This window comes from Erinaceus europaeus, chromosome 16, assembly GCF_950295315.1.
Source record: "Erinaceus europaeus chromosome 16, mEriEur2.1, whole genome shotgun sequence".
NCBI classification, from domain to species: domain Eukaryota; kingdom Metazoa; phylum Chordata; class Mammalia; order Eulipotyphla; family Erinaceidae; genus Erinaceus; species Erinaceus europaeus.
The window spans coordinates 84,157,673-84,228,654 of NC_080177.1; the positions used below are offsets into that span (position 1 = coordinate 84,157,673).

Consider the following 70,982-nt stretch of genomic DNA (forward strand, 5'->3'; position numbering starts at 1 on the left):
TTATCCTTTCTTAAATAAAAAATAAATTTAAAAAACTAAGTCTTTGCTTTACAATTTACTAAGCTCAAAGGGTCAGGAGGTAGCATAGCAACAGAGCACAGGACTTGCAAGCATGAATTCTTGAGTTCAGTCCCTGGCACTGCTTATTCCAGAATGATGCTCTAGTTCTCTCATCAATAAGTAGTTTTGTTTTTTAGAAAAATAAGCCAGTAAATTCAATGTTTTTTTAATTTATAATAATGTGCACCCAAGAGGCAAGGAGGGTAACTGAGCAGCAGAGCACATGCCTTGCTTGCAGTGAGAGCCTGGATCACACTTCTAGAACTGAGCAAGACCAAGGCAGACAAAAACAAACAAAACATTTTCAACAATACAGTGCTCTGACCTCACATCCCCTCTCTCATCAGAAGACAGTAAGAAATGAGTAAAATGCCAATAATATAGGCATGAAATAAAATGCCAGTAATATAGGCATGAAATAAAATGCCAATAATATAGGCATGAAATAAAATGCCAGTAATATAGGCATGAAATAAAATGCCAATAATATAGGCATGAAATAAAATGCCAGTAATATAGGCATGAAATAAAATGCCAATAATATATGCATTTCATATATTACAGTGATCTGTCTCCAGAGAGGAACATTCGCTACTGACACAAAGTTTGGGGAATATAACTTCTTAGGACAGTCCAAGCTGACTTCTTCTGCAGACTCCCTACTAGACCACTGAGCATCAGACATCTAGATGTCACTTTTCTGAGAGAGAGAGAGAGAGAGAGAGAGAGAGATCCTTTTAGTAGCTGCGACTTTACTTTGAGGGAAGCTGCCCCATAAGCTGGCAAGCACAGTAGACTGCAGAGGCCTTTAACAATGTGATCAGTGCACTCAGCAGTCACCAGGGGCTCTAAGAAACGACGGATCATGCCCCTCACCCTGTAAGACAGCACTTACACTGCCCCACAGAACACCTTCGTACTTAAAACAGGAACCACCACTGACCTACCCCCAGCCACACCAGCACCTTTTTTTTAATTCTCTTATCATTGGATCTAGACAGAGAGAAATTGAGAAGGGAGGGGAGGTAGAGAGGGAAAGATATAGAGAGAGACTTGCAGCCCTGCTTCACCACTCATGAAACTTTCCCCTACAGGTGGGGACCAGGGGCTTGAACCTGGGTCCCTGCACACTGTTGTGTGTGCACTTAACCAGGTGCGCCACCGCCTGGGCCCCACACCATCACTCTTTATGTGTTAAGGGTGCTAGTAAAAGCCATCCGCAAGCATACCTACAGTCTTCGGATCCTTCTGAGTGCTTAGCCCCTGTATGAATAGAAAGCCGCACTGAAGTAGGACAGCCTTAAGAGAAGCTGCCTTTGTCTTTGCTTTCCACTTAATGATTCCTCCACTTCCTCCTCCCTCGTAAAATGCTGAGTCATTTTCTCTTTCTTCCAGAAAGCAAATTCATTCAATGCTGAATAATCTGTTTTCTGTGTTCCGCTTCCCAGTGAGTTTGCATGTTTTTTAACCAAATAAAATGCCTCGCTACATCTATTTCAGGCTTCAGGGCCTCTGCGAAGGTCACGATTTTTAGACACCAGTGTGTACGAGAATCACTAACAACTTTTTTGAGTTGCTATCCCCTAGAATCAAAGGGTGAGGTAGAATGGCAAAATCTCTATTTGTAACAAGCAACTTCTACCCACCCACTGTGAAGCTGATGGGAGCCATTCAAAGACCACTCTTTGAGGAAGGAATGTGAAAGCAGATATTTCTGGAATTAAGGACATCTAAGTTATAAGAAAGCACTAGAACCTGTGGGTCCCTCCTTTCTTCAGTCAGTATCGCTTCCCTGCAATGATAGTTATCTCGTTCCTACGCAATTGCTACCATCTTGCGTCTTACCCTACATTTCCAGACCCAGAAATGGCCACTTTCTCAACAAGCCTACAAACTGCAACTTGATTCAGAAGGGCTTCCTGTCAAAGTCAATGTCCTGTTTGCAAGTTCTGGAAGTTCTTCTAGAGGTAGAACTGACCCCACAAGCCATGGATTCAGAAGGGCTTCCTGTCAAAGTCAGTCTCCTGTTTGCAAGTTCTGGAAGTTCTTCTAGAGGTAGAACTGACCCCACAAGCCATGATTCAGAAGGGCTTCCTGTCAAAGTCAGTCTCCTGTTTGCAAGTTCTGGAAGTTCTTCTAGAGGTAGATCTGACCCCACAAGCCATGATTCAGAAGGGCTTCCTGTCAAAGTCAGTCTCCTGTTTGCAAGTTCTGGAAGTTCTTCTAGAGGTAGAACTGACCCCACAAGCCATGATTCAGAAGGGCTTCCTGTCAAAGTCAGTCTCCTGTTTGCGAGTTCTGGAAGTTCTTCTAGAGGTAGAGCTGACCCCACAAGCCATGGATTCAGAAGGGCTTCCTGTCAAAGTCAGTCTCCTGTTTGCAAGTTCTGAAAGTTCTTCTAGAGGTAGAACTGACCCCACAAGCCATGATTCAGAAGGGCTTCCTGTCAAAGTCAGTCTCCTGTTTGCGAGTTCTGGAAGTTCTTCTAGAGGTAAAACTGACCCCACAAGCCATGGATTCAGAAGGGCTTCCTGTCAAAGTCAGTCTCCTGTTTGCAAGTTCTGGAAGTTCTTCTAGAGGTAGAACTGACCCCACAAGCCATGATTCCTGCCGTGAAGTCATTTCCTTTTCTGGCCTTTCAGAACTTTCTGCTCCCCCAGGACTTCCAAGATGGAGAAGTTGTCCTGCTTGGAAGACCACAGACCCCCTTCTGTTGGCCTGAATCTTGACTCAGAATTTTCTCTGCCCGCTTTTCCCAAGGTAGCTAATGGGATATTCACAGCTTTTAAAATCTGGACACTTGAGGGTAGAATCCAAAAAACACACATTTAAAAAGTTCACCCACTGTGTCCAGTGTAAGAGGCCCTGCTATCAAGCAATCTCAAAATCACCTAACTAGAGACTTCCGGAGGCGGGGCTACGAGCAGCAGCAGATGTGTTCCTCTCCTCTCCTCATGTTGAGTGAAGTAAGTCAGAAACAGAAGGATGAATATGGGATGATCTCACTCTCAGGCAGAAGTTGAAAAACAAGATCAGAAGAGAAAACACAAGTAGAACCTGAAATGGAATTGGCGTATTGCACCAAAGTAAAAGACTCTGGGGTGGGTGGGGGGGTGGGGAGAATCAGGTCCAAGAAGGATGACAGAGGACCTAGTGGGGGTTGTATTGTTATGTGGAAAACTGGGAAATGTTATGCATGTGCAAATTATTGTATTTACGGTCAACTATAAAACATTACTTCCCCAATAAAGAAATGTTTTAAAAAATCACCTAACTAAAAAAAAAAAGACATTGAAAACACTTTCTACACCGCACAGACTGATTAATCTGACTGGGTAAGAAAGGGCCTTATTTGAACTAGCGTTAGAGGTTATTCTAATAATGAATGAACAGTGTAAAAGTGTGAATAACCCTGACCAGTAGTAATGACTGTAAGCCCTAAAGTCAGGACACCTTTCTGACTTCGGCTTTACAGTAGGGATTATCGGATATTAGAGAAGTAATCCTGAAAAGATAGCAAGTAGCTTAACATGAAGTCTTGTACTGATATGTCATCTCACACATGCAAATAAGTGATGATGAAGGAATTTTAAAATGATGCTTGAACCTCAAAAACTCACATTCTAAGCACGAGCTTTATCAGTTCTCTTTCAAGTGGTGAATTATTTCAGTTTGTATAGTCATTTTTCAACTGTTACTGTAAATAAAGAATTTAAATGGGAAAATCTTTGGCAGGCGCACCATCCTACGGACCGTATAGCTGTGTGCAGGCGCACCATCCTACTGACCGTATAGCTGTGTGCAGGCACACCATCCTACGGACTGTATAGCTGTGTGCAGGCGCACCATCCTACGGACCGTATAGCTGTGTGCAGGCGCACCATCCTACGGACTGTATAGCTGTGTGCAGGCGCACCATCCTACTGACCGTATAGCTGTGTGCAGGCGCACCATCCTACGGACCGTATAGCTGTGTGCAGGCGCACCATCCTACGGACCGTATAGCTGTGTGCAGGCGCACCATCCTACTGACCGTATAGCTGTGTGCAGGCGCACCATCCTACGGACTGTATAGCTGTGTGCAGGCGCACCATCCTACGGACTGTATAGCTGTGTGCAGGCGCACCATCCTACTGACCGTATAGCTGTGTGCAGGCGCACCATCCTACGGACCGTATAGCTGTGTGCAGGCGCACCATCCTACGGACCGTATAGCTGTGTGCAGGCGCACCATCCTACGGACCGTATAGCTGTGTGCAGGCGCACCATCCTACGGACTGTATAGCTGTGTGCAGGCGCACCATCCTACGGACTGTATAGCTGTGTGCAGGCGCACCATCCTACGGACTGTATAGCTGTGTGCAGGCGCACCATCCTACGGACTGTATAGCTGTGTGCAGGCGCACCATCCTACGGACTGTATAGCTGTGTGCAGGCGCACCATCCTACTGACCGTATAGCTGTGTGCAGGCGCACCATCCTACGGACCGTATAGTTGTGTGCAGGCGCACCATCCTACGGACTGTATAGCAGTGTGCAGGCGCACCATCCTACGGACTGTATAGCTGTGTGCAGGCGCACCATCCTATGGACTATATAGCTGTGTGCAGGCGCACCATCCTATGGACTGTATAGCTGTGTGCAGGCGCACCATCCTATGGACTGTATAGTTGTGTGCAGGCGCACCATCCTACGGACTATATAGCAGTGTGCAGGCGCACCATCCTATGGACTGTATAGCTGTGTGCAGGCGCACCATCATATGGACTATATAGCTGTGTGCAGGCGCACCATCCTATGGACTACATAGCTGTGCGCAGGCGCACCATCATATGGACTATATAGGTGTATGAATACATCACATTGCCAGCACCTGGCTTTCCTTCATGAACCAGGATGAAGTGATTTACTTCCAACGCCATGGGCAGAATGGCAGGTAGCAGCGTTCCTGTCTCGAGCATGTGGACTCCAGCCATCTTTTTATTCAGTATGTGCATATACAGCTATGCCAAGGATAAGCACTTAGGAAGTATGCAGACATCGTAGAGGACATATCTGAATGCTAACCCACCCTGTATCAGCCTTGTTATTTCAAATTCCAGGGATTACATCACATTCTCTGCTCTCTCTCTGCAATTCCTGGCCTTACCTCAAGAATGGAGGCAGAGTTCAGGGTATGAGGTAAGGCTTCTTTTGCCTGCAGGGCCTTTTGGCCCCTTATCTGTGTTTAGCCTGATGCTGGCTAAGCATTCCTGGAAGTTTGAAACAAGGATAGCCAGAGAAGACAAAGAATTTCTGACATGACTATCAGTCTGAAGCATCACTCTTGATAATCAGAGTAATGAGGGGGAGGGGGAAGGAATTGGTGCCCATGGCAGGAAGCTCAAGGACTGGCTCAAGTATCCGGGTTCCAGCCCCCAGATCCCCACCTACAGGGGAGTCGCTTCACAGGCAGTGAAGCAGGTCTGCAGGTGTCTGTCTTTCTCTCCCCCTCTCTGTCTTCCCCTTCTCTCTCCATTTCTCTCTGTCCTATCCAACAACAGCAGCAACAACAATAACAATAACAGCAACAATAACACTGGAATAAAGATGGCCTCCAGGAGCAGTGGATTCATAGTGCAGGCACCGAGCCCCAGTGATAACCCTGGAGGGAAAAAAAATAAAAGGGGGGGGGTCCAATTTTGAATCACTAAAGCCAGACACCTGATCACCTTATCATATAAGCTGTTTAACAGTAACAAAAATATGAAAAGTTCTAAGCTCATGGGATACATTATATAACAAAATGTTACAAATATTTCACGATATCAAAAAAAATATTTCAGGATATCGCTGGAAATTAAATACAAATTTGCTATATGGTCTGCCATTTGTGTACATAATTAAATAGATCTCCACTCTTTGATAATGTCATTCCAGGGAGACAAGCTAGTGATTTTAGTTCTAGTGATTTTCAATTTTTATGTGAAATATCAAGGGACTAATAATAAAGGACTTGGCTTTAGAAAACACAAGACCTATAGTCCCAGAGGTGGCGCAGTGGATAAAACATTGAAATCTCAAGCATGAGGTCCCGAGTTCGGTCCCCGGCAGCACATGTACCAGAGTGATGTCTGGTTCTTTCTCTCCTCCTATCTCTCTCATAAATAAATAAATAAATAAATAAATAAATACATTCTTTAAAAAAAAAAAGAAAGAAAACACAAGACCTAAATTCTAATCCTATCATTTATTTGCAGTATGGACCTACACAAATAATATAGTATCTCTATACTTAAGTTACCTCAATGGTAAAAAAAAAAAGATAATAACCATTATTGTTCATTTTTAAAATGAAAATTTGTTCTTAAATGTTTCTTTAAGGAGCAATAAATTACTTCATTAAAACACAATAAAACTTAAATAGTAGTATATATACACATATGTGTATGTAATTTTCTGACTCTGATTTCAAAAGTATAAGTGATTTGTTTCCCCCAAAACCATTTTTTATAAAATATCTTAAAGGTCTATTTTTTTATGAGAGGGAATCAGAGCATCATTCTGGCACATGCAGTGCCTAGGATCAAACTCAGGACCTTACACTTGAGAGTCCGATACCTTATTCACTGCGCCACCTCCCAGACCACTATACATAATATTTTGACTGGAGATAGTTTACTTGGTAGTGTGTGTGCCTGGCTGGTATGAGGCCAGGGAGCCATCACCCAGGAGGACTATGGACAGTATCAAGAGAGCTCCATGTATGAATATCTCTTCTTTGGGGGCCTGTCCCTTCCCCTCTCCTACCCCACCTCTCTATTCCCTCCACCCACTTCTCAAAAGAAAGAGAAAGAAGGGAGAGTCATGAGCTAGCACAGTGGGCTTAGCACGTGGCACGAAGCGCAGGGACCAGCATAAGGATCCTGAAGCACAGGATCCAAGGACCAGCATAAGGATTCTGAAGCACAGGATCCAAGGACCAGCGTAAGGATCCTGAAGCACAGGATCCAAGGACCAGCGTAAGGATCCTGAAGCACAGGATCCAAGGACCAGCGTAAGGATCCTGAAGCACAGGATCCAAGGACCAGCGTAAGGATCCTGAAGCACAGGATCCAAGGACCAGCGTAAGGATCCTGAAGCACAGGATCCAAGGACCAGCGTAAGGATCCTGAAGCACAGGATCCAAGGACCAGCGTAAGGATCCTGAAGCACAGGATCCAAGGACCAGCGTAAGGATCCTGAAGCACAGGATCCAAGGACCAGCGTAAGGATCCTGAAGCACAGGATCCAAGGACCAGCGTAAGGATCCTGAAGCACAGGATCCAAGGACCAGCGTAAGGATCCTGAAGCACAGGATCCAAGGACCAGCGTAAGGATCCTGAAGCACAGGATCCAAGGACCAGCGTAAGGATCCTGAAGCACAGGATCCAAGGACCAGCGTAAGGATCCTGAAGCACAGGATCCAAGGACCAGCGTAAGGATCCTGAAGCACAGGATCCAAGGACCAGCGTAAGGATCCTGAAGCACAGGATCCAAGGACCAGCGTAAGGATCCTGAAGCACAGGATCCAAGGACCAGCGTAAGGATCCTGAAGCACAGGATCCAAGGACCAGCGTAAGGATCCTGAAGCACAGGATCCAAGGACCAGCGTAAGGATCCTGAAGCACAGGATCTAAGGACCAGCGTAAGGATCCTGAAGCATAGGATCCAAGGACCAGCATAAGGATCCTGGATCGAGACCCTGCAGAGGAGTCGCTTCACAGGCGGTGAAGCAGGTCTGCCGGTGTCTCTCCGTCTCTCTCCCTCTCTATCTCCCCCTCCTCTCTCAATTTCTCTGTCTCTGTCAAATAACAAATAAACTAATTAATTCAAAAAAAAAAGAAAAGTAGAGCCAGAAAGGCTATCTGATAATGTCAAGCATTAGCAAGAGCCTGGGTTCAGTGGCTGGGCATTGCTGGAACCAACTGAGTGCACACATTACCGTGCACAAGGACCTGGGTTCAAGCCCCCACTCTCCACCTGCAGAGAGGACACTTCGTGTGTGGTGAAGCATGTCTATCTTTCTCTCTCCCTCTCTATCTCCTCCTCCCTTCTCAATTTCTCTCTGTCCTATTAAATAATAAAATAGAAATGGGGGAAGGGGAAAATTGCCCCCAGGCGCAGTGGATTCATATATTGCCAGTATAAAGCCCCAGCAATAATCCTGGCGGCAATAAAAAAATAAATAATAACTGGAGCCCTAATCGGGGAGTCCTTAGATTCCCACACAAACACAATGAGCCTAGACCTCGAACAGATCCCTCTCTATATTATCATGGTCATCTCCATCAGGAACAACATAATGGACCCCTTTGAAGGCCCCCATAGGACCTTGCCCTCAATGTGAATCAACAATGGTAGAGAATGTTCCATCCTACAAAGGGGGTTGGATAACAAACTCTACCACCTGAAGATGGGTCCTGAAATGGCGCAGCTTGGAACGTTCCTACTCGTGACCACAGAATGCAAGTTCAGACCTATAAGGGATGCAGAGTTCACACAGGCTCCTAAGCTGAATATGGTCCCCAGATCACATCAAAGGGGTTTACAGTCAACAATATTTACACACTTGTCTCATATTTGGGAGCTACTCTCTTCCCTGATCCAACTTTCTAGCCCTTTTTCCAGCCATGACACCATCTCCCAAACAATAACTTGGGTCTACCTACATATCAGATGTCAGGCTCTGGCAAAAACTAATAAAGTCATGGGCCCTTTGGAATATACCTAAAATAGACTATTAGCTATTTCCAAAATGGAGACCCTAAATCTTCATCTGCAATATTCCAGCCTTTAGGCTTATGATTAATCAACAATTTGTACGGCTTTATATGTTAACTCTTTTTCAGCCACCAGGTTCCAGTTGCTACCATGATGCCAACAGGACTTTCCTGGACAGACGACCCCACCAATATCTCCTGGAGCCCCACTTCCCCAGAACCCCACCCCACTGGGGAAAGAGAGAGGCAGGCTGGGAGTATGGACCCACCTGTCAACACCCATGTTCAGCGGGGAAGCAATTACAGAAGCCAGACCTTCCACCTTCTGCATCCCACAATGACCCTGGGTCCATACTCCCAGAGGGATAAAGAATGGGAAAGCTATCAGGGGAAGGGAGGGGATAAGGAGTTCTGGTGGTGGGAATTATGTGGAGTTGTACCCCTCTTATTCTATGGTTTATGTCAGTGTTTCCATTTTATAAATAAAATAATTAAAATTAATAAATAATAATAAGACCCTTTCAGACACCAAGTTGCAGATGCTACTGATACCATCCTGACTTCCCTGGGCAGACGACCTCACCAATATGTCCTGGAACCTCACCTCTCCAGAGCCCCACCCCACTAGGGAAAGACAGGAACAGAAGTCCCAGGTTCAGTTCCCTGCATCATCATAAACCCAGTTCTGAGAACAGATTATCTTATGCCCTATTTCAGGACTAAGCTAAGGATCAGAGACCTACAGGCACAGAGAGTCAAAAGAGAAGACTGTGTTGCCCTCTTATGTCCCTTGCTTTACCTCCTCCCTCCTTCCAACTTGAAAGAGTTTGAGTTTCACTAGCAGGATGGATGAGAAGAAAAGCCTATAAAATCAAAAACAAGCAAAAAACATTTTTTTGAAGCTTTTGCATTGTAGGAACTGGAAAAAAAAATCAGCCTGTATCACTCTGGGTTCTTCAAACAAATATGAGGCAAGTTGTCAAGAGAGGGAAAAAAATTAAAACGCGCATACATCCTTTACATATGGGAGAGACACAAAAGTTCTGAGTTACTCACCATGTGGTCTTTGACTCTGCTCTAAATAGCTTTCTTTATCAGAGGACTTCGGAAAGGGAAAAAAAAAAAAAAAAAGGATGGCCAGGAAGGCACACAGATAGACACAAGTTCCTTTTTCTCTCAGAAGGAGAAGGTGGAAAATTAGTTAAAAAGGAAAGTTACTTCCAAAATGGGAGGGCACAGCAGGAGCAAAAATCAATGTTCCACTCTCTTGACAAAGCAGAAGCACTATTTAGCTCTAGCTTATGGTGGTGAGGGGGACTGAACCTTGGACCGCGGAGCTTCAAGCCTTAGAGCCTGTTTGCATTCTCCCCATCCTCGCTAAGGGAAACATTTTACCTCCATTCTGCCCCCAACTCTCCTCCCATGAAACTGACCTTTCGCCAAAGACATTTTAGGGGGCTGACAGACTTCTGAACCCCCATAGCACCCATTACCCACTGTCATGGCAGGCAATCGAATTCCAGTTCTCTCCTGGGGTGAACTGAACTGCGTCTGTTCCCTGCTGTTCTGCACATAAGTGCCCGCCTCCATGAGCACTGCCACCTGCCCACACAGACACCTTTGGATTCTGTTTTGAAAATGTGCAAATACTAACTGTGCTTTATCTTCAGTTCTGAGGATTTAGCCAGAATACCACTATAGCAGAAAAGTCTCATTAGTAATCAGTTACGTACTGATTATAGCTGGGATTATAGTTGTACATTAGTGAGCGTTACATCTCACAATGTATCGCTGGTCTATTATGCCCTTGGTGTTAAAAGAAATTAAAAGATTAATATGATAAAAACCCATGTACTTTAAGAGCCTGCAATCCAGCAGGGAACATAAGACAAATGAAGGAGTAGCTATAGTAAAAGCATGACAAGAGTCCTAAGAGTGGCAGCAACAAAGTATTGACTATAGGTGATACAGAAATGGCAGACTGCTTCCAGTATGACGGATGAGGGGATGGAGAGGTTTAATTTCAATCAGACTCTAAAGAACTGGTAGAATTTCAGCCAGGTGAAATGGAGACGGAGATGGAGGGAAGAAAATACATATTCCAAAAAACAGGAAATGGTGTGAGTGAAACTGCAGAGCTTGGAAAGTCCGACACTCCTTCAGGGAATATGAGGCGGTTCAGTTATCTAGAGAATCTCATGGGGGTGGGGGGGGGTGAGACTTTGGACTGTTCCTTGGGCAGTGGGAGGTGGGGGGGAGAATGGTGAGTCACAAAGAGACACCAAGCTGTGCGAAGGCTAAAGGGGAGAAGGAGAGTATTGCCCAAGGGAATGTGGGCAATAATGCCTCCCAGGAGGAGGATAGTGGTGCAGGAGGCAGAGATGCACCAATTCTGGTGCCAGTCTTTCAGATGTCAAGCGTTCAGCCATCAGTCACCTTGATCACCGCCCTATGAAGCCTGCTGCTGAAACAGCTGTGGGTTGCCCTTCTGACAAGGAAGAATTTGCACTGAGAATATGAACTCTCACTTCTTATCCCTCCCGGGGCCAGGGGACTGCACTCTCAAAAGAGCCTGTGTTAAAGGTCCAGTCTGAATTCACGGGAAGAAGCGAAGTTAATTTGCTCATAAGGGAATCAAACTGACCAGCAGAAAGAGTCACAGGCACATTAGGAAGTTTGAATGGAAGGACAGAGGGAAAGGACAGAGGGAAAGGGTGACTAGGACTGTCTTTAACTTGTCTTCATAAAAGAATTTCTAAGCGCACGTGGCGCGAAGCGCAAGGACCGGCGTAAGGATCCCAGTTCGAGCCCCCGGCTCCCCACCTGCAGGGGAGTCGCTTCACAGGCAGTGAAACAGGTCTGCAGGTTTCTGTCTTTCTCTCCCCCTCTCTGTCTTCCCCTCCTCTCTCCATTTCTCTCTGCCCTATCCAACAATGACATCAACAACAATAATAACTACAACAACAATTTTTAAAAGGGGGCAACAAAAGGGAAAATAATAAATATTAAAAAAATAAAAAATAATTTCCAATAACTGCAAAACACAGAAATGCCCAAGATAAGTTAGCAATCTGCTAACTGAGGAATAACAGTAAGTGCTACCTATAGATTGTAAATATGTACTTCTGGTGCTAATTTGAAGTGTTATGCAACCCTTCACTTCTACCCTAGGCACTCTAGTAATTCCATGAACAGGAGTTCTTAATATTCCAGACTAGCTATATGCTATGATCATTTAAAAAAAAATTAGCTACTAAAATTATACCTAAACCTGATCTAGTACTCAGCAGTAAGTAAAACTTGGTGTTTTACAAATTTCAGTTTGATGTCAAAGATAATTAGTGAGCAAATGTCTCAAGACTGGGTCAAGGGGGGAGTAATGAAAGGAGAAGCTATCACTGGCAAATGAAGGTCATTGTTGTAGATGGAGGACACCAGTCATGCCATTGTAGCTGAAATTTCTGCGAGCTTCTTTGATGGTGCTATACTGCCACCTAGAGGCACTCAGGCCCCAAACTCTGCCCTGGTCCAGCTTTCTAGTCCCATTTCCAACTCTGACCAGGTCTCCTCAGAAAATACCTTTAGCCCACCTGCGTGTTAGCTGTTGGGCCACGGCAAAAATTTGTAAAGTCATGGGCCCCTTGGAATATACTTAAATTAGACCTACTAGCTTTTTCCAGAATTAAAACCCCAAATCTCATCTGCTATATTCTTGCCTTTAGTTTCCTGATTATTAACAATTTGATCTGCTTTATACCTTTTTTTTCCCTTTTTTTTCATTTATAAAAAGGAAACATTGACAAAACCATAGGATAAGAGGGGTACAACTCCATGCAATTCCCACCACCAGAACTCCATATCCCATCCCCTCCCCTGACAGCTTTCCTATTCTCTATCCCTCTGGGAGCATGGACCCAGGGTCATTGTGGGATGCAGAAGGTGGAAGGTCTGGCTTCTGTCATTGCTTCCCTGCTGAACATGGATGTTGGCAGGTGGATCCATACTCCCAGCCTGTCTCTCTCTTTCCCTAGTGGGGCAGGGCTCTGGGGAAGTGGAGCTCCAGGACACATTAGTGGGGTTGTCTGTCCAGGGAAGTTTGTTTGGCATCATGCTGGCATCTGGAACGTGGTGACTGAAAAAAAAAAGTTAACAAACAAAGCCAAACAAATTGTTGAACAATTATAGACCTAAAGGCTGGACTAGTGCAGATGAAGAGTTGCGGGGTCCTCCATTTAGTAGACAGCTAGTGGGCAGATTTTAGTTCTATTCCAAAGGGCCTGTGGCTATACAGTTTTGTGTTGTGTTTTGTTTTTTTGTTGTTTTTTTTTTGTCTGAGCCTGAAATCTGATGTGCAGGCGGATCCAAGTTATTGTCTGGGGAGATGATGTCATTGCTGGAAAGGAACCAAAAGCTGGAACAGGGAAGAGAGTAGCTCCCTAATATGGGAAATGGGTATACATATTGTTGACTGTAAACCCCATCGATTTGAAGCTGCTTTATATCTTAATGCTTTTCAACCACCAAGTTGCAGATGCTACCATCATGCCAACCTAACTTCCCTGGGGAGACGACCTCACCCATGATGTGTCCTGGAATCTCCCCTCCGCAGAGCCCTGCCCCACTAGGGAAAGACAGAAACAGCCTGGGGGTGTGGATTCACCTGCCAACACCCATGTCCAGCAGAGAAGCCATTACAGAAGCCAGACCTTCCACCTTCTGCAGCCCACAATGACCCTGGGTCCATATTCCCAGAGGGATAAAGAATAGGGAAGCTGGGGGGGGGGGCAGAAACGGAACTCTGGTGGTGGAAATTGTGTGGAATTGTACTCCTCTTATCATAAGGTCTTGTTGGTATTTTTATTTTATAACTAAAAAATAAAATAAAACCCCAGATTTTAAGTAAAAAAAAAAAAAAGAAGAAGAAAAACTTCAGTTGGAAACAAAAGTCTTCTGGTGACTAGGGGAGATGGGCCTGGAGTCCCAAGTTTGATTCCCAGCACTACACGTGCCAGAATAATGCTCTTGTACTCTCTCCCTCTCACCTTCCTCTCTTTCCCTCACACATAAATAACTAAATATTTGAAATAAAAGAAAAAAATAAAATCCTCCTGAATCACAAAATAAGCTAAGGGTGTTTTCAAGTAAAGGGTATTTTCTCAGAAATAAGTACTAGGGTGAGTACACAAATAATGGAGCATATACTACATTGTAAAGCTCAAAATTAATACGCGAACAGCAAAAATCCCCATGTTGAGCAGAGAAGCAATTACAGAAGCCAGAACTCCCACCTTCCGCACCCCAAAAACAAGTTTGATCCATACTCCCAGAGGGGGAGAAGTGATAGGAGGAAGAAGAGAGCTTTGAATTCCAGCTCCATCAGGACCCAGAGAGAGGAGAAAGGAGGGAAGGACATTTGGATGTAGTAACAGGATCATGAGTGGCTTGGAGGGGAAGAGAGGACTGGGCTGGAAGGGAAAGGCAGCGATTATGTGCAGGTGCAGACGGAGAGTTGTAGAGATGGTAGTTGACCCATGGCTGCCGTCTTGGGAGAACCGTGGTGGACTACAATGGGGAGAGCCAGGATTCAGAATTCTGGGGGTGGAAATGGTGTGGAATTATACCCCTGTTGACATGTAATTTTTGTAAGTCAATATTAAATCACTGGTCATAAACCAAAAAAATCAAAAAGTAAAAGGCATAGTTTTCTAGGAAAGTAAAACACATTCATGACTTGATGAAGTGAAAGCTGGCCCAGAATTTTGTGATTTTTGCCAGTGAATTTGCTCAATTTTATTAACAAATAACTAGACTGGTCAAAGTATAAATCATTTTAGTTTTAAAGCACTACTTGAAAAAAAATGATCTTTAGTAACATTTCATGTAGCATAAAACCATGTTCTATACTCCTGCCCAGCCCAGAGAATCAGTGTGATTAAACACTGGTCTTACAGCCCAAAAGGTCAGATCCCAAGTTCAATACCCAGCATAGAATATATCAGAGTAGGGAGTCAGGTGGTGGCGCAGCAGGTTAAGCGCATGTGGTGCAAAGCTCAAGGACCAGCGTAAGGATCCCAGTTCGAATCCCCAGCTCCCTACCTGCAGGGGAGCCAAGCATTTCAATGCAGAGCATTAGGATGAAGAAAGCTGACTAAGCAAAAATATTCAGAAGTCTGCAGACCCCTGAGTTTTTGTCAAATACTAAGTCGTATGCATAGAACTACAGAGAGACTCTGCAAAGAAACAAAGAACTACTCTGGTAAAGATCAACTGCTGGAGTTTCCCCAAGCCCAGGAGCCATGCCCAGAGTGGAGACCCCTTCCCTTTTGAAAGACCTCCACAAACTGAAGGCCTCTGAAAGACCACACGTTAGTGGTCACCGAGTCCTAAAAGGCAACTACCTTTTACAACTGCTTCAAAGAGAACCGAATATCTTTTAGTGGAAGTCTGTCCAAATGTGTGCTGACTCCCAGTATCCTGTAAATCGTAAAAGCTGACAGAATAAACCAAAAAGGCTCAGGAAATGGCTGAGTGGATACAGCAGGTCTACCAAGCACGAGGCCTCAGCTTTCACCTCCTGCTGACAGACACTGGCTCTCCCTCTCACTCCTCCCCCCATAAATAAATAACCTCTCTCAATTTTAAACAAATCAAAGAAGACATAAGTAACTAGGAAGCATATTATTCTCATGTAGTAAAAAGACTAAGTATTGTAAAGGTGCAATTCTTTCACGTAACTCCTATCAAAATCCCGACGAGTGTGCTTGGTAGCCATAAGCAAGATCGTTCTAAAATGTGTACAGAAAGGCACAGGACATCCAAGCATGTATATTACATTAAACTATATTATATACAGCATATCAACATGGAAGGATGAGCCATCTTACACGATGTTATAGCTTACTGTGTTGAATGACCACAATCATTCTTACAACTCACGGGACTCAGTCTCCTGCCATATTCATGGCAAAGTTTTATGTTATGACAGCACAGGGAGAGAAAATAAGATCAACAAAAGGAAAAAGACGCATGAGGAGAAGTTTAGAGGGAGGCAGGCACACGGTTCCAAGACTCCTGTAGCAGCAGAGTCCAAGGACGTGCCTAATTCTTCCCCTGGTGAGTTATGGGAACTCGCGTGAAGCATGTTCTATGAGGGACTCTCAGCGCCCCCGATGGGTACTGAGGACTGGTCACCAACTGGCCAAATCCCATCGTCCCAGACAGAGACCAGGCGCTCAGCATAAACCGTCATCTCAGCTGTGTGCAGAATGTAGGCACTTATTGGCTAGAGTGCTGGGAGCCACACTGAAATTCTGGTTCCTAGCTGAGAGTCAAGGCCCAAAGCTTCATGAAGACCTTTCTCCAGAGAGCAGTGTAGGGCTGGGTGGTGGAGCCCCCAAAAGGGTGTAGAGTTATCATGCAGGGAGACCGAGATTCAAGCACCTGTCCCCACCTGCGCGGGAAGAGCTTCACAAGCACTGGAACAAAGCTGCAGGTGCTTCTTTTTCTTCCTCTCTGTTTCTGTCTCCATTAGAATAAAGGAGGTAGTGGGGGGGAGCTGTAAAAAATATCAGTGCAGGAGCAAGATGGTGATGCATACGGTTGAGTCCGCATAGGACACTGGACCCAAGCCCCCAGGCTCCACCTGCATGGGGTGGGGGTGCTGCACGGGCAGTGAAGCAGGTCTGCAGGTGTCTATCTTTCTCCCTCTCTATCCCTTCCTCTTCTCAATTTCTCTCTGTCTTATCAAGTATTATAGAAAGAAAAAAAGGGGGCTTTGGAGGAAGGCAAGCAGAAGAGGTAGATTTGTAGTGCCCACAGTGCCATAACTAAAAAAAAGTTAATAAGCAATGATTTATCCATGATGTTTATCACCCACTTATGTCTCTAAAGACTGAGGTGGACTTCTGAGGCTGGGTCACAGAGGGCTGTGCGGGTCTGCCTGTTCACTGACCATGCGACAAGACAGAAAGCTAGAGAAATCACATTCTGGTCAATGGGACCAGCTGAACTCAGTCGTCTGTCAATCATGAGTCTCGTTGTCTGAGGAAGCCATTGCTAACAGGTTCCAAAAGAGGATCTTGTGTGGTGGCTTCAGCATAAAACCTTGTCTTAAGAAAGCATGTTCATTATTACTCATTGCAGGAGGCAGAGTCTACTAATGTTGAGCATAATAAATTCTAAACCTCCTAATGTGTTTGCTCAACTAAATACACATATATGGATGTGTGCATTCTACACTTAGGCGACAACGTACCTGAAATAGAATTTCATATCAGAATTTTTCTTATTGGCCCAAAACTGAAAGCTACCCAAATATCTATCCAACTGGACTAAAAGCTTTCCAAAACAGAATATAGAAATGTGATAAGAAAAATCAGCATAGAACAAGATAAGTGATACTAACAGTGTTGAGAGGACATGGCTAGACACGCACAAAATAATCCTCATATCATTCTGTGTGCATAAAGTATACAATTGGCAGCATTAGTCTCTGCTGTTAGCAATCAGGATAGTGGTCACGCTTGGGGCAGAGGTCCTGCCATGAACATGAGCTGGGCAGCTAGAAGCTTTTCCTCCGGAACAGGGAGCCGCTTACATAAGTGTGCTGTTTGAGAAACATACCCACAGCTCCTCTGAAGCTCCTCTTATTCAAAAGTGAAGTCTGATTCCTTACCCTTGAATATGGCTAGTGTTGATGCCTTGCCCCTAGCAGACAAGGTATTGGAACTGAATGGCTTCTGATGACAGATTAAAAAATGACTTAGAACTCTCACCTGGTGCTGGTTCCTGGAACACTCATACTTGGCATCCAGCAACCATGCTATAAAAAAGTCTAGTAGAGGGATTCGGGCAGTAGCAGTGGGTTACGCGCAAGTGGCTCCAAGTGCAAGGGCCAGCATAAGGACACCGGTTTGAGCCCCGGCTCCCCACCTGCAGGGGAGTCGCTTCACAGGCAGTGAAGCAGGTCTGCAGGTGTCTGTCTTTCTCTCCCCCTCTCTGTCTTCCCCTCTTCTCTCCATTTCTCTCCATCCTATCCAACAACAATGACATCAATAACTACAACAATAAAAACAAGGGAAACAAAAGGGAATAAATAAAATTTTTTAATATTTTGTTTATCTTAATCAGAGTGAGAAAAAAACAACCAGTGTACTGATCTGCCTCTGGCTTAAGGAGGTGCTGGGGATTGAACCTGGCCATTCAGAGCCTCAGGCATGCAATTCCTTTTGCATAACCATTGTGCTGTCTCCCCAGTCTAAGAAAATATTCATTTAAAGAGGCTTGTTTATGAATTCATTATTGACAAATAGCCAAGAGTGGAAGTAACCTAAATGTCCACTGAAAGGAAACTGGATGGAGAAGTTATGGGGCATGTATTCACTGGAATACTGCTCTGCAGTTAAAAAGACAATATTGTGTCCTACAGGGCAAAATGAATGGGACTGGAGGTGATTATATTTAGGGAAATGAACAAAGAAGTGAGAGATTACTACAGGATAGTTTTGCTCATATGTGGAAGATAGAGATTTGAAATAAAGGAACTTTAAAAAAAAAAGCAACCAAATTATCGTTAAGACTTGGTGAGAACCATGGTGCTGATTACGGGGTTTGTTGTCAGAGTTGGGGGGAGTCACAGCTTTAATGTTGTGTGTGGTGTGGAACTGCTGAGCTGTCAAAAAACTCACGATTTGGGAGTCGGGCGGTAGCGTAATGGGTTAAGCGCACGTGGCACAAAGCACAAGGACCGGAGTCAGGATCCCGGTTCGAGCCCCGGCTCCCCACCTGCAGGGGGGTCGCTTCACAGGCGGTGAAGCAGGTCTGCAGGTGTCTGTCTTTCTCTCCCCCTCTCTGTCTTCCCCTCCTCTCTCCATTTCTCTCTGTCCCATCCAACAACGAAGACACCAATCATAACTACAACAATAAAACAAGGACAAAAAAAAAGGAATAAATAAATATAAAAAAATTGTCTCAACCTCTGTCAAAAGTGAAAAGAAAAACAAACAAAAAAACACGGCCAGCGGGAAACAAGACTCATCATGCAGGGCGAGGGTAGATACCATAATGGTTACGCGAAACCCAACTCGCAGGTTCAATTCCCCCGCACCACCATAACCAGAGATGACCAGTATTTAAAAAAAAAAAAATCATCCTGCAGGTACCAAGCCCCTGTGATGAGAACCCTGCCGGGAAACGCACACGCAGCCCTAAGACGAGGGCCTGCCCACACTGCCGCAGAAGAGGGCTCCATCTTTTCCTGCAGCGAAGGAGCAACTGTCCTGGGGAGAAGGAAAACTATCCCTGTGGCAAGTGCTGCAGATGCAGACGTCCTCAAAAGAGGGATGTGTTTGCGGAGGGGGGGAGAGAGAGAGAGAGAGAGAGAGAGGAAGCAGGAGTCTGCTGGGCAGAGCAGCGGCTGGGCCCCGAGCCTCGGCATCTGCAGCCCAGGCCACGTGCGCCCCGGATGGCCACGTGTTCCCGTGTGTGCATGTACACGCAGAGTCTAGGTGGATGGCCACGTGTTCCCGTGTGTGCATGTACACGCAGAGTCTAGGTGGATGGCCACGTGTTCCCGTGTGTGCATGTACACGCAGAGTCTAGGTGGATGGCCACGTGTTCCCGTGTGTGCATGTACACGCAGAGTCTAGGTGGATGGCCACGTGTTCCCGTGTGTGCATGTACACGCAGAGTCTAGGTGCATGGCCACGTGTTCCCGTGTGTGCATGTACACGCAGAGTCTAGGTGCATGGCCACGTGTTCCCGTGTGTGCATGTACACGCAGAGTCTAGGTGCATGGCCACGTGTTCCCGTGTGTGCATGTACACGCAGAGTCTAGGTGCATGGCCACGTGTTCCCGTGTGTGCATGTACACGCAGAGTCTAGGTGCATGGCCACGTGTTCCCGTGTGTGCATGTACACGCAGAGTCTAGGTGCATGGCCACGTGTTCCCGTGTGTGTATGTACACGCAGAGTCTAGGTGAGGGCACAGTCACCACGCCAGCAGCGCTTCTGCGTCTTCTAGCGCCAGAAGTTGGGCCCAGGCCTGGCAGCAAACTACCAAGTGCTGAGAGCAGCACCGACCTCCCAACAGCCCAGCAAGCTCGCTAACACGTAGCCGCCAAGGTGTGAACCCCGCCCACTTCCGGCTGCCCCTGGCCGCCCATCGCCCCGCCCACTTCCGGCTGCCCCTGGCGACCCATCGCCCCGCCCACTTCCTGCCCAGTCTCGCCCGCAGGACCGCCCCCTCTTCTTGCGCCGGCCTTTCCCACCCGGTCGCCCCGCCCCCTGCACGCGGCCCCGCCCCGGCCCGTCGCCCCGCCCACCTCTCGCAGTCAGTCCCGCCCACTCTACCGCCCCCTCTTCTTGCGATGGCCTTCCCCGCTCGGTCGCCCCGCCCACTTCCGGCGGCCCCGGCTCAGCCTATCAGGACAGCCCCGCCGCTCTCCGAGAGGCCCCGCCCTCCGCCCCTGCTTGGAGTTCCCATTGGTGAACGCGGGCTCTGTGACACGGCCGACGGTCGCACACGCGTGGAGCTCGCGCCAGCTCGCGCCTGCGCAGTAGCGCACTCCAGCAGGGGGGCCGGCCCCCGGGGGAGGGGGCGCAGGGGGGAGGGGGCGTAGCGGGGAGGGGCCGGAGGTGCGGCCGGGCCACCGTAATAAGCAGCTTCCGCCCCGCCACGCCCCGCCCCGCTATGACACGCCCCGCCACGCCACGCCACGCCCCTCTATGACACGCCCCGCCCCGCCCCGCTATGACACGCCACGCCACGCCACGCCACGCCACGCTATGACACGCCCCGCCACGCCACGCCACGCCCCGCCCCGCCCCGCCCCGCCCCGCCACGCCGTGCTGGCTGCGGGCTCGGTCGGCTCGGCGGGGGCGCTGCGGCGGCTGCGATGGCGGCCGTGGCGGAGCCCAGCGCTCAGGCCCGGGAGGCGGCGGCACCGGTCGGTGAGGCTCCATGAGCTCCATGACGGGGGCGGCACCGGCGGCTCTCGGTCCCCGGGGAGGTACGCCGCTCGGACCCGCGCCCGGAACTCGCGGGAGGCCGCCGGCCCGGGACCTGGCTCCCCGCCCCTGCCCCGCCCGCCGCACCCGGGGTGCTCGCTCCCTCCCCTCCTCTCCTCTCCTCTCCCCCGCCCGCCGCACCCGGGGTGCTCGCTCCCTCCCCTCTCCCCTGCCCGCCGCACCCCACCCCCGGGTTTGCGTCCAGGCTGCGGGTGCGGGTGGGTGCCGCCCTCGCTGCCCGCTCAGCCGCTTGTCCCCGCAGCATGGAGCTCAGACAGCCGTCCGCCGGGCGATGGCCCATGGCCGTAGGAGAAAGGCGGCGACCGTGTGGCCGAGGAGCACGGAGGCCTGCGCGCGTCTAGGTACCGTGTCACCAGCACCCTGTCACCAGCACCGTGTCACCAGCACCGTGTCACCAGCACCGCCTGGCCCGGAGCTGCTCAGTGCAGCCGTCTGTGTGCCCGGAGCTGCTCAGTGCAGCCGTCTGTGTGTCCGGAGCTGCTCAGTGCAGCCGTCTGTGTGTCCGGAGCTGCTCTGTGCAGCCGTCTGTGTGTCCGGAGCTGCTCTGTGCAGCCGTCTGTGTGTCCGGAGCTGCTCAGTGCAGCCGTCTGTGTGTCCGGAGCTGCTCAGTGCAGCCGTCTGTGTGTCCGGAGCTGCTCAGTGCAGCCGTCTGTGTGTCCGGAGCTGCTCAGTGCAGCCGTCTGTGTGTCCGGAGCCGCTCAGTGCAGCCGTCTGTGTGTCCGGAGCTGCTCAGTGCAGCCGTCTGTGTGTCCGGAGCCGCTCTGTGCAGCCGTCTGTGTGTCCGGAGCCGCTCAGTGCAGCCGTCTGTGTGTCCGGAGCCGCTCAGTGCAGCCGTCTGTGTGTCCGGAGCTGCTCAGTGCAGCCGTCTGTGTGTCCGGAGCCGCTCAGTGCAGCCGTCTGTGTGTCCGGAGCCGCTCTGTGCAGCCGTCTGTGTGTCCGGAGCCGCTCAGTGCAGCCGTCTGTGTGTCCGGAGCCGCTCTGTGCAGCCGTCTGTGTGTCCGGAGCCGCTCAGTGCAGCCGTCTGTGTGTCCGGAGCTGCTCTGTGCAGCCGTCTGTGTGTCCGGAGCTGCTCTGTGCAGCCGTCTGTGTGTCCGGAGCTGCTCTGTGCAGCCGTCTGTGTGTCCGGAGCTGCTCTGTGCAGCCGTCTGTGTGTCCGGAGCTGCTCTGTGCAGCCGTCTGTGTGTCCGGAGCTGCTCAGTGCAGCCGTCTGTGTGTCCGGAGCTGCTCTGTGCAGCCGTCTGTGCGTCCGTCCGCCCGAAACCCGAGATTGTGGGGCCGGGTGGGGTGGGGGGCGCACCTGCTTAAGCGCTCACATTCCAGTGTGCCGGGACCCGGGTTCGAGCCCCACACACACACACTTGCAGGGGTGTAGGGGGGGAAGCTTTGCCAGTGGTGAAGCAGGGATGCAGGGGTCTCTCTGTCTTTTCCTTGCTGTCTTCTCCATGTCTCTCTGTCTCTATCCAAAATATAAAGAAAATGTTAAAAAAATAAAATTAAAATGCAGGTTTATTATAGCTTTGGGGGGAACAAATCGTGCTAATGGTGAAACTAAAAGGCTAAAAGAAGTTGGTTTTGTTTTACGTAAGCTATAGCAATTACAGCTACTTTACAGAGGTATTGTTTGTGACTCTTCATTTGGTCACGTGCAAAAGGTAGTTTGGGGGGGAAAAAAAGACTACAGCGCCATTCCAATGTGTTGTTTTAAGAATTTGAACTCAGGAGCGGGGTGTTTTTGCAAAGAGACTTTAAAGCCTGAGGCTCCAAAGTCCCAGGTTCAGTCCTCTGTACTACCATAAGCCAGAGCTGAGCAGTGAGTGCTCTAGTAAAAAAGAAAAAAAAAATCTGAACTCAGACTTTTAGAAGCCTTACTACAAAGCTCCTTAAAATGCAACAGAAGCCACAAAGAAGATGATCTTCCTTTTTTAGAGTAAATACATGCTCAGCAGTCTCTGAAAATATGCCACAGACATGCATCAGTTCCTGTAAGGAATTGAGTTGGCTTTCCTAAATGTTCTGGTTTTCTTGCTGTCAACAAGTTACTGACTACATAAAAACATTTACTCTCTAGACTAAATATAGTATCGAATATGATACGAGTCTAACAGCATCTTGCTCAAGCTGAAATACACTGTGTGCACATACGCGTGTGTGTTTAGTGTTTAACTATCCTAGAACTGAATTTTTTTAACATGCTAATATTGCAAAGTCCATCTGAACTTGGCTCCTGACCCAAATAAGATACATAGGTTTGCAGTATTTAGTGTTGTATTCATGTTGTGCTTGGAAGGATGTGGCCCTTGATATAATGAGACACTGACGTCTGTCACTGATTTCTCTATTCCTGTTCAGGTCTTTGCCTTTTTTTTTTTTTTCCATAAAAATATACTTAGCAATAACTTTCGAAAGCCCCATAGTGTTTTTGTCTCCAGTAAGGTAAAGCAAGCTTTTCAATTCATTTTCATTATAGTCTCACTCTTTAACCTTTTTTTTTTTTTTTTTGCCTCCAGGGTTATTGCTGGAGCTGGGTGCCTGCACCATGAATCTACTGCTCCTAGAGGCCATTTTCCTCCCTTTTGTTGCCCTTTTGGTTATTATTGTTGTTGCTGATGTCATTGTTGTTGGATAGGACAGAGAGAAATGGAGAGAGGTGGGGAAGACAGAGAGGGGGAGAGAAAGACAGACACCTGCAGACCTGCTTCACCGCCTGTGAAGCGACTCCTCTGCAGGTAGGGAGCTGGGGGCTCGAACCCGGGTCCTTGAGCTTTGCGCCACATGTGCTTAACCAGCCTTTTCTTAATTTTGCTTTACATGCTTTACAAGTCACATGACACAAACATGTTTACTATAATATTGTAAGACTTTTTTTTTTTACCAGAGCACTGCTCAGCTCTGGCATATGGTGGTACAGGGGATTGAACCTGGGACTTGAGACTTTGGAGCCTCAGGCATGAGAGTCTCTGCGTAACCATTATGCTAACTACTTCTGCCCTGTCAGTGACTGTAAATTGTCAGTGACTTAATTGTCCTTATACTGGAGGAAGGGTAGGTGCCAATTTAAATAGGGAAGACTCCTGTTTATTCCTAAAACATGCAGAGAAGGGGAATTAGGACATTTATCAGGTTTACAATCCTATCTTAACAACATGGCTTCTGTTGTGAAAATATATTGGATATCTAGTTTAAATTGTTAGAAAAAATTGTTAAATGTAATCAGACTTAAAGTGAATATTTAGCTTTTCATTTATGCAAATCATATGTGCTTGGCACAGTCACAGATTCTCACGTTCTGTCTTAAACTTTTAAAAATGCAGGATGAAGACATTGTTTGAAGAGATCAAAGCATCAATTAAGAATAACTATAACCAAGACGGCTCATTTTGGAGGTCTGTTCTTCCTTGGGGAGGAGTTTTTACTATCAAAGCTGGCCGCAAAGCAGTATCCTGTACACCCCTGTATGTTGAAATACGACTGAAAAATACCTGCACTATAGATGGGTTCTTGATGTTACTGTATGTCATCCTTAATGAGAACGAGAATTTCCCCAGGGAGCTCTCTCTCCATTTGGGCAGGGAGTTTGTAGACTGTTTTCTTTATCTCATGGACACCTACAGTTTCACAACTGTGAAGCTACTTTGGATTTGGGACAAGATGGCCAAACAGCAATACAAGTCGGAAGTTCATAAGGCTTCATTGATAATCGATTTGTTTGGGAATGAACATGATAATTTCACCAAAAATCTTGAAAATCTCATGGCTACTATCCAAGAGAGTTACTGTTCCAACTGGCGATGCCCAACCCGTGTTCACGAAGACCAGCAGCGCACAATTAGCATAAAGTAAGTGACCACTTTAAAGCCGTGCTTTTAAAAGTGAACCTTAAAGTAGAAATGCTTCTGAAAAAAAATTTATGTGAAGTATAGGCCCTCTGTAAATACATATAAAGCAACCACACAAATGCAGTTCTCTAGTGGGTATGTCTAAGATCACATCTAAACATCTTGGAATTTACAAATCTGACGAACTCTTTCACGTGCAAAGTAATGAGCTGTTGTGTAGATGGTTTTGCTCTAAGTTGACTAATCTCATCTGCCTAGATAAGTATTCCTTGTGTCACTGATGTAACCTATTGAAGACACAATGATATATCAGAATATGTCCCCCCCCTTGAGTGGATCCCTGTAAGGTAGGCTAGTTCTACATTTAAAAAAAAAATTGAAATATTAAGATCCCGTTCGAGCCCCCGGCTCCCCACCTGCAGGGATGTTGCTTCACAGGCAGTGAAGCAGGTCTGCAGGTGTCTGTCTTTCTCTCCCCCTCTCTGTCTTCCCCTCCTCTCTCCATTTTCTCTCTGTCCTATCCAACAACAACAACAACAATAATAACTACAACAGTAAAACAAGGGCAACAAAAAAGGGAATAAATAAATAAATATAAAAAAAAATTTTAAGTACTTCTTCAGTTCATTATCAGGATAAAATTATGAATGGAAATCTTCCAACTGTGATCTTAACCCCAGCAGAGAGGAGCTCTCACCACTGACTTAAACTTCAGTGGCCTGCTAAGTGTTCTGGATTTCAGAGGAAAGGCAGGCATACTCACTGGTAAATAACAAGAAGGCCAAACTGGCAAGTCCGCAAGGAATGTTGGGAAGCATTAGAGCACCCCAGGGACATGGACTATATAACAGGGAAGAATAAGCGAGACAGAAACAGCTCAAAAACATGGCTGTCGGAAAGTGTATTTGGACCGGTGGTCTATAAAAATTGCAATAGATTGTTCCCTTTGGACAAGGCGAATCTAAGTTTACTTTTCTTTTTTTTTTCTCCTCCAGGGTTATTGCTGGGTTCGGTGCCTGCATGAATCCACCGCTCCTGGAGGCCATTTTTCCCCCTTTTTGTTGCCCTAGTTGTTGCAGCCTCGTTGCGGTTATTATTGCCATTGTTGACGTTGCTTTTGTTGTTGGATAGGACAGAGAGAAATGGAGAGAGGAGGGGAAGACAGAGAGAGAGGGGGAGAGAAAGACAGACACCTGCAGACCTGCTTTACTACCCGTGAAGCGACTCCCCTGCAGGTGGGGAGCCGGGGGCTCGAACCGGGATCCTTACGCCGGTCCTTGTGCTTTGTGCCACCTGCGCTTAACCCACTGCGCCACCGCCCGACTCCCCTAAGTTTACTTTTCTATTTGTTTATTTTTATGCAGCACGAGGGAGTGAATCCAGGGCCTCGTGTACGTGTACGGGCAGTATTGCTGAGCAGTCTCCCTAGCCCAGTTTCTTACTTACTCTCTTTTGGTAGAGATACAGGAGAGGGGGAGACAGAGGGAAGACGCCACAGGACACTGCCTTCCCATCCCAGACGCTCCATGTGGAGCCAGGGCTTAAACCCAGAACCTCCTGCCCCGCAAGCTGAATTCTCTCCTTTCCCCAACCCTAAATGTCACGTTTCTTTACAGCATATCTAGTCTGATAATGGGACCTCTTGCTCCTTGTGGAAAGCTTAAGATAGCTCATTCTTTTTACAGTCTGACAATGTGTTCATTTTCCTGTATCGCTGATTTTGATTTTGAAATTGCCCTATTTTTATTGAAATGGACCAGGACAGGCACCTCATCTGCTAAGGTGCCTAGGCTGACCTATGCAGCCCAGGTTCAAAGCCAGCCACCACTGCACTGGGGGAAGCTCTGGTTCTCTGTGTGTCTATCTGAAGTAGTCTGCCCGGAATGGCAAAGTGTCAGCAATAGCACAATAATAACAACAGAAGTATTAAATCCTGCTGGACTCAAGAGCGTGTCAGAAATCAGTCTTACATATAAATGTGTACATCTACGTGCATACACACAGAGAGAGACACACACATGCGCTGAACACTCCCGGCCAGCTCTTGCAGGGCGGCCCGGTGCTGTAGTGCTGCACTTGGTGTGTGAGGAGCCTGAATCTCCACCAGGTGCCTGCCTCACTGACCTCTGCTGCTTGCTTTAAAAACTAGTGTTTTAGATATGCTTATGTATTGTATCCACCTTACATTGATACTGCTTAAGCTATTGTATTAGTATTGTATTAATTCCATTAATGGTGATATTTTGTTTCTCGTCAGACTCTGTAGCTTTTTCACTGCTTATTTAAGTCTATATTGAAGGCAACCTCAAATGCATATGAAAACTCCTTTTTAAATCGTATCAGCTAAGAGCACCAATCACATACCTTAAGAATAGCTGTGCTGCCGGAGATGGGCGGTAGCGCAGCGGGTTAAGCACAGGTGGCGTCAAGCGCAAGGACCGGAGTAAGGATCCCGGTAAGGATCGCAGTTCGAGCCCCGGGCTCCCCACCTGCAGGGGAGTCGCTTCACAGGTGGTGAAGCAGGTCTGCAGGTGTCTGTCTGTCTTCCCCTCCTCTCTCCATTTCTCTCTGTCCTATCCAGCAATGACGACATCAATAACTACAACAATTTTTAAAAAAAGGGCAACAAAAGGGAAAACAAATATTTAAAAAAATTGAAAAATTTTAAAAAAAGAATAGCTGTGTTGCTAATCAGTTACTCTTCTGACTCTGGGCCCTACTTTCTTGTGCCAGGACCAGAATCCTCTCCATTGAACCGCTAAGTGTTTTGTTTTTGTTTTTGTTTTTTTAATAAGAATTATTTCACAGGATTCATTTCACAGGAAAACTTGTTTTTTGAAAACTTAGTATATTAGCATTTCTTGATTTCAACTGGTTTCTGTACTCTCTGTAAGAAGTACAAAGGTGAGAGGAGGAACCAGACCTTGCCGGGCATGAGCGCCGGGTTTGAGCCCTGGCATCACGTGGAAACACTTTGGACAGTCCTGGGGAAACTCCATGAGTGGCTGGGTCTCTCCTAACTCTGCTTTCCTCTCTAACTTTAGATAAAGAGGAAGGAAGGAAGGAAAGGAGGAAGGGAGGGAATGAAAAGTCTGGCGGGGTCACTTAGCAGTGTCACCTAAACATAAAACCCTGAGTTCCTCTGTCAGCACCACCTTAAAAAGACACAAAGATGAAAACCAGCTATACTTGATGTGCTGAGAATTGACCTGTAGCGTTTATTCGTGCTCTTAACTTATTTGTCTGTAAACTAGGCAAACGGTTGTCACATGTATTTTGCAATTGTAGTCCTCCACAGGAGATTCCACACGGAAACTTGATCCGGCTGGCCGTGGATGAGCTGTTCTGCTCTAGGAGCGAACTGTGTGAAGAACATGGGTGAGTCTGTGATAAGACACTGGAGATGAAAGTCCTATTTCTGTGGTGCGTGAAAGCAGACCTGGGTCGACAGGCCGTGGACGTTGACTCAGGAGCTCAGGATGCCTAGCGCTTTGGAATCCTACTGAGTGTCTGCTCACCACGCTACTTTGTCCTTGGCAGATGCCACCGCGCAGAATGTAACACTACCGTCACTGAATGCCAGCAAGTGCCTCCTCGCCCTAGCCGCCCATGAGGTCATAAACCTTGGTAACAGAGCCCAGCAAACTGGACCGTCGGTTAACGGGAGTTTTCCCTGCACTTCTCACACAGGAGAGGGGGTAAAATGCAGCCAGAGTGAGAATAGCACAGTGATACAAACAAGTGCAGAGGGCCAGAACATATTTATCTCAATCTCACTGTAATTTCTTAACCGATAGTATTTCATGAGTAGTAATTGATGTTTAGAAGAAGGATGGGGCCAGGTCTTGGCACACCTGGTTGAGCACATGTTACAACACCCAGGTTCGAGCCCCCGGTCCCCACCTGCAGGGGGAAGCTTTGCAAGGGGTGAAGCAGGGCTGCAGGTGTCTCTCTGTCTCTCTCCCTCTCTATCTCCCCCTTTCCTCTCGATTTCTGGCTGTCTCAATCCAATAAAGATAATAAAGTGTGGGGGGGGAAAGGATGATGTTACTAGTAGGTAGTTACCAATAAAGAAAGCGAAGAGTAAGGTAATCATACTTCAATCCAGATAGTGAATTAATGTGTTTTGTTAACAGACTGGAACGAACGTTTTTCAGATGAACTCGCCTCAGTAATGTTTGTCCAACCACAACTCTGTGTCCCTGTGTCCTGAGTTGAGCTTTTACTGTAGAGCTGTGTTGCTGTATTCTCAGCCATATGCTTCTTGCTAACTGTTACTATGCAGGAAACTTTCACCTTGGCGGCAAAATAAAGCAATCAGTAAATGTTATCCAGACTAAAGAGACTTAAGATTCACATTTTTCCTCTATTGTTACTCACCTTTGGAAATCAGTTTAGAGAAAAGAAAGCTTACCTGCAAATGGAAGCTTTTATGTGAATTTGACAGACTCCAGGCTTGTCTGAACCTAGATGGAAAATGGCTAATGTAAGGACTGGGGAGATGGCTCTACTTCAGAGCAGAGGGTTGACACGCCAGTGGCCTCAAATGACGAGGTTCAGTCGCCAGCATTACCATATACCAGAGCTGACCACTGCTCTAGTTTGGCTTGCTTTTTCTCATAAAAACTAAAAAGTGCATTTAACAAAGAAAACAAATTTATTTTAAAAATTAATAACCTTTTCTAGAGATTTAGAAGTTTTTTTGTTTGTTTTTTGCCTCCAGGGTTATCGCTGGGGCTTGGTGCCTGCACCACAAATCCACTGCTCCTGGAGGCTATCTTTCCCATTTTTGTTGCCCTTGTTGTTAATATTGTTATATTGTTGTTGGATAGGACAGAGAGAAATGGAGAGAGGAAGGGAAGACAGAAGGGGGGAGAGAAAGACAGACGCCTGCAGACCTGCTTCACCGCCTGTGAAGTGACTCCCCTGCAGGTGGGGAGCTGGGGGCTGAACCAGGATCCTACGCCGGTCCTTGGGCTTCCTTACCCTGGTCCTTGTACTTTGCACCATGTGTGCTTAACTCACTGCGCTACCGCCTGGCCCCCCTAGAAGTATTTCTATTACAGAATCTCACTGCTTAAATAGGTGTACACGGTATTAATATGGTAATGCATTGCTATATCTAAAACAGTAATTGTGCTTATTATGAAATTGCAGAACCGATAAGTGGCATATTTATCCTATTTGTAATAAAGTCCAGGGGTAGATAGCATAATAGTTATGCAAAGAGACTGTCATGCCTGAGGCTCCAAAGTTCCAGGTTCAATACCCTGCACCACCTTAAGCCAGAGCTGAGCTGTGCTCTGGTAAAAAAAATAAGTAAATAAAGTGCACAACCAATTTCAATTGTAGGTGTGGTGGGTTAAGAGAATTTTCCCAGCGAGTGTTCTGCCACGGAGCGCCCCCTTTTGTTGTCCTCAATATGCAGCACTGGAGATCGGAAGATTTAGCATATGTTCCCTATCACCTGGACTTATCTGACCACAAGTAAGTAGAGTTTTACGCTTCTTCTGTAAAACTAGCAAAACAATTATATATATATATTATATATATAATATAATTATAATAATATAATTATCTTCTGTAAAACTAGCAAAATAATTATATATATATATATAAAATCTTAATATTTACTTGTTTTGTTTTACCAGAGCACTGTTCAGCTCTGGTTTATGGTGGTGCAGGGGATTGAACCTGGGACTTTGGAGCCTCAGGCATGGGAGTCTGTTTGCATAACCATTATGCTATCTACCCCTGCCCAATATTTGTTTTTTTTTAAAAATATTTATTTATTTATTCCCTTTTGTTGCCCTTGTTATCTTATTGTTGTAGTTATTATTGTTGTTGTCGTCGTTGTTGGATAGGACAGAGAGAAATGGAGAGAGGGAGGGGAAGACAGAGAGGAGGAGAGAAAGACAGACACCTGCAGACCTGCTTCACCGCCTGTGAAGTGACTCCCCTGCAGGTGGGGAGCCGGGGTTCCAACCGGGATCCTTATGCTGGTCCTTGTGCTTTGCGCCACCTGCGCTTAACCCGCTGCGCTACCGCCCGACTCCCCCAATATTTATGTTTTAAGGAGAGAGGGAGAGTGGTCTGGGAGGTGGCACAGTGGATAAAGCATTAGACTGTCAAGCATGAAGTCCCGAGTTCAGTCCATGGCAGCAGGTGTACAGAGTGATGTCTGGCTTTCTCCATCTCTCTCTCTCTCTCTCCCCCCCTCCTGTCTTTTCCAATAATAAACAAATAAAACAAAATAGAAAAAAGGAGAGAGGGAGAGAGAACCAGAGTATCACTTTGGCTTGCTTATGGGACAGCAGGAATCAAATTCAGGAGTTTGTGTATGTAAGTCTGGGTCTTTACTGCCCAGCCTCCCAGGACACAGATTTCTATCTTGCTGTTACTCTATCGTGATTGATTTTTTTCCCTAAACACCAGAACACTGCACAGCTCTGGGTTGTTGTGGTGTGGGGGACTGAACCTAAGACTCTGGAGCCTCAGGCATGAGAAAGAGTCTCTTTGCATAACCATTATCATCTAACCCCACCCTCTATCATGAGTTTGAATACCCGTTAAGGAAAGATTGTTGAAAAAATAATAGCTATTTCTAAATGCATATTCTCAAATACTATTAGAATTTACTACAGGGAGCCAGTCACTATATGTAGTACTTATTATATGTAATAAGTACTTGCAGCTGTCAGATGCATAGAATTGAGTTCAAATCCTGTCTTAGCTTTTATACACTCTGTGACCTTGCTAGTAAGCTTACACATCAGTTTTCTCATTTATAAAACTGGTATGACAGTACGTATCTGGCATTTTTATTATGGGGATTTAATAAGATAGCACATGTAAAGTGTCTAGGATGGGGGGCAGGCGGTGGTACACCCGGTTAAGTGCACGTATTACCATGAGCAAGGACCGGGGTTCAAGTCCCCCACTCCTCACCTAGAGGCAGGACACTTCACAAGTGGTGAAGCAGGTCTATAATTATCTTTCCCCCTCTTGTCTTCCCTCTCCCCTCCTTAATTTCTATCTGGCCTAGCCAGGATTCATTGTTAGAGAAGGAAAAAAAAAAACTGTTTAGAATAGTACCAGACACAGTAAACCACATTAAATGTTGGCTTTTCTTATTTTTTAAGTCAAAGCTATCTATAATAATTTTTTTTTTTAGGATTTATTTGTTCATTTAATCCTTTTTTTTTTTTTAACTTTACTAATGATAAAGACAGGAGGGAGAGAAGCACATCTCTCTGACATGTGCAAGGCTGGGAGGCAAACTCGGGTCTCACACACTCAGGTCTGTGCCATCTCTAGCCACTGTGCCATCTCTGGGTCCAGTTGGTTAACTTACTTTAGAGAGAGAATGAGAGCGTCACTCTAGCATGTGTGATGCCAGAGATCACAGTCGAGACCTCACACATGCAGGGCTGCACTGTCTCTGAGCCACCGTCCTAGATGTTCAAGAACGTCTATAGTAGGAAGTCATCATTTACCATCAGCTGTCACTATTGTCACAGAAGAGTCCTGTGGGACCCAGGGAGACTGGTCGCATGGCAGAGCATGTGCTGTAACGTTCCAGGCCTGGGATTTGAACCCTGAACCCTGACCGCACATGGAAGCTTCATGGCGTCAGGGGAGGCTCTATGGATGGTCCAGCAGAGCTGCATGGCCTCTGCATATTCAGATAAAAGGAGCAGGAATCCGCGGGCCGTGACACCACCCCACACACGCGCCCACCTCCCTGCCCCACCTCCAAAATACCTGCATAGAAATTAGTTTTCTTTCAACTAGATGTGGTTTTGATTTTCACTCAGATCTTACAGGTTAGAAGTTACTTTGTTATTTTTTAATTCCTAAACTTTATCCATTTTCAGAATTCTTAAAACATTTTACTCCAAATTGCCAACTATAGTACTGGATTTATATAGATGGCTGTCTTTCTGAGAGACCAGAATACAATCTCAATTTTTTTATTCTTCAGTTAATATCATAAGAAAGCATTGTAATTCTGCTTTGCAACTGACCTTGCAGGTATTTGCTGGAAGGCGCCACATTGTTCAACAAAGTGGAGCATCACTACTCTGCGGCCTTCCAGATTGACGGACGTTGGATGCACTATGACGGCCTCAGAAATGTGAATTTAATTTTGTTAAATAAACCCCCAGAGTTTCTTCTCTTGTCATCATTGGTTTATATTCGAGCAGCAGAGAAATAAATATAGAATGATGTCAACCCAACCATTCTCCCTCCGGCCCATGCTCCCTCAGATGAAGGGCTTTTATTTTATATAAACTTGGTATCCAAGAAAGTCACTTAACTATATTAGTTTCAGGTGTATTTTCCTGTGTGTGGCCCCGGGCAGATGTTTTATATAGAGAATCTATGCAAAATGTTTGCATCTCATTTTTCTCTATCCTGGGTTATTTTTTTTTATATACAAGCTCATTTTAAGTTGAAATAAAACTTAAATCGTAGCCTTTGTATTTTTCTATATGTACCTCAAAGGTGTTTTGGCTTTTTTTTTTTTTTATACATAGTTCTGTGTTTTGAGTCTAGGAAAATACTCATTCGAATCCTATTTCTTCCCCCGCTTTGGATATCCAAATAAAGCCAGGGTACAAATCAGTATTTATCTAAATTTAATACTTGAAAATACACATGACTAGGTATGTGTCTGCCTCGCCTCACTGTGATGCAAAGTGTGCTCTGGATTCACTATGGCTCTGATGTGCCCCTCAGATAGTCAGCTTGATTGAGACCTGTTGATCTGCCTAGCAACGGTTCTTGAAAATAATTTGGGAATGTTTTTCTGAGTTTTTTTTTTTTTTAATTTCTTTTAATATTTATTTTCCCTTTTTGTTGCCCTTGTTGTAGTTATTATTGTTATTGATGTCTTCCTTGTTGGATGGGACAGAGAGAAACGGAGAGAGGAAGGGAAGACAGAGAGGGGGAGAGAAAGACACCTGCAGACCTGCTTCACCGCCTGTGAAGCGACTCCCCTGCAGGTGGGGAGCCGGGGGCTGGAACCTGGATCCTTAATGCCGGTTCTTGCACTTTGTGCCATGTGTGTGTTTTTTTCTTTTTAACAACAAATGACTTTAACCACTTGCAAAGTATTATAAATACGGCAGCAGATTTTAAGTTGACTCTGCTCCCTAAGTTGTTGCAAATTACACAATTGACCTGTGCAAATTTACCGCTTCATTATATGCAGTGAAATATGTATGTATTTATTTGCTTAATTATATGCAATGAAATATGTATATGTATTTATTTGCTTTATTATATGCAATGAAATACGTATGTGTATTTATTTGCTTCCAGGGCTTTTCTGGAGGCTTCAGGCCTGCATGATTCTGCTGCTCCCAATAGACTTTTCTTCCCTCTTTTGGATAGTGGGTTTAAGGAGAAAGGGAGAGACAGAGAGGAGACACCCCAGACCTGCTTCCCCACTCATCGAGGCTTCCCCTGGGCGTGGTGCTCCCCAGATGTGGCCCAGGACTCAAACCCAGGTCTAGGCTCGGCCAGCTGTGTGCTCTGTCGGGTGGACATCTCGGTCCCATGTAACGGCAATTTCCTAATAGTAAGGTATTGCAAGGTAACACAGCCGTGAAAAATACTAGACAAGTAGACTTTTTAACAATAGAAATATGCTTTAGATTTTTATCTAAGAGAAATTGGGTGCCTAAGAATATTTCTTTTCCTAGTAAGTCATATTGGCACACAGAAAAAAAAAATGTGTTTTTTGCAGTGACATTAGCTGCCTTGTAAGCATGTGTCCTTGGCCTGCAACGTAAATGACTGAGATTTTCATAGTTCTCATAGTATTGTGTCCTTTTAAGACCCTTCTTTCTTCCTACTGCAGTTCAGAGGTGAAGAAGAAAAAAATTAGGACTGTGCAGTGGGAAATTTTTTCTTTTTAATTTATCTCCATTCACTTTTGTGTTTACATCTCAGTAAATAGTTCCCCTTGGATTTTGAATTGAAGCTGAAAGCAATCTGTTTGGTGACTGGCACAAAGCACAGTTCACTGCCGTGTACCACACTGCTAACAGTTTGATTTACTGCATCACCTTCTGTTGCCACAGTGCGCGCCACCCCGTGCTAAATCACTGAAGAATGGACAGACGAACGTGAGTGAAACACTGCGTGCACTGTGAGCAGATAAGAGGAGTACTGTGTCACACAAAAGTCAATGATACTTTACCAGAAAAAGATTCACCGGGGGTTTGCTTTGATAATAGCTCTCCACATATACTTACGTCGGATTTGGTCTCAGTAAACTTTGCTGGGGAATTCTTATTGCATGAATCAAAGTATACGACAATGAAAATAGTAGCCCACACATTTACACATGAATGATATTAACAAAATTATCCCTAATGAAAAGTTGTTCTTTTAGGGAGGGTACTGCACTTGGAGTAATACTAGTAGGTAACAAAATAATGACTTACCTACCTCACAGGGATGTTGTGAGGATTAAGATGTTTGTTAAAATCTTGACTTACACTGACCATACTAATAAAAGTGACATGACTTTTCTACCTCTTTCCTGTGTAGGCAAGTGTCCCAGTTTCTCTTCCTAATAGTTTTTCAGACTGCTCTTTTTAATTATTTAGATAGCAGCTTCTATCAGTAACGGGCTTAGGGTATCACTGAATACGAGGCAGAAGTCAGTCTGGGGTATGTTTTCATTCTAACCTAGGAGAGAGATGATGGAGGGCATGACCCACACTCAACTTCTACAGCCAGGACCTATCTACCAAAACAGACATAAGAGTTGGAAAGGACCCAAGTTGGGGGTGAGAGTGTTTTGCAGACACCAGGAGGAGAGGAGAAATTGTACCCATGTGTCAACTAGACTGTAGACCATTACCCCCTCCAGAAAATGATTTAAAAAAAAAAAAAAAAGAGTTGAGCTTAGTTCAGTTTACAATTGACACAACAAAGTGCTGTTTTTCAAATTTATTTTAACCATTTTACAGTAAATGAAATTTAACCAGTTATTACAGGGCATTACCACAACAGTACACGCAAAGAATTTTTTTTTTAACAAAAGACATAATACAACCTTCAACAAGTTAAATGCCACTTTATTCTGTAAACAAAAAACAAAATAAACCCTGACGCTAAAAAGATACATACTCGGAGGTAAAATACATACAGAAAAGACTTAGACGTCATCAACACATCCCACACCAGATCATACTCTTTGCAAGTGAGTACCAATACAGTACTCGACAAAATTGCAGAGTCCTGTTAAACTCAAAGCCATCTCTGGTTTGTGACACGGCACAGTTCATAAGGCAAAAATATAAGTATCATCATCCAGCTCTTTAATTTCACTTGTATTTTAAGGCAATCTTGGAACTTTTTGCTGAGTATTTTCAATTAAATGGGACACATGATGATCTGACAAAATTTAACAATAAACCATCTCTAAATATGTGCAATATAAAATGTATATGGATGACATCTTTTTTTCTCTGCAAAGATGTAAACTGGATTCTTACTGACTTCATTTCCATACCAGCAAGGGGACTTGTGAACCTACAGTCTGTAAAACTTACCTGCGTCCCTCAGTCTTGACAAGTGTCTACTGACAGCAGAGTATCGTTAACTAAAAACCCAGGGTGCATCTAGCCATGGCATGATCCTATCTACTTAAAGTGCTGCTTTACAAAGAAAGTTAAAAAGTAGAGCTGGGTGTTAACTGGACATGTGACATAATTTCCTAATTTTCCATCTACCAGAGGTTATAGAGGTTATTACAAGTTTATTGAACTTTAAAATGTATATTGAATTTGATTTTCCTGAAAATGAGCACTTAGGTGACAATACCAGAAACCCAACACCAAAGCTGAAAACAAAGACACGTCATGTGTACACATACTCCCTTCACTGTTTCACCTTGACAGTACACTTTTTTTTGTTTGTGTGTATAATTTTCTACTAGAAAATATATTGCCAAGTTCAGGAAATCTGGGGTTCTATAAATATTAAACTTTTTGTAATTCTTTTTTTTTACGTCAGTAAAACCTAAACTGTTCACTAAAAGGTACAAATGTACATAAACTGGGTCTCTAATCACCCATGGTGCTAAAAATGAATCAAGAGACATTTTATCATCATAGTAAGGGCACACGTCTCTCTCACTGTAACTGTCCTGTAAGTGTGGAAAGACTATATCACGCCCCACTACACCCAGCACAATCTCACACATACAGTAGAAGCTCCGTATCTGTCAAACAAGGAGTGTTTCCAAGCCCAATGTCACTTCCTTATAATTGATAACAGTTCCCATGTTTTGATATTCATTTTTAAAAACAGTATAACATGGGACTTATAGAGGTGAGGTACATTAAAAATTAAATTCCATCACTATATTTAACATGTATATAGCCGAATATCCCTAATATATTATTTTTCTAACATATTTATAAAAGGCAATTGCCTCCCAAGCTATTAAAATTATTTCAATTTCCAACTGCCACTTTCCCCCAAATACTTCTAGGCAGTATTAAGTATCTTCCTCCTCTTTGTTCAAGTGCGTTAACATTATTACTGACACTCTGAAAACTAGTAGTTGATAAATAAACATTCTAATCCTTCTAAACATAAACTGTGACTTTAAATTTACAAAGTGTCCAGAGACTCTTTCATAATAAAACTGCTCACAAATCTATATGAAAAACATTCTGTTGCCAAATTATCAGTTACCAGGTTACATTGGTACCTCTGTTGGTTATGAACAGTGCAGTAGGCTTAGCTAACCTGAAATACATTTCTGTAAGTTTGGGTGCTTGTTATGTCTCTGTTCTCGGCTATATGATTCCTACTCTTGCCCAGGAAGATACTTAAGTCTTCACAAAGATGAAGTTCACATATTTCCAAAAAGTAACTCTGATCTAATTTTAAACTAATTTAAACTAATTTGCTCGTGGGGCTGATGAATGACTAAAGCGCTACTTAATGCCAGCGTGTGACGCATATAGGTAATTACAGTGACAATATATTCACAACAAATCCCCTTATCTTCTGAGGAGAGGGAATTAAAAATGTAATAGTATAACAAGATCTAGTTAATTTGATTAATAAAAACAAAACTGAGCTGAGAATTGAAAACAGCATATGAGAAGACCTTTTTTTCAGCTGCTTTTCTTTCAACAGAGTCTAGGCCCATCAATAGTGCACCTTATTTCTATTCAACAGTTACTCAGATCAATTAAAAAAGTTATTGCTATATATTATGTTGATCAAACAAAGCAACATAGAAAATATTCAGCCTGTCCGTTTTATCAGTAGCTCGTGTTGAGTTGTTAATTCAGAGAGCCTAAAAAGTGCTTTGCTTGCAAGGTTTAGAATAATCTGTGCAGATATTCCTAAGCACGGTACTACTGTGATGCTTGGAGACGCCTTCACGTGGCATTGTAGTATATGTGCAGATGTACATCTGGCAGTTCACGGAAGAACAAGGCAAACTGCAGACTGCCCAGCTATAAATAGTTTTCAGCAACTAGTGTGTGTGTGTGTGTGTGTATTATTGTCTGTATGTGTGTACATATATACATACACACACACTAAGGAATCAACCTCTAGTTTATAATTATAAATGGCTTCTGAACGATAGTTTATAACATCATGGCACTTAAGAAAATGCAGTATGAAGTTTTTCTTAGGAAACATACACTGATCTTGCAGAGACTATAACGAGACAGAGATGGGTCAAACAATTAAGGAAAAGAAAAAATGACGGTAGTACCCACAGTAAAAGTACTGGCATCCTAAAAAAAATGCAGGTAAAAGAAATTTGTTCAAGACTAGCAGACATTTACCAAAACATGCTAAATAAAAAATTAAGCACTTCTTTAAATAAGTTGTCACCTGGCTATAACTTTTTTTTTAGTCAAAGTAGAACTGAATTTAGAACCATAACTCATGTAAACATTGAGTTTCTGATTTCCTCAATTTCTAAATTATTCAGTTACCTAAAAAGTATACAAATAGCGCTTAATTGCCTACTGCTTTATATTTAATGCATATATTTCTGTGTTAAGAAGGACACAGAACATCTAGCACAAGATGATAAAAAAATGCGTCTTTAAATCTATTGTACTTTTCAGCAACTGTGAGAAGCGTAACGTGAACCATCTACATCATTCTCGGATGTGGACATTAGGATAATCACCAACATTTTAAATAAGCATAATTCTATCAAGCTAGTAAAAATGAAAAACACTATCAACACCTGTCATGCATTTTCCATACTGAACATCCAAAAGAGCATGATAGCCTTTTATAGATCCTACAGTTAGCACCAATTTTGTATCTGAACACTTTGAAAAAGCAGAAAACTGAAATTGTAAGGATATATGGAAAAAATCATGATGCACTGTTGGTGGTTCAATACATTTGTCAAAATATTTACATCAACACTAGGAAGTCTGATGCACAACTTAAAAAAAGAGGAAAGCCAAACCCAAAACTAATATGCCTAGCATGGACTCATCCAACTATACTAAAAACCATGTAAGCAACAAGTATCTCTTGACAGTTAAAACATCCCCCACAGGACAGTAAGAACATCTGTCTTGCAGAGTCTGAATGCCATTTAGCACAGTGAATGCTGAGATGATTCGCTAGGCCAAGTAATTTGCAACCCTTAACAAAGTATTGGGGGTGGGGAGGGAGCCCTTTATTGTTTAAAATGTGCAGCATCAACTCACACCTAGCAGACACTACTCTCTCCAGTCACTCAAGCATCGGCGTTCTCTCTTATCCAAGCTAACCATGGTGCGTATCAAAGAGGAGCTTCAAAAAATAAAAGAGTAACAAGGAGAAGCAAGGCTTTCTCCACATGGGAAACACATATGACCATAAAACTGCTCTACACCAGCTTTTTTTTTTTTTTATTCCCCAAAAGTGCACAAATTCAACTGGCAAGACCTTTCCTAGCTTTTTGTTTTTGTTTCATTGACTGACCGTATAATCAGAGAGCAACCAAAATTACTTGTCAGTTCCAAGTACCCTACAAAACTTCCCATCTTCATGCCATTTCAAGTTAAAAAAAAAAAAAAAACAGTGAAAATGAAAAAAGAGAAAGAAAAAAAAAAAAAAGCAGTGCAGCTTTTGGGTTCCAGAAAAGTGGGTGTTCTTCCATGTGGCATAAACGCATCTCATGCCACAAGTCCACACTCGTCAAAGTGCAGTCAGTCCAAAATTGCAGCGACAGTCTATCATGCCAGCTGAATCCAGCCATGTGTCCGAGATGGGGTCATATTTCTGCACAGTATTCAGATAGGAAGACCCCGAGTGGCCCCCGACTACGTAAAGACAGTTATCAATCACCGCAGCGCCAACTCCTAGAAAGGGGGGGGGGGGTTTACACAGTGATGAAGCGGATCTTACACTCAAAATTAGTCTGTATTTTAACAACTGCTTAAAGTGCATCTCAACAATGTATTGCTGATCAAACAAGTTTTACAATATATGTTACCCAGAGAGGAAAAGAAACCCCCAAGATGGAGCGGAAACCTGGCCTCAAGCTCTCTGCTGCGCTCCTCCCCCGCGAGCAAACACTACCAAGTATCTTCTGGCTTTCCTCTTCAAAAGCTATAGCAAACAGAACTGCTCATTCTGCTTTAGTCTTCAACTTGCTTTGCGTGTTTATGTCTCAGAAGTTTCTTTAATCAAAAATGCAGAGAATATTCTGAAAGCCATTCCCAACAGTAGCCTAAAACCATTACCTTGAAATAGTGATCTGCATTTGGGTTCAAAGAACAATGTTTTGTTTGCTTGTTTGTTTGTTTTTACCAGAGCTCTGGCTTATGGGGGGGGAGGGGTTTGACCTGGGACTTTGGAGCCTCAGGCATGAGAGTCTGTTTGCATAACCCTTATGCTATCTGCCCTCTGTCAAAACAAAGACACACTTATTCTCCCTGAAAAGCAATTGTGAGTCTTGAAAAACCTCTTAACCTTGCAGTATATCACCCACCCACCCCAGCCCCTTTTTTGGATGAATGATACCAACTGAGAGAATATGAGAAAATAAACAAAGACTACTGGTGGTGCATAGGAAAAGATAAGGCGGGTGCAGACTTATACCCTGGTTAGCGCATAATTTTGTAAATCAGTATGAAGTCACTAAAGATAAAGCAATCCAAAGGGCTGGGTGTGGTAGGCCTGCAGGAGTGCACACTTTCCCATGCTCAAGGACCTCAGTTCAAGTCCCTGGTCTCCACTTGCAGGAAGGAAGCTTCTCGAGCGGTGGAGCAGTGCTGTAAGTGTGTCTGTCTGTCTCTGTCCCCCCTCCTTTTCTCCCTTCCCTTTCTGCTAATATCTCTATCATAAAAGAAGGGGGGAAAAGGGCCACCAGGAGTACTGAAGTCATTCAGGCTCTATGTCCCAGCTATAACTCTATAAAATTATTCTCTTTATGTGTGATATAAAAAATATGTATTTGAGAGCTGGGGAGATAATGGTTTTGCAAAAAAAAAAAAAAGCTTCACATTGAGGGTTCAGTCCCCAGCACTACTACAATCCAGGGCTGAGCACTGCGCTGGTCTCTCACTCTCGGTACTTCTCTCATGAAGTAAAGAAATACACTGGCATAGTAAAGTCACAGCAAAGAAACCTACTTTCTTTTTTTCTAAAGTAGTTTTCTCAAGTTTACCACCATCTTTTTATATTCTAAGCAAATACTACTACTGTATCCATTACAATTCCAAAACCATCACTGTAAGAACACAGCTTGATATATTTAGAAATTATTAAGTTGTTAAAAAAAAAAAAAAGAAAAGAAAAAAGAAATTAAGTTGTTCTTACCTGTCCTGGGCTCTTTCATTGGTCTGCACACAGTCCACTGATTTTGATGAGGGTCATATCTTTCAATGCTTGACAAATGTGAGACGCCATTATGTCCACCCACCACAAAAATAAAGCCTAGCATAACACCCACACCAAAGTGGATCCTTTTATCTGCCATAGATGCAACCATCTCCCAGGAGTCCTTACTTGGGTCATAGCGTTCAACACTGCAAACAATCACAAAAAAACACAAAAGTTAATTCACATGTTCTTTGTGTGATTATTTACACTAACGCAAGATTAGAACCCCCTACAGTGAACTAATAGACAAACAGAATGGTTGTGGTCCGGGAGGTGGCACAGTGGATAAAGCACTGGGCTCGTAAGCATGGGGTCCCGAGTTCAGTCCCTGGCAGCACATGTACCAGAGTGATGTCTGGTTCTTTCTCTCTCTCCTATCTTTCTAATAAATAAAATCTTAAAAACAAACAAACAACAACAACAAAAAAAACAATAGTTTGTTTCAAATGTTTAGATTTCGCTAAATAGTCTGGAAGGATAAATGTTTACCCAGGTACAATCACCAATATATTGCACAAGCATTACGGTATATTAATGGTCCAAGACTTAAGAGTCAGAAGACTTGGATTTGAAGGGCTGGGTGGTGGCACCTAGTTGAGAACACACACTGTAGTGAGCAAGGGCCCAGGTTCAAGTCCCTGCAAGGGGAGCTGGAAGACAGAGGATGAAATGCTCCAAGTGTCTCTCTCCTCAGTCTCCAGCACCACGCAGATACAGGACGACACAAGGACAATACAGATTAGGACTCCAGAAAAAATAGTTCAGTGCGACTTAGAGCTTACAGTGCGTTAGATTCTGTTGTGAGCATTTTTACCCCTTTTATCCTGCTAAGCAATGCAGAGACTGGTCACTAACACTGATACACACACAAATCTAAATTTGCCTCAATCCATTTTATGTTTGGATTTCAAAATGGAGTACTTACATTGAAGAAATGATGTGAAATATAGTAAAAGAAATTGGACTTTTTTTTTTTCCCCCTCCATGATTTTTGTTGGGGCTGGGTGTCTGCACTACGATCCACTGATCCTGGAGGCCATTTTTCCCATTTTGTTGCCCTTGTTGTTACCATTATTGTTGGATAGGACAGAAAAAACCCAGAAGAGAGGGGTAGAGAAAGACAGACACCTGCAGACCTGCTTCACTGCCTGTGAGGCGACTCCCCTGCAGATGGGAGCAGGGGCTCGAACCGGGATCCTTGTGCCAGTCCTTGCGCTTTGCACCACCTGCTCTTAACGCACTGCACAACTGCCAGGCCCCCCGAGAAATTTGACTCTTATGTTGATTGAATGCCCATGTAAGGAATTATAATAATACTCAGGAAGCAGGTTAAGTTCCCTAAGGGTTCAGCAGTACTTTAAAAATAGAAATGGGGGTTGAGGGAGTCGGGTGGTAGTGCAGCAGGTTAAGCGCAGGTGGTACGAAGCGCAAGGACCGGCATAAGGATCCCGTTTCAAGCCCCCAGCTCCCCACCTCCAGGGGAGTCGCTTCACAGGCGGTGAAGCAGGTCTGCAGGTGTCTATTTTCTCTCCTCCTCTCTGTCTTCCCCTCCTCTCTCCATTTCTCTGTGTCCTGTCCAACAACAATAACCACAACAATGATAAAAAAAAAAACAAAAAACAAAAAACAAGGGCAACAAAAGGAAAAAAATAGCTTCCTGGAGCAGTGGATTCATGGTGCAGGCATCGAGCCCCAGCAGTAACCCCCAGCAAAAAAAAAAAAAAAAAAAAAAAAGGAAATGGGGGTGCTGCCTCCATGCAGCTACTCAACAGCCTGTCCCTAGCCGGAGCCGCGCACCTGTTCATGTGGGCAGGGCCGTAGCCGCCGATGGCGTAGATCGTGCCATCCAGCACAGCCGCCGCAAAGCAGCTCCGTGTGGTCGTCATCGGTGCCACGGGCTGCCACTTCCTCACTCTGGGGATGTATTTCTCCACAGACTGTAAGTACGACTGTCCGTCATAGCCGCCTAAGGCGTACAGCTCTCCTGCCAGCACCGCCACGCCCAGGGTGCTCCGGCTCTCGTTCATCTTCTCCAGAGAAGTCCAGGCGTTGGTGTCAGGATTCCAGCATTCTACTGAGTTCTCATGTTTTCTGAGGGTGAGGCCAGGACGTACTTTCGTTTCGATGCCACCTATCACGTATACTTTCTGGTCTAAAACACATATTCCAAATTCATAGCGGGGAATGTTGAGAGGTGCCAAGCCAATCCAAGAGTCATTCTGAGGGAAGTACATCTCCACACTACAGAGGAAGCAGGGAAATTAGGGTTTAAGAATCAACATGGACCAGTAGCAGACGGTTCAATTTCATTAGTGAGCAGAGACATGCCGATCAAAACCAGAGAAACCACACCAGATACTTTACAACTGAGCAAACATTTGAAATCGGATAATGGGATATTTATTTATTTATTCCCTTTTGTTGCCCTTATTGTTTTATTGTTGTATTTATTATCGATGTTGTCGTCCTTGGATAGGACAGAGAGAAATGGAGAGAAGAGGGGAAGACAGAGAGGGGGAGAGAAAGACAGACACCTGCAGACCTGCTTCACCGCCTGGGAAGCGACTCCCCTGCAGGTGGGGAGCCGGGGGCTCAAACTGAGACCCTTATTCCAGTCCTCGCATTTTGCACCATGTGTGCTTAACCTGCTTTGCTACAGCCCGGCCCCCTGGATAATGGGATTTAAACACGGGGCATGAAGTGCAAGACTGGAGTAAGGAACACACTGTCTCCGTGTGACCAGTGTCAGTGGGCGCGAACTAAAGCAGCAAAGAACTCCATGCTTTCTCTTCACCTTGTAGACATGTGAACGTTATAGAGCCACAGTCTCCTCCCCGAAACAGCCACTCTATTCCGGTCAGTTGTTGAAAGACCACCACACAAGTACCCATCAAAGGAAATGGGCAAGTAAGACGGGATGTATACACACACCCACCCTACGCCTGAGCAAGTCCTCGTAGATGGTGTGTCTGCAGCAACACTGCTTGTAATGTCAACAACTGAAAACAGTTGAAGTGTCCACTGGCCTATCAAGTGGGTAAACTGGCAAATCGCACATGAGAACACTCTCAGTGTACAGCAATGCAAGTGAACGAGCTTCAGTTAAATGTAACAAGGCTGGGGGGCGGGCGGTGGCGCAGTGGGCTAAGCGCATGTGGCGCAAAGCGCAAGGTCTGGCCGAAAGATCCCGGTTCGAGCCCCCGGCTCCCCACCTGCAGGGGAGTCGCTTCCCAGGCGGTGAAGCAGGTCTGCAGGTGTCTGTCTTTCTCTCCCCCTCTCTGTCTGCCCCTCCTCTCTCCATTTCTCTCTGTCCTGTCCAACAACAAACGACATCAACAATGGCAATAATGATAGCCACAGCGAGGCTACAACAACAAGGGCATCAAAAGGGGAAAAAAATGGCCTCCAGGAGCGGTGGATTCATGGTGCAGGCGCCGAGCCCAGCAATAACCCTGGAGGAAAGAAAAGAAAAAAATGTAACAAAGCTGACTCTTAGAATGTTGAAGAAAAAAAAAAGCCAGAGTAGAAGAAATATATTCTCTACTGCTTCCTAAATTTATATCAACTTCAAAAACATTTCTAGTCTCTGGATTAGCAGTAGTGGCTGTGATTGTCACTGGGAAGGACAAGGAGGGAATTCTAGGATGGCTTCTGAGTGTCGGTCACATTCTCCTTCTTGAACTGGTCTACATAATGCCCACTTAGTGAGAATTCAAAGATGTGTAGTACATTTGGGATAAGATAGCTTCCTGTGCATAATACTGCAATCACGCTGTGAATAGACTATGTAGTTAGGCAGACAGGAAACAGCCCCTATAGCAAAGCAAGGAAATAAGTCAGCTGGCGTGGCACAGGGTTTGCTGGGCCTCCTGGGGTGACCGCCAGTCGCGTGTACTAGAATGGTGCTGCTCTCTCCATGGAGTCCACCTCACATACACACATCTTTTTGTTAAGTATTTTATTTATTAATGAGAAAGGTGGACAGAGAGAAAGAACACCCATTTTGCAGTAGTGCAGCGTTTAAGAACACTGTTGACTGTCCATAGTCCACGCAGAGTTACAACTCCACACTTTAACAACATGCTGACAGTTCCTTAAGAAAACTACTTTAGAGACTTCACGTGTGGAATGACAACCCTTCAACTTCATTACTCGGGTGAGACCTTTCCTTTTATAGTACACTCTAATTTCATCTCAGGTAGTTCACTTTCTAACAAAGTCCCATAACCTAGATATACACCAGTTTCTGTGAGAGAGAGCTTATGTGCACACGTATCTATAAACTAGTGCAAAATATATACCTGAAAGCAGGATTACACTAGAGTTTGCAGTGAGTACCCCCCTAACACTTCCTCTCCACTATTCCAAGCTTGGGATCCATGATTGCTCAACAAATTGTTTGGCTTCGTATGTTAACTCTCTTTTCAGTCACCAGGTTCCAGATGCCACCTGGATGCTGGCCAGGCTTCCCTGGATTGAAGACCCCACCAATGTGTCCTGGAGCTCAGCTTCCCCAGAGACCCACCCTACTAGGGAAAGAGAGAGGCAGACTGGGAGTATGGACCGACCAGTCAACGCCCATGTTCAGCGGGGAAGCAATGACAGAAGCCAGACCTTCCACCTTCTGCAACCCACAACGACCCTGGGTCCATGCTCCCAGAGGGCTAGAGAATGGGACAGCTACCATGGGAGGGGGTGGGTTATGGGGATTGGGTGGTGGGAATTGTGTGGAGTTGTACCCCTCCTACCTTATGTTTTCTTCATTAATCCTTTCTTAAATAAAAAATTTTTTAAAAAGAAAAAAAAGAAAACTACTTTAAAAAAAAGGGCATGGAGTCGGGCGGTAGCGCAGTGGGTTAAGCGCAGGTGGCACGAAGTGCAGGGACTGGCGTAAGGATCCTGGTTCGAGCCCCGGCTCCCCACCTGCAGGGGAGTCGCTTCACAGGCGGTGAAGCAGGTCTGCAGGTGTCTGTCTGTCTCTCCCCCTCTCTGTCTGCCCCTCCTCTCTCCATTTCTCTCTGTCCTATCCAACAATAGTAACTACAACAATAAAAAGAAACAACAAGGGCAACAAAAGGGAATAAATAAGTAAACGCCTCCTCAGTCAGGCAGGGCACACCCGGGTGAGTGCGCATTACCACGCTCAAGGGCCCAGGTTCAAGCCCCTGGCCACTGTCTCCAAAGGTGAAGTCCACAGTCGTGACGCAGTGTTGCAAGTACCTCTCTCCCTCTATCTCCCCCTTCCATCTCAATTTCTCTCTGCATCTCTCATTAAAAATAAATGAAATATTTTATTTAAAAATGAATAATAAACGAACACATACACATCTAATCTCTGTCCAGTAAGATCAAAGTAACAGTTATCAGTGAGTACAGTTTCAGTGAGGTAGTGGGGACAAATCTTGGTCGGGTAAGCTTACGGAAGAATATGGGAGACAGGAAGCTGAAAGCATGAACGACTTTTAACTGCCTTGCCATATCTGGTTCTCACCAGGAAGCCAGACATGGCAAGGCAGTTAGTTCCAAAGCTGAGCAGAGAATGAGCATGGAGTCCAGAGAAGATGGGCCTTCAACGAGGAGGACATGTTCAGACACTAAGGGTAACGCCACAGTACCCTGGGGAGGTAGGTGGTGATGTGAGAATAAGGTAGTTGCAAAAGCAAACACTCGTATGAAGAGGAGAAGGAATGTCGTGTAAAGAAGAAGCAGAAGTAGAAAGAGCGTGGCCGACTGATGGTGGGAAAGTGAGGTAACTTTCTCCTATTGATTCTACCTTTACGGAGAGTAAGGGGTGGTGTCTGTCTGAGCGGTGGCTGTCATGGGAGGCACGGGGTTTCCAATCCTTTCAGGGAGAGAGCACAAGATGTGAAGGCCATCAAGGAAGTTCAAGAGGCAGAGGCGTCCCCAGGAGTGAGGAGACCAGTGAAGATGGGTATATGTGCCTCTCTAACTACTGTCACAGTGCAGGTGCAGTAGCCGGGCAGTAAGTGAAGGACAGGATTTAGGGGAGTCAAGAGTCGAGTTTTTGCTAGCGAGCTCTTCAAACGGGTTTTATCTTTTCCTCTGCAGCTCATTCATCTTTCATAGGCTCGATAGTCAGGGGTGTTCTTTGCAGCTTATGGCCAATTCCCCTTTTTTTATCTCACTGACCTCAAAACCCCAAGTTCCATATTCAGCACTAATGTTCCCTGGAGGCTCATTCATAACTACATCTCTTTCCTTTTCTGTATGGTCTCACTGTACAAAAAGGAGGGTCATTTTAATAACTAGTCAAGCAGTTTAGAAAACTTCACGGTTTTTATTTATATCTTCAAATTACAGTATACGCTCACCAACTTACACAATTTCCAGTCCGGGTCTCTTCTTTAAGAAGTCATATCCATCAAGTGGGACATCACCCACTTAAATATTCAAAGGCACTTCAGGCTCAGTATGTCCAAAAGTAAATCTTGCTTTTCTCCCTTTACAATGACGACTCTCTCCTTAACTTCTCCTGGGCTGTGACCAGTGTCCATCCGCTATCCAACTAAGAATTACGCTCGTTTCTCATTCCTCCCTCTAGCCACTCCCATCCTCACTAAACCAAACCATTTCTTACTTTCTTAAAGCACTCTTTAAAGTAATGCCTGGTTAAGTGCACACACTACAGGGCACAAGGACTCAGGTTCAAGCCCCCGGTCCCCACCTGCAGGGGGCACGCTTCTCAAGTGGTGAATGAAGCAGGGCTGCAGGTGTCTCTCTGTCTCTCTATCTCCCCCTCCCCTCTCAATTTCTCTCTGCCTCTATCCAATACTAAATAAATAAAAATACTTTAAAAAATAACCTGGTGGCAAAAGAAAAAGAAAAAGAAAAAAAAATAGTAGCAAAGTCATGTTGACTCTTTACTACTTCTGCCTGAATTCAGTACTATCTGATTTCTTGCCTCTGCCTTTACAAGTCACCTCTGCCCTAAGCACCTGACACTACTTCTGGTGTCCTCTATCTCTCTCCATAAGAAATACTGCAGCCAAGTATATCCGATTCGTCTATCATTTCACTAGCGTCTTTAAAATAGTTTTTCAGTGATCAAGAGGTATCACAGTAGATAGAGTACTGGACTCACAAGCATGAGGTCCTGAGTTAGATTCCCAGCACCACTATGACAGAATGGTGATCTGGTGTGTTGTCTCTGCCTCTCTCCTCAACAAATCTAAAAAAGCAAAATCGCAGAGGTTGGGGTCAAGCACACATAGTACCAAGCACAAGGACCCGCAAAAGGATCCCGGTTCCCCACCTGCAGGGGAAACTTCACAAGCGGTGAAGTTGGTGTCTCTCTTTCTCTCTCCCTCAATTTCTCTGTCCTAATTTTAAAAAGTAAATAAATAAAAATTAAAAAAGGCTACCAGGAGCAGTAGATTGTAGTGCAGGCACTGGGCCCCAGTGATAACCCTGGAGGCAAAAAAAAAAGGGCAAGCTAGCTTTTCAAACCACATAATAAACTCTCTCACTCTCTCTCTCTTCACTATGGTACATATCACTTTTTACCTTGGCCCACGCTGAGCACTGTTTTCCTCTTGCTGGTTACTTTTTGTGGGTTGTTTGTTCATTTGTTTCTGCAACATTTCCTGAGTTCTTCTCTCTAATACATTCTGCTATAAGTAACAATAATATCTAGCCTAGTCTGAATCAAAGATATAAATGGCTACACAAAACAAAACAAAAAAAGAAGGCAAATAAATCAAAATATTAAAACTGTTTTAAAGATACAGAAAGTCACCACCCTTAAAAACTCTAAAACCCATTAGCATAAGACAGCAGGGGAGTCTCCTACTCACCTGTCCAGACAGGCAAACAGCCCCGACTTGCCTCCTACTGCACACAGGACTTTAGGAGCACAGCGAGGCCGAGTCATCAGGACTGTCTGGTGAGACAGTCTATGTTCGGGCATGAAGTGGTACTTCAGGGCTTCATTCAAAAGGTGTTTGCAAGTGCGGTCATCACGTAGAAGGTGGTTTGCTTCGTACAGCCTAGTGAGAAACTTAACGCTCAGCAGCGGGAGTCGCACAGAGTTGAGCAGCTGGGCTAAGTACTTCTGGCGTTCTTGTACATCGTATTTGATCCAAGACTCGAGTGCATAAAAAACAGTCTCTTCAGTAGCTACATTCAAACAGTCATTGGAAACGATTTCATCCAAATCAGCATGTGTAAGCTCAAAAAACTCTTCAGTCTGACAAACAGCTTCAAAATTCTGACATATGTACTTAGTGGCCGCCAGGTAAAGATCATGACAGCCGTACGTCTCTGCAAAACGAGAAATCCCAATACAGTTGCCGGGATCCAGCTGGCTTTCAAGAAACGCACAACATTCTTTCAAGACAAGTTTTATCTGGAGTAGGTTTGCTGCAGGCAGGAGAGATTCGACTGTGTCCTGGGAGATGAAGACGGTCCCTGTATAGGCGTACTCCACAATGGCTTGGAGAGCGGTCTCGTCCACGCACTGAAACTCGACCTCACTGTTCTCTTTCTCAGAGAGATTTCCAGCGAACATAGCCTTGAAATACGGGCTGATGCTGGCGAGAACCGCTTTGTGGGCGTGGATTTTAACATCGCCTACGCGCAGAACGATGTCACAGAGCTCGTGATGCTGACGAAGGAGGTTCAGGCCCTGAAGAAGTTGTTCAGAATGTAAGTGGGTCAGGTTAGCAAGCATGTAGGTTGGGGATGTGTGTTCCATCTGCAGGAAGACAAAAAGCATCAACAGTTATTACAAAATCGTTTTTTTTTTTCTAACACACTTCCTGTTTTCAAATGGTATAAACTGTATTTGTTGCTCATCTGACTTTTTGTTGGCTTTTAAATATTCTATACTACATACCAGATAGAGAATTTCAAAAATTCTAAATCTTCGGGAGCAAGGCTCAGAGGTTATCCGACAGGCCCCAGATCATACAGTTCTCTTGCCAGTGGACTCCTGGATCAGAACTCTGCCACTTCTTCTCTTTCCCTTCATTAAATTCAAGCTGGAGCTATCAATGAAAGCAGAAGTAAATATGAAGAAAGAAAGAAAGAAAGAAAGAAAGAAAGAAAGAAAGAAAGAAAGAAAACAGTTCTGAAACATCACTTGTAACTGGCTACTTAACAATGATCTCAGCATCTGCCAATCAGCCAGCAGGTGCTTTGGCTTAAAAGAAATCTCATACTATTTCACATTTGACACTGAGAGCCAATAATAATTTTGCTAAAGGGTCCTTGAGTTTAACAGAAGCAAAATGACTGTCAACTAGTTCAACAAAAATAAATGGGTGGTGTGAATACCAGAATCTGACACTGTAGGCCAAGAAGGCTCACTTCCTGATCTAGACCATAACTACACTTCTTTTTTTTTTTTTTTTTTTTTAGATAGAGACAGAATCAGAGAGGTGGAGGGAGTGAAAGAGACCACAGCAACAGAGCTTCCCTCACTGACGGGGGCCGAGCCTGAACCTGGCTGGCACACGTGCCAGAGCAATGCACTCCCCCAAGGCGGCTGTTTCACCAGCCCACACATCTACAAAGTCTTTTTTTAAGCGGATTTAAAAAAAAAAAGTTTTATCTTTATCTATTTATTGGACAGAAACAGCCAGAAATCAAGAGGGAAGGGGGTGATGGAGAGAGAGGGAGAGAGACAGAGACACCTACAGCCAATGTCAAAGCTTCCCCTGCAGGTGGGGGCCGGGGACTTGGACCTGAGTTCTTGTGCACTGTAACATGGACACTCAAGCAGGTGCACCACCGCCCAGCCGCACATCCACAAAAATCTTGATCACAGGGAGTCGGGCGGTAGTGCAGCGGCTTAAGCGCGCAGGTGGTGCAAAGCGCAAGGACCAGTAAGGACCCTGGTTCGAGCCCCCGGCTCCCCACCTGCAGGGGAGTCGCTTCCCAGGCGGTGAAGCAGGTCTGCAGGTGTCTCTCCCCCTCTCTGTCTCCCCCTCTCTGTCTTCCTTCCTCTCTCCATTTCTCTCTGTCCTATCCAACAACAACGATATCAATAATAACTACAACAATAAAACAACAAGGGCAACAAAAGGGCGTTGTTTTCGCCGGGCTGGCTTCACGGGCAGGTAACAGATGACCCGGGACTCATGGCTGGGTTGTACGCAGTATCTCTTTATTCATGCAGGACGCAGCGCAATCTATACCAAGCTAAGCTAAACTAAAACTAAAACTAAAATAATATACTTGCCAAGTAGGGTGTAAACAGGATGTGACATAGAGAGTGTGGAGAGAAAAGTGACTGGTGAAAATCAGGGTGTGACAAGGAGAGAGGGCGGAGCAGGCGAGAATTCTACCACTGAACCACCAATGCCCTGGAGGGAGGGTGGTGCTTGTTAACAGTGGTTATGTAAATAGAATGAAGTGGTTATGTAAATAGAATAGTGTTAAGCAGGGGGGATTAAACTAATGAAACAGGAGGGGTTTTTAGAAGCATACCAACAAAAGGGAATAAATATTTTAAAAAATATATAAATCTTGATAGCAGATTTAGACTATATGCGCTCAATCTATTTGTCATTTTATGCTCTTAAAAGAAAAAACCAGGAAAGAAGAGAAACTAAAGAGGCACTTAATACTGTAAGTAGGTTGAATGATACCTTTCACCAGAAGACATCCATGTACTAATCTGAGGCCTGTGAATGTCATTTTATACAGTCCAACAAAAACCTGGAGGTACCAAGTACTTTGATGTAGGGAAGGTTATGCAGGTCTGTCCCAGATGCAGTTACTTCTCCCTTCTGTGAGGGGAGAGGAAGATCTGATGCAGATGGAAGAGCAGGGAAGTCCCCACAGAGGTCAAGGCTAGAGTGATGCCTCACATGCCAAGTGGCGCCGGCAAGCACCAGTGGCAGAGGGCAGGCGCCCACAGAAGGAACGTGGCCGTCGGCTCCCTAACTTCTGCCAGTGACACTAAAGGCAGACGCGGACTTCTGATCTTCAGAGCTTCCGGGAGAATAATGATGGGGACGGGTACTCGGAGTTTTGACCAACTGCGTTTGTGGTCATTTGTTATAACAGCCATAAGAAATAAATACACGGAGGGGGCCCGGCGGTAGCGCAGCGGGCTAAGCGCATATGGTGCAAAGCGCAAGGACCGGCCTGAGGATCCGGGTTCGAGCCCCCGGCTCCCCACCTGCAGGGAAGTCGCTTCACAGGCGGTGAAGCAGGTCTGCAGGTGTCTGTCTTTCTCTCCCCGTCTTCCCCCTCCTCTCTCCATCTCTCTGTCCTATCTTAACGATGACAACAACAATAAAAATAAAGGGGCAATAAAAGGGAAAATAGCATAATGGTTACGCAGACTATGCCTGAGGCTCCAAAGTCCCACGTAACTGACACCCCCAACTCACACACACCTGAGCTGAAGGGTATTCTGGTTTAAAAAGGAAGGAGAGGAGGAGGGAGAGGAGGAGGAGGAAGGGGAGAGAGGATGAGGGAGATGGAAGTGCAGGCAGCAGCAGCAGAGGGGATGAAACTACCAGTACCAGAATAAAGCAGACTGGACTCCTTTCAGCCAGTGGTTAACCATTTGCTAGTCACCATAACACACACTAGAAGCAACACATGGAGAGATACACATGATTGATACCATTTACTAGTCATCATAACACACAAACTAGAAGCAACACATGGAGAGATACACATGATTGATACCATTTACTAGTCATCATAACACACAAACTAGAAGCAACACATGGAGAGATAGACATGATTAATACCTGCTTGCACTGAAAACGTCAAATAGCTAAAGAGGTCATAAAGTAAAACAGAAATGAGACTAAGACAAAAATTGCAACACATAAAAATATCAGTAACATGTTTTTTTTTTTAAATCTAAAACCGATCCATCCGGAAAGATCTGTGTGCACATATGTTCTTGGCAGCACAATTTGTAATAGCCAAAACCTGGAAGCAGCCCAGGTGTCCAACAACAGATGAGCGGCTGAGCAAGTCGTGGTCTAGATACACAATGGAATACTACTCAGCTGTAAAAAATGGTGACTTCACCGTTTTTCAGCCGATCTTGGATGGACCTTGAAAAAATCATGTTGAGTGAAATAAGTCAGAAACAGAAGGATGAATATGGGATGATCTCACTCTCAGGCAAAAACTGAAAAACAAAATCAAAAAAGAAAACACAAGTAGAACCTGAACTGGAATTGGCGTATTGCACCAAAGTAAAAGACTCTGGGGTGGGTGGGTGGGTGAGGAGAATACAGGTCCAAGAAGGATGACAGAGGACCTAGTGGGGGTTGTATTGTTATGTGGAAAACTGGGAAATGTTATGCATGTACAAACTATTGTATTTACTGTTGAATGTAAAACATTAATTCCCTAATAAAGAAATTTAAAAAAAAAATCTAAAACCGGAGTCAGGCGGCCGCGGAAGGGGTTTAAACGCACATGGCACAAAGAGCAAGGACAGAGTAAGGATCCCGGTTCGAGGCCCCGGCTCCCCTGCCACCTGCAGGGGAGTCCCTTCAGGGGCGGTGGAGCAGGTCTGCAGGTCTCTATCTTTCTCCCCGTCTGTCTCCCCCTCTCTGTCTTCCCCTCCTCTCTCCATTTCTCTCTGTCCTATCCAACAACAATGACATCAACACTAATAACTACAACAATAAGACAACAAGGGAAACAAAAGGGAATAAATAAATAAATATTTTAAATCTAAACTGTCCGGGCGCTGGGCGGTGGCCCAGAGGCTTAAGCACACATGGGCGCAAGGACAGCCATTAGGATCCCTGGATTTTAGGTTCAGAAAGAAAGTCAATAAAGGTCAAGCTGTGCGTTTAGTGACTACTTAATTGACACCTAAGCTACAAAACAGTGGTGCTGCAGTCATCTGGGAGGCAATTATCTGCAAGGAGAGCAAGTTAAGTGGTGGAGAGAAATGAAGGCTGTTTTTTGTTTGTTTGTTTAGCAAGCACTCATCAGCTCTGGTTTAAGGTAGTACAGGAGATTGAACCTGGGACTTCAAAGCCTCAGGCAAGACAGTCTGCACAATCATTATGCTATCTACCACTGCCCTACACTGTTTATAGGAAAAAAAAAAACCACACGTATACTTGTCTGTTAAAAAATGATTTGAGAGGTGTGCAAATTCCTATGACAGGGAGATAAGTTGTACTCAGGTGGCAACTGTCTTAGAATTTACTACTTCTTCAACAAAGTGATTTGGAAAACAAAAACAAAAAAAAACAAACAAAAGGATTTAAAATCAGATTATTTTATCACATCAGTTTTTTTTTTTCTAAAAATTTGTTCCTATAGTTAATCTTTGCTCATATTTTCATTATCAGTGACTTATGGGGAAACTGAAATGTTTTTCTTTGAGATCGAATTTCATAATATCCAGAAAAACAAAAGTAAATTTAGGATCTTTTTACAACATGAATCATTATGTCATGGATTCAGAAATAATAGGGCAGAAAGCAAGTCCCCAAAAGAATTATGATATCCAGCACAAGCTCAAAACTGTATAATTAATCTGTTGAGTAAAAAATTGGTTGCAATGCATCCTATTAGCTAAAAAAAAAACATTTTTTTTAAATAAGGTTTGGTGAGGAGATACCATAATGGCTATGCAAACAAAAACAAAAACACAGATTAGAGTTTACAACAAAAATGTTGAAATTACAAGGCCAGGCAGTGGCGCACCTGGTAGAGCACACACAGTACTGTGCACAAGGACCCAGGTTCAAGTCCCCGGTCCCCACCTGCAGGGCAAGCTTCACGTGTGGTGATGTCTGCCAGTGTCTCTCTGACTCTTTGCCTCTCTCCTTCCTCTTTTCCCCCTCCCAATCTCTTTCTGTCTCTAACCAATAATAAAAAACTACAAAAAAAAAAATTTAAAAATGTCTTAGATTACATTTTTGACTTAGCACATAAAGGTACAGTGGTTTTGAAATGTAAAATAAATGAAACTGCATCACTATCATTAAAATCTACTGGATTCTGTATGTATAAAATTCAACTTTTAACACAAACAAGATGAAAGGGTTCAGAACAATGTCGCAAAAAACAATAAAACAGGTAGTTATATAACACATAGTAAAAAAAAAATGTGTACTTAAGAATGGAAGCAGCTTAATTTTATCCTAAAACTTCAATATTTTCATCAAATTTTCCCCCAACATTCCAAGATTGTAGCTAAATTGACGGTGAAGTTTACTTCTTTTCACTACCCAATAACTGTCATTCACAAACTGTACCAAAGTACAAATGTCAAAGACATAAACTCAAAAAGAAGGTGAGGGCGAGATGAGTTTATATTCATTCAATACCTAGCACAGTGCTTAACACACAGCATTCCATACATGCTAAGATTATAATTACCTGCTAATTAGCACAGCAATTCCTCATAATCACTACACAATGAAAATACTGAATTATATGAAATTCTTAATAGTTTAGCAAAGTCACACTGATTATCCAACGCTGCCGGACATTTATAAAATATAAAAACAGAATTAAAAATACAGTAGGTTTCCACCCAGGCAGTGGGAGTAGGGCCAGAGTGTCTGACTTACAAGCATGAAGTCTTGAGTTCTGTTCCCTAACTGCATATTCCAGAGGGATGTTCTGCCTCCTGTCAACAATAAATATGCCATAATATACATATATATATATATACATATATATAATAGTTTACCAAGGAATATAGAAATACAAGGATGTTTTTAGGATAACTGCTTACATCGTTTACATTCAGGTAAAGAAACTAAGGTCTATATCATGAATACTCTTGTAATGCAGTAAACTAATGACACTTTAGTACACCTAGTAGTATACTTCACTAAAACTAGAATTTGATGTTTAGAAAAGTTTTTTTTTTAAATAACTTTTTAAAAAAATTATCTTTATTTATTCATCGGATAGAGATAGCCAGAAATCAAGAGGGAAGGGGGTAATAGGAAGAGAGACACCTGCAGCCCTGCTTCACCATTCGCAAAGCTTTCCCCCTTGCGGGTGTGTGTGTGTGTGTGTGTGTGTGGGCTCAAACCCAGGTCCTTGCACACTGTGATGTGTGCGCTCAGCCAGGTGCGCCACCACCCGGCCCCTAGAAAAGTCTGTATCCCCTCTATGATTCTAGTTAAGGATTGAAGGCCTTTCTAGTCAATATAGAATGTCTAGAATTCCCTGGAGTGCTAAATTTAAGAATTTGGTGTTGCTGTTATTGCAGGGACTTGACCATTCCCGGAACACTTCTTCAGATAGGAAGAGCCACCCAGATGCAGAAGGAAAGATAATCCTAACACCACAGCTTCCACCTACATGGCAGAGCAGGTGCATTATTCAAGTGAACGATCTTGCCAGAAGGAATAATCCTTTTTTTTTTTTTTTTTTGGATAGGACAGAGAGACATGGAGAGAGGAGGGGAAGACAGAGAGGGGGAGAGAAAGACAGACACCGCTTGTGAAGCGACTCCCCTGCAGGTGGGGAGCTGGGGGCTCAAACCGGCATCCTTCATTGTGCCACCTGCGCTTAACCCGCTGTGCTACAGCCCGACTCCCCGGAATAATATTTTTAAAATCCCTTTCGTAATAGAAAGAAACAGGATATACAGTAAACCCATGTATGCTCCAATGAGAAATGTCTTACACATGTGCTGTGAGAGAGAGAGAGGGAGAGGGAGAGGGAGAGGGAGAGGGAGAGGGAGAGGGAGAGGGAGAGGAGAGGAGAGCGCACCAGGCATCATCTTGGCACATGCGCTGCTAGGAGTCCAGCTCAGGCAGTGTGAAACACTTTATCCAGGTGCCAGCCCCCAGCCCCCAGCCCCCAGCCCCCAGCCAGGTATGTGATGTTGTTCAGCCTCCTATTCCTACATATTCACCAAGGAGACTCAGGCATCACCCTCCAGTGCACAGCGCAGTGACCTACAGGACCCTGAGGAAAAGGGTCAAAATGAAGACTCGTCTTGCTTCATCTTGGGCAAAAGGACAAGATGGTTGTTGATGTAAGTACTCAAATCCCTTGAAAAAACTATAATCTAGAAATAAATGTAATTCTGAAGTTTACCATAGCTTTGGTGATGAAATAGCGTTCAAGGTTTTCCAGATTCATCTTCTTTATTCCATGACTACACACAATCTCTGTTTATTTAACTCTCCAAGTTCTTGGATACAGGGAAAGAGAGAACTGGACTTTTAACACGAAAATTCTAATCACTTAAAAGTGTTATATTCTATTCCAACGCAAACTAGCATTCTACTGTGTACATTCTAATGAGTGTGGACGGGACTCCGGAGGGTCAAGCACACAGGAGTCAAAACTATAAACCTGAGCAGATAACCCTCAGCTACGCCAGCTACAATCATCAATCATGTCTCAGTTTTCATTCCCTGTCCTCGTCCTGACTCTCAAACACATGTGCGCACACACATACACACACGTACACACACATTAAGTACATGCACACACCGTACACGCACACGCACCTGTACACACACACGCACCCGTACACACACCCGTACACACGCGCGCACATGCACACACACGCGCACATGCACACGCACCCGTACACGCGCACATGCACACACACGCACATGCACACACCCGTACATGCACACGCACCCGTACACGCGCACATGCACACACCCGTACATGCACACACACACCCGTACACGCGCACATGCACACACACGCACATGCACACAACCGTACATGCACACGCACCCGTACACGCACACATGCACACACACGCACCCGTACACGCACACATGCACACACACACACCCGTACACGCGCACATGCACACACACCCGTACATGCACACACACCCGTACACGCACACCCGTACATGCACACGCGCACCCGTACATGCACACGCGCACCCGTACATGCACACGCACGCACCCGTACATGCACACGCGCACCCGTACATGCACACACACGCACCCGTACATGCACACACGCACCCTTACATGCACACGCGCACCCGTACATGCACACACGCGCACCCGTACATGCACACACACGCACCCGTACATGCACACACGCACCCGTACATGCACACGCGCACCCGTACATGCACATGCACCCGTACATGCAGACACACGCACCCGTACATGCAGACACACGCACCCGTACATGCACACGCGCACCCGTACATGCACACACGCACCCGTACATGCACATGCACCCGTACATGCACACACACGCACCCGTACATGCACATGCACCCGTACATGCACACACACGCACCCGTACATGCACACGCGCACCCGTACATGCACATGCACCCGTACATGCACACACACGCACCCGTACATGCACACACGCACCCGTACATGCACATGCACCCGTACATGCACACACACGCACCCGTACATGCACACACGCACCCGTACATGCACACGCACACACACACACCCCGGGTGGTGCAGCGGGTATGGCACTGGATTCTCAAACATGAGGTCCAGAGTTCAATCCCCAGCACTGCATGTGCCAAAGTGATAGTCAGGTTCTAAAAGGGAGTCGGGCGGTGGCGCAGCGGGTTAAGCGCACGTGGCGCAAAGCGCAGGGACCGGCGTGAGGATCCCGGTTCGAGCCCCCGGCTCCCCACCTGCAGGGGAGTCGCTTCCCAGGCGGTGAAGCAGGTCTGCAGGTGTCTGTCTGTCTCTCCCCCTCTCTGTCTGTCTTCCCCTCCTCTCTCCATCTCTCTCTGTCCCATCCAACAACGACGACGACATCAATAACAACAACAATAACCACAACAGTGAAACAAGGGGAAATGAATAAGTGAGTATTTAAAAAAAAAACAACCCCACTTCATCATCACGTGCTTGAAAAGGAAGAGACACAGAAACAAAGCCCCGCAGCACGGTCACTCGGGCACCCCTGAACCTGGGCCAAACACGGGCCGCCGGGGCGCGAGCGCGCGCCCATCCCGCACCCGGCACGCGCGAACCGGGCCGGAACACGCAGGCGCCGCCGCCAAGACGGCCGCGGAGACGGCGCCGGGTTCGAGTCCAGGCCGGAGCGGAGGCGGGCGGGCGTCCGCTCTTCGTCCCGTCCCGGTGGCGCGGGGGCAGCCCGCCCGCTGCAACAAACACGTCGCCCCGCGCGCTCCCCGCACAGGCGCCGCCCTCCGCCGCCCGACACGGAGCCCGGCCTCGGCGCCAGCTGCGCGACTCGGGAAATACCTGCGTCCCGGGAACCGCGCCGGCGGCGGGCGGAGGAGGAGCCCTCGACGACCGAAGCCCGGGGAGGCTCGCCGCTCGCTTCTTCCCAGGCCGGCCCCAGAGCTCAGGCTGCCGGGCGGGGCGGGGCGGGGCGGGGCGGGGCGGGGCACTTCCGCCCTGAGGGCGGGCGGCGTCACTTCCGCCCACTCCCTGCGCGCCCGCCCCGCCCCCTTCGAGTGACGTCGCCGGCGGGGCGGGGCTCCGTCCTCCGCCGTGGACTCCGTGTCCCGGCATGCGCCGCGGCGCGTCGACTTCCGGGTGAAGAGCCGGCTGCGGGGGGAGCATCACCATGGAAGCCATCGGTTTGGTCACGTGGTGCCCCTGGTTACGCCCGGGGGGAGGGGGGGGAGCCGAGGGGCCCGGGGCTCGGGCGGGGGCCATTTTGCGCGCAGGCCAGGCGGCCTCGGGCGTTCGGGAGCTGCGCTCGGCGTCGGGCTGGACCTGCTGCCTCTCCCGCGCTGAAGCTTTCGGGCTCGTGGAGGGCCGGCGAGCCCGGGCTGCTCCGGGCCGCGCGTGAGACGATGGGGTCCCCCGGCCCCCGCCCCCGCCCCCGCCCCCGCCCGCTGACGACCCTCCCCGGCGGCCGCGCCCTCCGCGCCGCCCCTCGCCGCCCCGCGTCCCCGCCGCCCCCGGGCCTGATGGCGGTCCGGGCGGGGGCAGCATGAGAGGAGACAAGAGCTTCTGCTGCCGCGGGGCGGCCGGGGACCACGGCTCCTGCCCGCTCCCGCTGCCGGCGGACACGCTCCCGGCCGGCCGGCCTGGCGGCGGCGGCGGCGGCGCGGCGGGGGCGGCGGGGGCGGCGGGGGCGGCGGGGCCGGGGGCGGACGACGGCGAGACGCGCCTGCTGCAGCTGCTGCGCAGCGCGCCCGACCCCTCCGAGGCCTTCCAGGCGCTGCAGGCGGCTCTGCCCCGACGGGGCGGGCGGCTGGGCTTCCCCCGCCGCAAGGAGGCCGTGTACCGGGCGCTGGGCCGCGTGCTGGGGGAGGGCGGCGGCGCCGAGAAGCGCCTGTGCCTGCGGCTGCTGTGGGACGTGCTGCGCGGCCAGGGCGAGGCGGCCCCGCTGGAGGAGGCGTTCAGCCTGGCGCTGCTGCCGCGCCTCGTGGCGGCGCTGCGGGAGGAGGACCCGGCGCTGCGCAGGGACGCGCTGCAGGTGCTGCACACGTGCCTGCGGCGCAGCGCGGCGCCGGTGCTGACGACGCTCGCCCGGCAGGGCCTGGAGAGCGCGGACGCCCGGCTGCGGGCCGCCACCGCCCTGCTCCTGCCCGTCCTGCTCACCCCCGACGACCTGCTGCCGGGCCTGGACCTGACCGAGGTCGTCCTGTCCCTGGCCCGCCGACTCGGCCGCCAGGGCACCGAGGAGGAGCGGGAGTCGGAGGCGGAGGCGGAGGCGGAGGCGGAGGCGGAGACGGCTTTCGCCGCCCTGCAGCAGATCGGCGACCGGCTGGGGCAGGAGAGGTTCCGCTCCTACATCTCCCGCCTGCCCTCGGCGCTCCGCAGGCAGTACCACCGCCGCATGGAGGCCCGGTTCGGGAGTGCGGTCCCTTACTCCCTCCCACTGGAAACGGTGGGCTTCGCCGAACAGCAGCCCGGCCCCGGCCCGGCGACTGCGCTCTGCGGCGGCGACCTGAAATTCGGCATGGTGCCCCAGGAGCTGCACGCCAGGCTGCTGGATCAGGACGACTACAAGAGCCGGACCCAGGCGGTGGAGGAGCTCAAACAGGTGGTGGGGCGGTTCCGCCCGGGCTCGGCCCCGCACTCGAGCCTGGTGGGCTTCGTCAGCTTGCTGTACAACCTGCTGGACGACTCCAACTTCAAGGTGGTCCACGGCACGCTGCAGGCGCTGCACCTGCTGGTCGTGCGTCTCGGGGAGCAGGCGCGGCCCTTGCTGGGCCCCGTGGTCGCCGCCTCGGTCAAAGTGCTGGCGGACAACAAGCTGGTGATCAGGCAGGAGTACATGAAGATCTTCCTGCAGCTGATGAGGGCCGCGGGCCCGCAGCCCGTGCTCCGCCTGCTGCTGGAGCACCTGAGGCACAAACACTCGCGGGTGCGGGAGGAGGTGGTGAACGTCTGCACCTGCGCCCTGCTGACCTACCCCGGCGAGCGCCTGGACCTGGCCCAGCTGGCCTTCGCCCTCGCGCCGGCCCTGGCGGACGGCAAGCGCAGGGTCCGCCACGCCGCCCTGGAAGCCTTCGCCGTGCTGGCGGCCTCGCTGGGCCCGGGCAGGACCGGCGTCCTCTTCAAAGCCGTGGACGCCGTGGAGTTCGACGGCGACGGCGACGGCGGCGACGGCCTGGCGAGTGCCGTGCAGGCCCGGCTGGCGAGGAAGACGCTGCCGCGGCTGACGGAGCAGGGCTTCGTGGAGCCCGCCGCGCTCCTGCCCGCCTCCGCCCAGGGCAGGTCGGGGCCCCCGGCGCCCGGGGCGGACGCCGACTGGCTGCTGGCGGGGCACCGGACGCAGAGCGCGCACTGCCACTGCGGCGAGCCGGCCGGGGACAGCCTGCAGGTGTACGGCTCGTACAGCCCGACCGTCTGCGCCCGCAGGGTACTGAGCGCCGGCAAAGGGAAGCAGAAGCTGCCGTGGGAAAGCGAGCCGGCGCGGGGCCCGGGAGAAAAGGCGCCCTCCGCCGCCGCCGCCAGGGATGCCCGGGATGCCAGGGATGCGCGGGATGCGGAGCAGGCGCAGCGGGCGCAGCAGGTACGGTAGGGCTCTCCGCTAGCCAGTCTGCTGGCGGTGGGGCGGTGCGGGAAGGGGGTGACGCCGTCAGGTGCCGCCGGTCAGCATGCTGACGATCGGGGAGAGAGAAGCGGGTTTGGGGTTTGGGGTTTGGGGAAAGCGGCCCCCACTCATGCGTGCGGAGAAATGACTAGTCCGGGGAGTGAAGCTGGGGCTCTTGGCACCAAATTGAGGGGGACAGGGTCAGACCCATGAACGGACAAGTAAGAATCTGTAGAATTCTGGAGGCATTCGCAATAGAGAAAGTAACCCTGCTAGAAAATTCAGGAAAACTCCTCCAAGGTGACCCTTGAATTGACATTTTTCCTCCCCTAAGCTTTTTCATGTTTATTTATTTATTTATTTTTTATCTTGAGAAGCCCACTTCTACAGATAACTCAAAAGAATTGTCCAGTCAGTGGTGGCCAGGAAAATGGGCTCGCTGGGTAGGTCACAAGACTTAACACGCCTCGGGCCCCAGGTTCAGGCTCAGGCACTGCACGTGCCAGACTGGTGGCGCTCTGCCTTACCTCCTGGAATAAAGGAAGCAAACAACAAAAGGAGGCCAGCGGCCTGGGAGTTGACGCAGTGAATGAAGTCACAGGCTTGCAAGCAGTGTCCTAAATTCAGTCGTATGCCAGAGTGACACTCAGGTGTGTGTGCGTGTCCCCCTCTCTGTTGCTCTCTCATTAAATGAAGTCTTTTGAGGGCCTTGGGAAGATAGAACAGTGGTTATGCAAAGAGACTTCCTTCCTTGAGCATCCAAAGCCCAGGGTTCAGTCCCCCACACCACCATAAAGCAGAGCTGACGAGTGCTCTGGTTAAAAAAAATAACAGGGAGTCAGGCGGTAGTGCAGCGGGATAAGTGCAGGTGACACAAAGCGCAAGGACCGACCGGCATGAGGATCCCGGTTCAAGCCCCCTGGCTCCCCACCTGGGGGGGGGGGGGTCACTTCACAAGCAGTGAAGCAGGTCTGCAGGTGTCTGTCTCCCCCCCAATCTGTCTTCCCCTCCTCTCTCCGTCAATAACATCAATAACAACAATCATAATAACCACACAGAAAAGCTATGCTTCGTGATACTTCAGTGCCCGGTCAGTTTGTGTAGCCAGTGCGTCTCTCATTAAGAACAGCATACCTGCCTACTTGTTTTTGTGAGGAACATCTTGGTTTCTCCCAGGTTTTGGCAAGTGAGAAAAGGGTCTGCAGCTTGGAGGTGGTGCAGGAGGCTTAAGGAGGATGCCTGACAACACAGACACTCTGGGGAACAATTAAGAAGACGCTTGGGTAGTGTGCTGCCTTGCCATGTGCGAGCCTCAGGTTTGAGCCCGGCCTTCACCTCACTATAGGAAGCTCTTGAGCTGTACTGTATTTGTCTGGGCAGTTGGCTCAACAATATTTAAAAAATAATTATTTCGGGAGCCGGGCGGTAGCGCAGTGAGTTAAGCTCACATGGTGTGAAGAGCAAGGATCTGCGTGAGGATCCTGATTCGAGCCCCCGGCTCCCCATCTGCAGGGGGGTCGCTTCACCGGTGGTGAAGCAGGTCTGCAGGTGTCTGTCTTTCTCTCCCCCTCTCTGTCTTCCCCTCCTCTCTCCATTTCTGTCTGTCCTATCCAACAACAATGACAGCAATAACCACAATAATAACTGCAGTAGGGCACCAAGGTAAAAACCCTGGGGTGAGGGTGAGGGTGAATGTTTGGTTGCGGGGGGGCGGGATGGGATGGGACGCAGTCTTTTGGTGGTGGGAATGGTGTTTATGAAATTAAAACAAGAAAATGAAGCCCAGGAAAGCAGGTCCTGGCTTTCCCTACGCCCCAGTAGCTCCTTATCGGCCAGTAGCTGGGCGCTCGCGGCCTGCCCCCCTGCCCCCCCAGGCTGCGATTTCATACCGCAGGTGCCTGTGCAGTTGGGGCTCGGGGTTGGTCGTGTGGTCGGGTCTCTTAGAGCGAAGCATCTGTCTGTGGCCTCGCTTCTTGTGCCCTGCCTGCCCTGGGAGCCGTGGAGCTTGCTCATCTGGGTCTCAGACTGCGTTCTGTGCGGATGGCTCTGTGGACTGTAGCTGTCCACATTGCGGGAGGACGCAGACAAGACGCACAGCGTCTCTGCTCGGCCGTCTTGGCCTTGCCCCGTAGCCTTTTGACTCTCTTCTTCTCTTCATGCCAGGCTGGGGCGCCGAGTGAGTGCCCCGCATGCACGGGACTCTGCCAAGTGCTCTCCTGAACCCATCTATATTCCTCATTACTCTGAAGGACAGAGAAGAGAGAAAGACAGAGAGCAAAGAATAGGCCAGCAGGTTTTCATCTCGCAAAGAGCTTCCGCAGTGCCGGCCATGGTGCACCCGTCTGGTTCAACAAGGGTCTGAATCCAGAGCTTCACATGCACGCGTTCTACCAGATGAAGTATCTGTTGGCCCTGAAATGTAATACTGTTTTCATTAGAGCACTTACACAGTAGTCAGTTAAAACCATCCATTACTGATTCACGCTGGACTTCATGAACTTCACAACTTCATGAACGTCACAAATGAAATCCACAGCAGTGCAGAAACACACATTAAGTTGAGACGAGTTTTAACTTCCGTTATCAGGAACGACTCCGTCTAATGTAAGTTACTAGCAACAAGTACATCTTGGTAGAAGACCGGGTCTCTCTGTTCTTCATTCTTTACGCTAACCCCACTTTAAAAAGAATGACCTGGGTTTCACCACTGTGATTCTGAAAGTGATTCAGAACAGGGTAACCCCCTTGTTCACAGTATAAAAACTTCCCTGATGACAGTGGTTGTGGAGGAGGACACAGGACTTGCATGCCCCAGACCTCGGCTTCCCTGTCTGCTGTTCTGTGGCTGCAGCCTGCAGGCAGGAGCTCGCAAATGGCCGGCTGATCAGGCTCAGGTCTGTTCTTCGAGGGCTGGTGTGGCATACTTGCTTACCCTCCTTCAGGAAGATAGAGCTAGTGCAGCCTGACCACGGGCTCTCATGCCTTTTACTGGTTAGTCACAAAATGTAAAGGAATTCCACAACAGTTTAAATGAGCAAGAGTGCAGTGAAGCATCTGCATCGCTCGGCACCATTAAGTCTCTTGTGACATTCCTCCCTTTTAAGTTCTCTCTTAGCTAGTGGCCCCTGAGGGGAAGCTCAGCAGATTCACCTCTAATGTCAACAGGTCAGCTCCCCCTCATTCACCTCACTGTGGCCTGTTGACACCTGACAGAGTTGGAGAAGTTACTTATCCTGCCAGCTGTGCAGAATGATCAGGCCAGAGTTTGCATAAGCCCATGGCAGTACATGCCCAGCCATTGTGCTGAGACGTCTTCCTGGGACACTCCCCAGCACATGGCGGGGGGGGGGGGGGGTCCTTGAGTGCCAGGATGCAGGATGTGCTTTCGACTTGTCTCATGAAACGGATGATGAATGGCTTGCAGTGGTGTGTGTTGAGGATTGGACCCAGTAAATGAATGAATCTTTAGAAAAATAGAACACTGATACAACAGTTCTTCTTCTAGCGTTTGCCCTTCTTCCGTAGCCAGTCAACAGCGTCAGGTTGAAAGCTGTCAGGAGCTGCTTGTTGCTGGCTTGGAAAGTGACTGGGATCCATGCGGATTCAGTCGGCTAGGAAGGATCGTCAGTTTCCCCAATGAATGGGTCCTCACGGGATGCACCACGGGAAGGTCGATCCAATGCATCCCGATACAACAGTTAGGAGTATTGAATGTTTTGAATCATAAACTCTTCCTAGCAAACTGAACTGGAGGGTATATCTAGTTGTTTTATAGCCCTCTCTGCCTCTCACCCTCTACCTGGGGGGGGGAAAGTGTACTGGTAGTGATGTAAATATACAGGCGCAAAGGCCCATACAGCCTGGCAGTCTGTATGTAAATAAATAAATGATGGGAGTCGGGCTGTAGCGCAGCGGGTTAAGCGCAGGTGGCGCAAAGCACAAGGACCGGCGGAAGGATCCCGGTTCGAACCCCGGCTCCCCACCTGCAGGGGAGTCGCTTCACAGGCGGTGAAGCAGGTCTGTAGGTGTCTGTCTTTCTCTCCCCCTCTCTGTCTTCCCCTCCTCTCTCCATCTCTCTCTGTCCTATCCAACAACGACGACAACAACAATAATAACTACAACAATTAAACAACAAGGGCAACAAAAGGGAATAAATAAATAAAATAAATATTAAATAAAAATAAATAAATAAATGAGATACTGCCAAGAATATGGTGAAATGATTCCTGTCTTAAGTACAGTGCCTTCAGGACTGATCTTCCTGAGTGTAGATCTAATTTGTGGCTGGGCTTGGGAGTTGGCACAGTTTATAGAGTTCACCTCTCGGGCTTGAGGTCCGGAGTTCAGTCCCCGGCAAGGGCATGTGATGCTCAGGTGCTCAGTCTCTCACCTCTTTCCCTCAGAAATAAATAACAAATTCAAAAAAGAAACTCACGTTCTTAAACAGCCTGAAGCTTCAAACAGAAAATTTAAATATATTTACTTGTATGACGTTGTTAAGGTGTATGGTGTGCTTTTTTTCTTTCTTTCTTTTTTTTTTTTTTTTCCTTTTTCAGCTCAGCTCAGGCATAGGGTGGTGTGGGAAATGAACCTGAGACCTGGGAGCCTCAGGCCTGAGAGTCTCTTGCATAATCATTATGCTATCTACCCCACCCCAATGTTTTTATTTATTTTTTTTAAGGTTTTTAAGCAGATTTTTTTTTTTGAAAGATTTTATTTATTTACTAATGAGAAAGATAGGAGAAGAGAGAGAAAGAACCAGACATCACTCTGGTCCATGTGCTGCTGGTGATTGAACTCAGGACCTCATGCTTGAGAACCCAGTGCTTTATCCACTTTGCCACCTCCCAGACTACTTTTTTTTTTTTTTTAAAGAATGAACTACATGAGCTAGCTTCAGAAAATAACAAGGCTTTTCATTTTATAATTATTAACATGAAAATTAGGACAATCCAGGAATCTTGAGATTATAATGGAATATTGTTGACTCTTGTCACAAAGTCATAAAGCTTTTTTTTTTTTTTTTATTTTAAGAAAGGAGACATTAACAAAACCATAGAATGAGAGGAGTACAATTCCACACATTTCCCATAACCCGATCTCCACATCCCACCCCCTCCCCTGATAGCCTTCCCATTCTCTATCCCTCTGGGAGTATGGATCCAGGGTCGTTGTGGGTCATAAAGCTTTTTTTATCCTACACCAGGTAATCAAGTGAGAGCCTCAGACATGTGTGACACCACTGAGTGACCTCACCAGCCCAGTTTTCCTGTTCTGTACACTTAGAGGGGAGAGCACCCCTCTCCCATCCGTTTGGTGCCGTCATGTGGTGCTGGGGACCAAAAACAGACGCTCCCACAGGGCAAGGTGTGCACCCTAGCCCACTGAGCCTGCTCCAGACCCCCAGATCATAACTTGTTTGCGCAAATCACAACTCTTTTTTTTTTTCATATTTTATTTATTCCCTTTTGTTGCCCTTGTTTTATTGCTATAGTTATTGTTGTTGTTATGGATGTTGTCTTTGTTGGATAGGACAGAGAGAAATGGAGAGAGGAGGGGAAGACAGAGAGAGAGGGGGAGAGAAAGACAGACACCTGCAGACCTGCTTCACCACCTGTGAAGCGACTCCCCTGCAGGTGGGGAGCCGGGGGCTCGAATCGGGACCCTTACGCCGGCCCTTGCACTTTGCGCCACCTGCACTTAAATCGCAACTCTTTACAGAAAGCAGTCTGTAACAAGAAAGACACTTTGTGTCTTCATTTTATTAATGTATCATGCTTTATTAGCTAACTCAGAATTACTGTTTTTCTGACTTTTTCTCCAATCCTGTTAGAATCGCCCTTACGGTATATGAATGTGTGCGTGTGCTTGTGCATGGCTATGTGTATATGAATGTGTGCGTGTGCTTGTGCATGGCTATGTGTATATGAATGTGTGCGTGTGCTTGTGCATGGCTATGTGTATATGAATGTGTGCGTGTGCTTGTGCATGGCTATGTGTATATGAATGTGTGCGTGTGCTTGTGCATGGCTATGTGTATATGAATGTGTGCGTGTGCTTGTGCATGGCTATGTGTATATGAATGTGTGCGTGTGCTTGTGCATGGCTATGTGTATATGAATGTGTGCGTGTGCTTGTGCATGGCTATGTGTATATGAATGTGTGCGTGTGCTTGTGCATGGCTATGTGTATATGAATGTGTGCGTGTGCTTGTGCATGGCTATGTGTATATGAATGTGTGCGTGTGCTTGTGCATGGCTATGTGTATATGAATGTGTGCGTGTGCTTGTGCATGGCTATGTGTATATGAATGTGTGCGTGTGCTTGTGCATGGCTATGTGTATTCTGAAAGAAAAGAGCCAGTACTGGTTAAGATAGAGTTTAGGGATTATGAAGAGCTGTTTATTGTGGCACAACACAAGCTACGGCTAGTTTTTTTTTCCTCCTTCCCATCCTGTAGTTCAGCTTCCAAAAAAGTGGAGAAGGTTACAGAGCACAGTTGGCTGGCTGTTAGATGAAAGGGGAAGCGTTTAGTTGTTAATACTCTGTTCCTCAGTATTTACTGTTTTTAAGGAACCATGCGGGTAACAGACATAAAAATGAAAATTGTCCTCTAAAGGTTTATCATTTATTTTGGGAGACAGGATGTCAGCATTAAAAGGTAGCCACAGGGAAGTAGGGTGAGCAAGAGATGTCCCAGGTGGTAGCATGCATACGGGCCTGGGTTAAAGAGTTTGCCGGAAAGTAGGAAATCACTCGGTGGTAACCCTGGTGCCAGGGACCAAAACGAGAGAAAAGAGGCAGGGTATTAGTAAGGTGTCCCGAATGTGACTTACTAGCAAGTCTGGATTGGGCAGAAAGAAAGTCTCGGATGTAAGAGATGCAAAAGATTTAGTAGCTGCTCATTGAAGCAAAGGAAAGCAAAAAGACTAAAACGTGAATTAGTTGACTGAATGCACAATAAATTTATAGTGGATATAGGATTGTCCAAAAAGAGGAAGTGAGATTGGAGCGAAATGAAATTTAGGGGCGGGGTAGGTAGCATAATGGCTATGGAAAGAGACTGATGTCTGAGGTTCCAAAGCCCCAGGTTCAATCCCTTGTTACCACCATAAGCCAAAGCTGAGCATTGCTTTGGATAAAAATTTTTTTTAAAAAAAGGTGGAAAAAGACTATTCCAGTTGAGTTTGAAGACTATTAGAAAAGGGGGGGGGGGGAGTCCGTCAGTAGCACAGCGGCGCACGTGGCACAGAGCGCAAGGACCGGCATAAGGATCCCGGTTCGAGCCCCCGGCTTCCCACCTGCTGGAAGTCGCTTCACAGGCGGTGAAGCAGGTCTGCAGGTGTCTGTCTTTCTCTCCCCCTCTCTGTCTTCCCCTCCTCTCTCCATTTCTCTCTGTCCTATCCAGCAACGACAACATCAATAACAACAATAATAACTACAACATCAAGGGCAACAAAAGGGGGAAAAATACTGTTAGCAGTCCCATCCTATGTTTGAATGTTTATCTGAGTCATTATATTTCACCAATTAAAGTTTTTCCTTAAATTGTAATTTCATAATTGGGTATAAATTATTGTCATACTTATGACTGAGTAGGTTTAAATTTGCTAATTGATTCTTCTTAGTTTTCAGCATATGATTTCATACCATCTCCACAATCCAAGTCTTCTCAAGGCCAGTCATCAGCCAATGATGATTTGTGCTTTAGCAAAAAAAGAGTTTCCAGAACCTTATTTCAGAGTAGTCGAGATTTAAACCCAGATTCTCTTCCTGGATGTGCTGCTGGTAAGTAAAGGAACAGGTAATGGCTGTCCTGAACTAAATCATGCATTTCTCTGCACTCCAGCCCTCACTCAAGGGCTCAGAGAACTTTTCACCGGGTGGAAAGTGCACACTTAACACTTGTGTTTACTTATGCTCATATCAATACTTTGCATTTTTAGAAGGCTATTAGTTTTGAAACCATTGAGAAGCTCATTATCTGGTTGTTTTAAATAACTGCAGAATGAACGAACTAGCATATAGTGGGTAATGCAAATTATGTACAATAAGGGTTCAGGGAAAGAAAAAACTATAGAGAATGCAGTTGAGCTGGACTTTACAGAAAGAAAGGGTTTAAGATTGGTAGGGACGGGGGCCAGGCAGTAGCGCAGCAGGTTAAGCACACATGATGCAAAGTGCAAGGACTGGCGTAAGGATCCCGTTTCTAGCCCCCGGCTCCCCACCTGCAGAGAGGTTGCTTCACAGGCGTGAAGCAGGTCTGCAGGTGTATCTTTCTCTTCCCATCTCTGTCTTCTCTCTGTTCTATCCAACAACAATAATAGTAACAGCAGCAACAATAAACAAGGGCAACAAAAGGGAAAAAACAGCCTCCAAGAGCAGGGAATTCATAGTGCAGGCGCCGTGCCCGGCGGTAACCCTGGAGGTGAGAAAAAAAAGATTGGTAGGAGGCAAAAGGTGTGTCTGTTCCAAGGAGAGAGAGAAAGTATTAAACCAGTTTCAGAGTAAGAGTTAACTT

At 46.6% G+C, this 70,982-nt stretch overlaps 3 protein-coding genes across 6 annotated transcripts in view; 2 read left to right on the top strand and 1 right to left on the bottom strand.

Moving 5' to 3' along the window:
- Window positions 1–20,648: 20,648 nt before the first annotated feature.
- On the top strand, window positions 20,649–35,215 carry C16H14orf28 (chromosome 16 C14orf28 homolog). 3 transcript variants are annotated; one of them, XM_060175568.1, is made up of 7 exons: window positions 20,649–20,809; window positions 21,070–21,169; window positions 24,140–24,664; window positions 27,953–28,042; window positions 30,017–30,151; window positions 32,699–32,801; window positions 34,756–35,215. In XM_060175568.1, the coding sequence occupies exons 3-7, from the start codon at window positions 24,141–24,143 to the stop codon at window positions 34,825–34,827; spliced, it is 924 nt and encodes a 307-aa protein (XP_060031551.1). In that variant the 5' UTR covers window positions 20,649–20,809; window positions 21,070–21,169; window position 24,140; the 3' UTR covers window positions 34,828–35,215. The 3 variants fall into 3 exon arrangements, with proteins under 3 accessions (XP_060031551.1, XP_060031550.1, XP_060031552.1); XM_060175567.1 differs by having other exon boundaries at window positions 32,699–35,215; XM_060175569.1 differs by lacking the exons at window positions 30,017–30,151; window positions 32,699–32,801; window positions 34,756–35,215 and adding an exon at window positions 28,205–28,983.
- Window positions 35,216–35,617: 402 nt separating this feature from the next.
- Window positions 35,618–57,895, bottom strand: KLHL28 (kelch like family member 28). Of its 2 annotated transcripts, XM_060175571.1 has the most exons (7): window positions 57,581–57,895; window positions 56,092–56,150; window positions 50,409–50,559; window positions 49,369–50,267; window positions 43,352–43,795; window positions 41,492–41,700; window positions 35,618–40,029 (listed from the first exon to the last, which is right to left on the bottom strand). In XM_060175571.1, the coding sequence occupies exons 4-7, from the start codon at window positions 50,265–50,267 to the stop codon at window positions 39,866–39,868; spliced, it is 1,716 nt and encodes a 571-aa protein (XP_060031554.1). In that variant the 5' UTR covers window positions 50,409–50,559; window positions 56,092–56,150; window positions 57,581–57,895; the 3' UTR covers window positions 35,618–39,865. The 2 variants fall into 2 exon arrangements, with proteins under 2 accessions (XP_060031554.1, XP_060031555.1); XM_060175572.1 differs by lacking the exon at window positions 56,092–56,150.
- Window positions 57,896–60,034: 2,139 nt separating this feature from the next.
- TOGARAM1 (TOG array regulator of axonemal microtubules 1) overlaps window positions 60,035–70,982 on the top strand; it is a 62,590-nt gene continuing 51,642 nt past the window's right edge. The window contains 3 exon segments of the mRNA XM_060174203.1: window positions 60,035–60,047; window positions 60,264–62,422; window positions 70,090–70,249. Of these exon segments, the coding sequence (XP_060030186.1) occupies window positions 60,035–60,047; window positions 60,264–62,422; window positions 70,090–70,249 (2,332 nt within the window).

Bases quoted from the DNA above. Each gene is read 5' to 3' on its own strand.
- C16H14orf28 (XM_060175567.1), top strand. From the start codon at position 24,141: ATGAAGACATTGTTTGAAGAGATCAAAGCATCAATTAAGAATAACTAT. The intron at 24,665-27,952 runs GTAAGTGACCAC...TTGCAATTGTAG, and splicing joins CAGCGCACAATTAGCATAAA to TCCTCCACAGGAGATTCCAC. The intron at 30,152-32,698 runs GTAAGTAGAGTT...CTGACCTTGCAG, and splicing joins CTGGACTTATCTGACCACAA to GTATTTGCTGGAAGGCGCCA.
- KLHL28 (XM_060175572.1), bottom strand. From the start codon at position 50,267: ATGGAACACACATCCCCAACCTACATGCTTGCTAACCTGACCCACTTA. The intron at 43,796-49,368 runs GTGAGTAGGAGA...CTTCCTCTGTAG, and splicing joins CTGTTTGCCTGTCTGGACAG to TGTGGAGATGTACTTCCCTC. The intron at 41,701-43,351 runs GTGCGCGGCTCC...GATTGTTTGCAG, and splicing joins GGCCCTGCCCACATGAACAG to TGTTGAACGCTATGACCCAA.